The sequence below is a fragment of the Macaca nemestrina genome, chromosome 1, assembly GCF_043159975.1.
Source record: "Macaca nemestrina isolate mMacNem1 chromosome 1, mMacNem.hap1, whole genome shotgun sequence".
Taxonomy (NCBI): Eukaryota; Metazoa; Chordata; class Mammalia; order Primates; family Cercopithecidae; genus Macaca; species Macaca nemestrina.
Genome location: NC_092125.1, coordinates 198902112 through 198958709, shown reverse-complemented (window position 1 = coordinate 198958709; position 56598 = coordinate 198902112). Strand labels below are relative to the sequence as shown.

Below are 56598 nucleotides of genomic sequence, written 5' to 3'. Positions count from 1 at the left end.
TAGCCACAAAGGCAACCCCCATTCCACCTTCTCCCACCCCAATCTCCTCTTCTTCAGCCCTTGCGGGGAGGGGGCACTAGAGGCAGAGTCCATGTGAGAGGGAATGAGGACCGAACCTGGCCAGCAGCTGCTGAGAGGGGATGGACTCCGGAGTTTTTGGTGACAAGCTGTGGGAAGCGAGGAAGAGGCAGGAGTCCTAGATAACTTGGAAATTTCCAACCTTGGTGACTGAGAGGGTAGAGGTGCCCCTCACAGATAGAGTATGGTTCATACCTGTTGGGGCACAGACCTGTGCAGTAAACCCACATAGGGCTGAGCCAACAGGGAGTTCTGGAGAAACAGGTTGAAACATAGAGGCCTGTCCAGAAAAAGACCCAACTCCCTCGTCCCTGTGCCACCCAGATGAGAAGCATGGATGGAGGAATGGGCTTGTGGTGCAGTGACCCACAGGATAGGCCTATGCACAGTGACCTCGGACTTGCCTTGGTGAAGGTCCTCTCCCAGGGAGGTACCTCAGCACTTGCCTGGAGCACCCTTGGCTGGGCTGAAAAGCTTTTGCCACTCTGAAGCCTTCCATCCTTTTTCCTCCCCCCTCACTTTTTGACCACAAAGAAGTCCTGGGTCAGACTCAGACCTCTGGACAGAAAAGCAAAAAGTGCACAGGCCCAGCAATCAGGCAGATTCTAGATATACACATCAATTTGCCATGTGACCTTGGGCAAATTACTCAGCTTCACTGAGCCTGTCTTTGCTGCAGTAAAATGGAGATTAAAATACCTACCTCACAGGGTTGTTGGGAGGATTATGAGAAAACATAAGTAAAACTGAGCCCTGTGGCTGACATTGGGGAGATACTTCATTACTGTTAGCTCCCTTCCCTTCTAGGCAGCACATAGATAAATGTGTACACTCACACAGGCACACACAGAGTGTCAGAGACATAGACACCCCAGGCACACAAAACTACACAAACACATCTGGGCATATTCCTATCCTCTTCCCAAGGGAGGTAAGTGCACAAATCAATGTCCTGTTACTATTTGTGACACACTTACACACTCCTAGGATGTCCTAAAACTCAGTTCTTCCAAAATCTGGATTTTTGCCTTTGAGCATCTCAGGCTCCAATCCTTTCTGAGACCCCGGGTAACTGTATTTCCTTTCCCCACTTCCTCTGTTCTGTTCTCCATGCCTGTAGCCCTACCCTGACCCATCCCCTGCCATCCTACCAGATTGTTCCTTTCTTACCTCTTGCTATAATGGCTGCTGGAGTTCTCTCTGGGGTCCTGACTTTAAGGATCTGACACAGGGCAGAATCCCCTCCCACCCACACATCTCAGACCCTCCCATCAGCCAGCTAATCCCAAGAAACGACATGAAGAATGGGTCTGACAGCTGGAAGGGCTGGAGCCCACCTGTGGCACCTGTGAGCTGGGTTTCTGGGGCTGCAGTCAGGGCCCCAAGGGAAGGGAGTGTCATCGGAGGACAAGAGAGCCTTCAGCACAGGGAGGGAGATACAAATGCATTAGGAAGGGCAGGCAGCTGAACATCATCGTGCTGAGATGACCTAGATTTAGGCTATAGTTTGGGGGGCACATTTCCTGAGGCCCGGCTTCTCCCTGGGCTGCTAAGGAGGCACCGCTTGGGCTCAAGATCCTCCTGCTGCTGTCAGTCCCAACTGCTGGTACACACCAGCTGCCCAGCCTACTCCTCTAGCACCCTGACTTTCCTGCAGCTGCTGGGCAGTCCTACAGCCAAGCTTGGGGGCCCCAGTAGCTGCTTATCAGCCTACAGATCCAGACTTGGTAAACAGGAGCCCTCAATCTAATGCTAGCTGCGAGAGGTTTTACTCAAAGTCCGTCCTGGCAGGAGACGGGCTGGCAGTGGCATCCTGGAAGGGGTGGAGAAAGTATAAGGCCAGGATCCTTGGGGCTCCAGGCTTTACTTTCTTGGGCTTCAAAATTTCCAAGCAAGATGGGCACAGTGGCTAACGCCTATAACCCCAGCACTTTGGGAGGCCAAGGCGGGCAGATCACCTGAGGTCAGGAGTTCGAGATCAGCCTGGCCAACATGGTGAAACCCCATCTCAAAAAATAATAATAATATAAAAAAATAAAAAAAATTCCAATCAGAGGGGAAATGCTGGAAAGCAGGACAGATTTCATCACACCAGACAGGTCATCCCATCTACCCTCAGATTGAAGACAGCAGGGGTGCCATGCCTATCCATTTTCAGCTTTGGCAGCTGGTACAGTGAAAAGTTTGGGTTCTGGAATCAATTAGGCCTTAGTTCTAGTTCCAGGTCTCATATATAGGCACTTAAGCTTTCCAGATGCATTTTCTCAACTGTAAAACAAATCAATATTTAATAATGGCTAGCATTTACTCAACATTTACTATGTGCCGGGCTATGAAATAGTTACTATCATTATTCATAGTTTTCAAATAAGCTAGTAAGTGACAGAAACCATTGTCTACTTCCTCTTCTTCCTTGCTGACCAGTGTGGGTAAATCTTAACTAGTCTAAGTCCATTATGGGAATTCCATTCTCCTGCCAGTGATTAGGAATGGAAATGGGACATAGTTCTGCCTAGTGAAATCTACGGGAAAATCTAGGGTCTTCTAAAGCACCCTTCCTCTCTTTTCACCTTTCAGTATTATAGCAAATGCACTATCTGGAGCTGCTGCAGCTATTTCGCAACTCTGAGGGCAATAGCCAATACACTGACAGCAGCAGAGCAGAAAGTTTAAAGAATGTTGATTCTTGATGCCATCATTAGGCAAATTAACCAACATTGAAACTGAAGTGGTTATCTCTGAACCTCTTACATGAGAGAAAAGGTTTCCTTATTGTTTTGACATTACCATTTATTTAGCGTAATCTATCTATCCTTACTATAGGCAGACTGCACCACCATGCTTTCGGACTCAAGAATAAAAAAAATCCAACTGAGAGCGTCACCTTGCCTGAGGTTCACTAGTCAGAATGGGAATTAGCATTTTGTAGTGAACATGAAATGGAGTAATAGAGACTTCTTTTACACCCTCAAAGCAATCTGTAGGCTGATAGCTAGAATATTTGCATAAGTGAACTGTTTCTCACTATGATCCTTCATGGGAGGTACATCACTTCCCAAAAGCCCACAGCCCTGCCTAGCTAAGATAAAGATGGTGGTGACATAATAGCAGATGCCCTAACGTGTTGTCCACTTTTCCCCCAAGAACTGTCACACATATGCACCCTTCCTACCCCCAAGGACCTCTGGGATTCCTCCCAGGCTTTGGGCCCTGCTGTACCACTCAGCATTTCACGGAGTTGGCTGTCCCTCACCTCCATGTAGGTGTCAAGGAACACTGGACTGGGTGCCACACATCACCACCAGAGCTTGATTTCAGGTCCTGTCAAATGACTCAATGCCAACCTGCTAGCTCTGCAAATCTAATATGTCAGAGAAAAAAAGGAGTGGGAGGGAATTTCTAATGTGGCTCAAAGGGCATAGGCAGAAGCAAGTACTTAAAAGTTCTGCCATACAGAACCTGTACATTTTAAATATGCATTAAAAGCCTTAAAAATATGCATGTGTTTTGAACCAGCACCCTTACTTCTAGGGGAAGAAAATAAGTATGCAAAAGAGATTTACTGTGAGGCTTACAATAGCAAAAAATTGAGAAAAACCCAAATGTTCCTCGTGGGGGGTGAAATACATTATAGTACATCCTTACAATGGAATACTATGCAGCCATTAACAGCAATGAGGCAAAAGAGACATGAAACAGTGTTATAGTTTTAAGGTTTTAAAAGGAGGTCGAATAAAATAGGATATATGGTTTTATTTTCATTTTTAAAAATATGTATCTGCTTAAAGGCACAGAAAAAAGTTCAGAGGTATACTAACACCAAGGCATTAAAAGCGGTTATTTGGGGCATCAGAATTTTGGTTGATTTAAATTTCTTTTCTGCTTATTTTGTATTTTCGTATGACATGAGGAATGTTAATATGCATAACATGTACTCCTCACAAAAGAGTAGTAAAGCTAAAAAGAGAAAGTAGGGCCAGGTAGGCAAAATGTCTCTTTCAACACTGGCTGACCCTGGATATTATAATGGTAACAAGATGACAGACTCTGTGTTCTACCATATTCCTGCTGTGAGAGCTGCACGGCATAAACACGCAGAGATGCTCTACTTCCAGGATTCCTTGAATGTACTTAGAGTCTTCTTCCTAGTGGGTCTGACCACCTTCTTAGTCTGGGCTAAGAGCTGGCCGACATTCAGCAGCAGCAGGAACCCCAGGCAGACGATGGCCGGGATACAGGTGCTTAGTGACTCTTTTAGAGCTGCCAAGGTGAAGATAGCCCCTGGAATGGAAAGTGAGGTCCCTGAGGCTCCTTGGGAGAACCCAGGAGATCCAGGAGCTCAGGGCTCTCCAGTTTAGGCTGATCCACTCCAGCCCAAGCCCTCCCATTAAACACCCTCACCACTCCCAACGTGCATTACCAAAACTAACTGCATTCATCTCTAGCCTCCTGGAGAAAGCAGGACCAGGAAATTAGAAGCCTCTTGAACAATAGCAGTGGCAACAGTTGCCCCTCTTGGAGGACAAGAAAGAAACAGAAATGACCCAGCAAAATAGGGCAGTGGCTAGAGTGGATAGATTTTAGGAAAAAAATCTCCCTGATCCTTCTTTCTTTCCTCTTTTTTTCTTTCTTTTCTCTTTCTTTCTTTTCTTTCTCTCTCTCTTTCTTTCTTAAGGCAGAGTTTTGCTCTGTCACCCAGGCTGGAGTGCAATAGCATGATCTCCTGCCAGCCTCCTGAGTAGCTGGGCTACTGGGTTCTGGGTACTGGCTTCAAGTGATTCTCCTGCCTCAGCCTCTTGAGTAGCTGGGATTACAGGCGCCCGCCACCACGCCCGGCTAATGCTTGTTTAGTAGGGACGGGGGTTTCACCATGTTGGTCAGGCTGGTCTCGAACTCCTGACCTTGTGATCCGCCCACCTTGGCCTCCCAAAGTGCTGGAATTACAGGCGTGAGCAACCGTGTCTGGCCCCTTCTCCTTTCTTAATCCTACATCTACTAAGATTAAGATGAAGGGAAGGACTAGCCCAGCGGCTGCTGGTTGGAGGTATGGGAAAGATCTGAAAATGAGAGAAGCTCCAGAGATGGAAGCAAGCCTGGTAGTGGTGGCAGCAATGGTAACAGATGCCAGGGCATACAGAAGAGCCTGAAGATATCTGGCCTTTGAAGCAACAGCTGTCTTTGTACATCAGCAGTTCCTGTGGGCAGAGCTACTGGTGGGGTGGGGGGGACTCCCTCGGGAAATTCTGTGCCTTCCTGTTCAAGGTTCTCCAGCTTCCCTGCTCTCTACACCAATCTGCCAGACACATACATCAAATGGCAGCTGCTCCTCCATCCCCTCATCCCAGAAGTGGGTGTGTGGAGGAAGGAGCAGAGGCACTGAGCTTGCAATACATCTTCACAAGGGAATACCATGCAGCCATTAGAATTGAGGAGGCAGAAGGTACACTTAACATGTGATAATGTTCTAGCATATTAAGTTTAAAAAGTACCTGTGCTAGTTTGAAGACCATGGAAACTGTAGTAGAGCAGGAAGTGCTCTTGATCCCAGAGAAAAAAGAAGGGTGGCAACAGTAAGGGGCAACAGCCAGGTCTTTCCATCATCCTCCCCCAGAAAACCCCATTTTCTCAGGCCAGTTGGCCCCCTTACCCATCATGAGCAGAATCAAGAACAAGTTACTGATCTCTTGCAGCATCGGTGGGCCCGTGGCCAGCAGCAGCCCAGCCAGCAGTTCCAGAAAGCCCACAGCTATTTGGTAGTTCAGGGGATCTGGCTGGTAGCCAAATACCTTCAGCGGGAACACCTCAGCAAACTGCACGAACAGGGCGTTCTAGGGGTGGCAAGGAATGCCTGTCAGCCTCATGCTCACCAAGGCTGAGCTCCCCAGATGCTCCATGGCATATATATGCCTGTGCCCTCAACTCCCCAGAGAAAAGAACTACTACTGTAGGTCAGGTCCAGGCCTGAGGTCAGCCTGGAGGGGAGAGGGCTGCCCTGTGGCGCTGAGCTTTGGAATCAGGAAACAGGCTCCATGTTCCAAGTGGTACAGAGATAGATTTTCTCACTAGACCTCTCGAGAGATTACAACCCAGGCCAAATCCCAGGAAGAGGGGGCTGGGCTTGGCTCCCTAGTGCCAAGGCCTGGGGAATGCCACAGTTTGCTTCTTTGTGCCTGGCCTGGTTTCTCTTAAGGCTGCTGTACAGGGAATATTTGGAGGTGGGGAGGAGTTAGGTGGGCTCAAAGTGACTCTTCTTGTCAAGGCAGGTCCACCCCTGAGCCAAATGGCAACTTCACCCTTACTTTCGGGGTTACTTTTTCCTGTTCCCACTCCTCAGTTCTACCTCCCCTCCTCAGCTCTGCTGGGCAGCAGCTCTAAGCTATCGTCTCTGGGGATGTATCCAGGCCTTGGAGAGAGATGCCAGCAAGGGTCTACAAGTCTAGCTCTTTTGAGGGACTGGGGACATTGGTGAACAGGAAATGAAAGCTTTCCCGTGAGTCTGGAACTAGACAGAAGGCTGAAAGACGACTTCAGGGCCTCCCTCTCAGGCTTCCAGGAGAGGCTTCCCTTTCTGGGTTCCGAGTCCGGAGTGACTAGTTTGTGTCCTGCTTCCTGACTAGATGTGCAACCTTTAGCAGATATACTCGCCCTTCAGGGCGGGCTTCCTTCCCTGCAAAGCCAGGATTACTACACCCCAACCCCACGAACCTCCCGAAAACTGAAGCAAACGGCGAAAAGGGGGAAGACAGCGCGCAGTGAGCTCATTTTCCCGCTGCATCATCCTCTCCCAGGGTCCGGGGAGTGGGGAGGAGGGTCCTCCTAAGGCTGTAGATTTGCCTGGGGCCACCAATGCTCAGCAGGAAGGGGAGGTTCTGTTCCCTTCCGTCTAGGGAAGATCCAGAGAACTCGAGGAACTACCCAGGAAGGACCTGCGCCTCAGTCGAAAGCCAGGCGCTTTCCCCCATCTCCAGCTGAGCCTCGGAAGCCCGAAGGCAGCCTGCCGGGCCGGCGGGAGCGGCGGGGCGGAGCACACGCCTCCGCGGGCCCGATCCCCGGCCGCCCGCCCGCGCCGCTCACCATCCGCTCCGAAACTGGAGCCGAGATCTCCTCCGAGAGCTTGGCCAACCCCACGAGCGCGAAGAAGCCGCCCAGCAGTACACGCAGCACCGACAGCAGAAGCTCCATGGCCGCGCTCCCCGCACCGTGGGTTGGCCCCGCCGAAAACCCGCCTCTGCCGCCGGCTCATTTCCTCCCTCCCTGGGGCGGCCGGAAGACTTGCCTGAGTTACCATCCCCCACCCTCCAGGGGGTCGCGAGGCTGCAGCACTGGAGCAGGGCGCCCCCATCCTACAGGTGAGGACCACTGGCTCGTAACTGACTAAACCGACACCTTTGGATTCAGGGAGTGTTTCTCAGCCAGTACGGAGTGCTGGCAGACATGCATGGGTGTCTGGGTGCGGCTCAGCTACCATCAAAAGACCCCGGGGCTTCGTTCCTGCCTGTGCCATAGTATCTGTGGGATCTGAGCTGTCACCCGACCCTAAAGGGTCTCGGTATCTGCATCTGTATAGGGGGATAACTCAGTTCTCCAGAGTTTGTAACAGGCCTAGCACAGTGCCTGCACATGTAAGAGCTCAGAAAGTTATTTGTAAATTAGTAAATTAATTTATAAAATTATAAGTAATAAATCAAAAAACATTAATTATTAAATAAGTCTCTTTTCTATCTTTGCCTGAGGTGTCTTTTCCCTCTAATTTATCTCAGCTGAGACTGAAATGTGAAAGGTGTTTGAAAATTCAGATACTTGCAGCCATGGATAGAGAGACTTTCACTGAACCAAGCCCTACAGTCCACTCCTGGCCCATTTGCTCTTACCTGGAAATCTGTCTAAAGCTGGGATGGGCAAACCATGGGCCAAATTTGCCCAGCTGTCTGATTTTTTTCCATGCTTCTCCCCTTCCCCCAAGCTAATAATGTTTGTTTACATTTTTATGATAAAAAACTTTTTAAGGCCGGGCGCGGTGGCTCAAGCCTGTAATCCCAGCACTTTGGGAGGCCGAGACGGGCGGATCATGAGGTCAGGAGATCGAGACCATCCTGGCTAACACGGTGAAACCCCGTCTCTACTAAAAAAATACAAAAAACTAGCCGGGCAAGGTGGCGGGCGCCTGTAGTCCCAGCTACTCAGGAGGCTGAGGCAGGAGAATGGCGTAAACCCGGGAGGCGGAGCTTGCAGTGAGCTGAGATCCTGCCACTGCACTCCAGCCTGGGTGATAGAGCGAGACTCCGTCTCAAAAAAAAAAAAAAAAACTTTTTAAAGAAGCTTGTGTGACATAGGAAAATTATATGAAATGCCTATTTCAGTGCTCACGAATAAGTTTTATTTAAACACAGCCACACTCATCTGCATATTGTCTGTGGCTGCTTTTGCACTGCAACTGCAGAATTGAGTAGCTGTGACAGTATGGCCTGCAAAGCTGAAAATATTTACTATCTGGCTCTTTATTTAAAAAGTTTGCTAAGCTCTGGTATATTAGGCCAGAAAGCCCCCAAGCAGGGGTCTCAAACCCCCCTACTGCTTCCATTTATAGTTACCCAAGCTGCTTAGATCTGTCTTTTTCCAGCTGGGCATAGTGGCTCATACTTGTAATCCCAGCACTTTGGGAGGCCGAGGCAGGTGGATCACTTAAGGTCAGGAGTTCGAGACCAGCCTGACCAACATGGTAAAACCCCATCTGTACTAGAAAAATACAACAGACAGGTGTAATGGCACATGCCTTGTAACCCCAGCTACCCAGAAGGCCAAGGCAGAACTGTTTGAACCCAGAAGGCAGAGGTTCCAGTGAGCCGAGATCACGCCATTGCACTCCAGCCTGGGCAACAAGAGCAAAACTCCATCTAAAAAAAAAAGAAAAAAAAAAAGATCCATCTTTTCCACCTACTCACAACCTTGCTGGGGTAAGTAGCTGGTTGGCTGGAAGACTGAAATGTTCCACTCGCTTCTAAAGGCCAAGCTGTTTCAACATTCAGGTTGTGCTGTTACATTATAAACTGGGCCTCTCATTACCTTCAGTCTTTATCACTAATCCAAATTTAATGAAATAACTAAATTTTCTACCCTGGATTATAATTATACACAATTACTTATAAAAATCATAATTATTAAATTCCTCAACAAAAAGGGAAAAATTATTAAAACATTTAATCACTGAAAACACAAATCCACATTAGGAAATTATCTTTTAGGATACTTATACAAAACACGAGATTATTGACTTCGCTATTAAGCAATGTGCATATTGCTACTCTTTTTCCTTCATTAATTTTTCTATCCTTGGAATTAAAGATGTGACTGCAAGTCTTAGGGCAGGGCCAGAAACCAACAGATTTCTTTGTTTTGACTCAGTCAAAGCTGAAAAGGCAGCATCACATAAATAAACAGTTGAAAAGGGTAATAAAAATTTCATTGCCCTTTCATGGAGTTCTGGGTAACTTGTCTTTGCATTTATCCAAAACTGAGTTACAGACACTGATTTAAATACTGATTGTAATCCTAAATCTGAAGATAGCTGTGTTAGCTTTTCTTCTTCGAAGTCGGTGAGATTATTATTTTGGTGATTCATAAAAGGGTTAATTATCCACAAATTTCCTGAACGCAAGTCTTGTTCTGGTGGAAAACAGTCACTGAACACTTGAGAAAGTCCTTCCAGGTGCTCAAAAATAATCCTTGTGATCTCTGTCATATTTAAGCCTGATGAATTTGAGAATTCAGAAAATGAAGGGAACATGTCATAGTCATTCTCTTGTGTGCGCTTCAACCACATTTTTAACTTTCTCTTAAATACATCAATTTTATTACACAAATTGAAGAAAGTAGTCAAAGTTCCTTGGAGACTTAAATTTAATTCATTTATAAGTGAAAATATATCTGATAAGTAGGCCAGCTTTGCAACCCATTCCTCATCATGAAAATACTTGGTCAAATCTGAATGCTTTTGACTTAAAAATATTTCAATCTCATGTCGTAATTCAAATAATCTTTTTAACATTCTCCCTCTTGATATCCAACGTACTTCAGCATGAAGCGGTAAACTCACATGCTCAGATCCCATCTCTTCACACAAAATTGTTAACATACGTGAATTCAATGCATTGCTCTTTATAAAACTTAGAATTTGTGCTGACTGCAAAAGAATTTTATGTAAACATGGAGACAACTTTTCTGCCACTAAACGTTCACGGTGAATAAAACAATGTGTAAATGCCGCTGTATTCATGGCAACTTCTTGAATTTTTGCTTTTAAACCAGAATACCTGCCAGTCATGCTTGCTGCCCCATCGGTACAGAGACCAACACAATGTTTCCAATTCAGAGATTTACTATCAATATATTTATTTATTAGTTCAAATATTTCAAAACCAGTTATTCGAGTAGGCATTTCAATGCAAAATAATAATTCTTCTTTTACATCACGACAATCATAATCAATGAAACGAATATAGCACAAAAGAAGTGTGATATCTGAGATTTCTGATGACTCATCTATCTGCAGGGCAAACCACTTTGACTCTCTGACCTTTTGAATCAGCTGGTCTTCAATGTCTGCAGATAGTTCGTCAATCCTGTGTTGAATTGTAACATTAGAAAGTGGGATAGTTTTCATTTTGTCTCCAGCACTTGAACCCAAAACTTCTGAACACATTTCTACTAAATATGGTTTAATTAATTCTTCAGCAATGGAGAATGGCTTCTTGCTTGCAGCAGTTTGGAAAGCAATTAAATAAGAAGCTTTCACAAGTGACTTTTCAACTAGTAAACACTTTTTTATAGAACTATTTTGACATTCCATTTCTAGAGATTTTTGTTCAAAAAAATCTACTGGTTTGTTTTCTAATTCTGAATGTTTTGTCTTCAAATGATGAGAAAGATTTGCTGGCTTCATGTTTTCACTGGATAAGATCTCTCCACAAATGACACACTGTGGCCTTGGTGAACTTTCTTTTGATCCAGGACAGATAATAAAACCAACTTTTAAATATTCTGTATCGTAAGTCTGGAAAAAACCTAATCTTTTTTTCTTTGAAGGTGGAGAATCAAGTTCTGCATCATTTTTTTCATTAGGCATAGGTAAATCTGAATGAAATATTTGAATCACTGTTATTTTCATGAACAAATAAGCAATGTTCCTTATGTATCTCCCCACACATTTAAAATTCATATTTTGTTACTATTTCTATTTATCAAAAGAATGCACTGATAAAAGTTTAAGCACAAATCATAATACTTCCAGTGATGCCACTGACAACTGAATTTCTCCTTTGCCCAAAGCTTGATCACTAGCTATAATAAAACTGTAGGATGTGATACATGTACAAGTAATCCCAAGCACCCAATAGGTTATTGAAATGAGGGCGAAGACCACAGTACACATCAAATTAACAATAAACTTTTTGGCTGGGCACGGTGGCTCACACCTATAATCCCAGCACTTTGGGATGCCAAGGTGGGTGGATCACTTGAGCCCTGGTATTAGAGACCAGTCTGGGCAACATGGCAAAACTCCATCTCTAAAAAAAAAAAAAAAAAAAAAAATTGGCTGGGGGCAGTGGCACACGCCTATACTTGGGTAGCTAAAGCAAGAGGATCACCTGAGCCCAGGAGGTTGAGGCCGCAGGGAGCCAGGATCATGCCACTGCACTCTTGAGACTGTGTCTCAAAAAACAAAAAAAAAAGAATAAATTTTTTATTGGTGAGTGACACTGGTATCAAAAAAATTTTTAAAGAAAAAGAAAAAAAAGGCAGGCATGGGGCTCACACCTGTAATCCCAGCACTTTGGGAGGCCAAGGTGGGCATATCACCTGAGGTCAGGAGTTCGAGACCAGCAAGGCCAACATGGTGAAACCCCCTCTCTACTAAAAACACAAAATTAGCCAGGCATGGTGGTACGTGCCTATAATCCCAGCCACTTGAGAGGCTGAGACAGGAGAATTGCTTGAACCCGGGAAGCGGAGGGTGCAGTGTGCTGAGATCACGCCATTGCACTCCAGCCTGGGAGACAAGAGCGAAACTCCATCTCAAAAAAAGAAAGAAAAGGAAGAAAAAGAGAAAGAAAAATAATGTTTTACTTGAAACAATCCAGAAAAAAAAAAAATTTAAAAAAGGTAACATTTCATTAATCTAGATGAAGAGTATACTAGTGTTGACTGTACTGTATACTCAACCTTTCTGAATTTTGATACTCAGTGTCAGTGAGGTTGTAGAGAAACGGATCCTCCTGAACACTGCTGGTTGGAGCATACATTGATGTGACTTTTCAGGAGGGCAATTTAGGCAACAGGTATCAAAAGCTTTAAGAATAGATGATAGGCCAGGCACAGTGGCTCATGCTTGTAATCCCAGCACTTTGGGAGGCTGAGGCAGGCGGATCATGAGGTCAGGAGTTTGAGACCAGCGTGGCCAACACAGTGAAACCCGTCTCTACTAAAAATACAAAAAAAATTAGCTGGGCGTGGTCACGGGTGCCTGTAATCCCATCTACTTGGGAGGCTTGAGGCAGGAGAATCGCTTGAACCCGGGAGGTGGGGGCTACAGTGAGCCGAGATCGCATCACTGCACTACAGCCTGGGCGACAGAGATAGACTCTGTCTCAAAAAAAAAAAAAAATCGATGATAGTCTTTGAATCAATAATTCCACTGATTAGGATTTATCCTAAGGACATAATTAGGCAAGTGGGCAAAGATCCATTAACATAGCTTAACCCAACATTGCTTATAATATATCTAAATTTCCAATTTTACGGAGTTGGTTATATTATATACACTGAATTCTATTTTAAGAATCTCATACCCAGGTAACAAATCTGCACATGTACCCCCTGAATAAAATAAAATAAGATAAAATAAAATAAACATAATAAAATAAAAATTGGAAAAAAAGAATATCGATGTATATTTAAATTTACATTGATGTGGAATAATGTTTCCAATGCAATGTCAAATGAAAAAATAATTTCAATTGTTAGAAAACAATTCAAGATTTATTATTTTAAAAAAGATGGAGTTTCACTCTTGTTGCCCAGGTTGCAGCACAATGGCGCGATCTTGGCTCACAGCAACCTCTGACTCCCAGGTTCAAGCGATTCTCCTGCCTCAGCCTCCTGAGTAGCTGGGATTACAGTCATGTGCCACCACGCCCGGCTAATTTTGTATTTTTAGTAGAGATGGGGTTTCACCATGTTGGTTAGGCTGGTCTCAAACTCCTGACCTCAGGTGATCCGCCCATGTTGGCCTCCCAAAGTGCTGGGACTATATGCATGAGTCACCGCGCCCGACCGACAATTCAATATTTAATCTAGAACTCAAAACGTAAGCACGCACGTGCGCGCACACACACACACATAGATGCCCACAGATCCTTCAGTACTCTCCATGTGTGAATGTTTTTTAATATAAATTCAAGTACAAAGAATATATTGTTTTAATAGGAATATAAATTTCCTGAGGAAGGAAAACAGGATTCTCCTTGACTTCTACCAAAATAAAGGTACCCTACATAAAAACTTACTACTTGTTGACAGACTAAGCTTTTAAATACAGCGTATTCTATGAAGTAAAATTATTATTAAAAACAAAAATCAGGCCGGGGGCAGTGGCTCATGCCTGTAATCCCAGCACTTTGGGAGGTCGAGGCAGGCAGATCACCTGAGGTCAGGAGTTCAAAACCAGCCTGGTCAAAGTGATGAAACCCCGTCTCTACTAAAAATACAAAAATTAGCCAGATGGCTGGGCGCAGTGGCTCAAGCCTGTAATCCCAGCACTTTGGGAGGCCGAGACGGGCAGATCACGAGGTCAGGAGATTGAGAGCATCCTGGCTAACATGGTGAAACCCCGTCTCTACTAAAAAAATACAAAAAACTAGCCGGGCGAGGTAGCGGGCGCCTGTAGTTCCAGCTACTCGGGAGGCTGAGGCAGGAGAATGGCATGAACCCGGGAGGCGGAGCTTGCAGTGAGCCAAGATTGCGCCACTGCATTCCAGCCTGGGCGACAGAGCAAGACTCCGTCTCAAAAAAAAAAAAAAAAAAAAATTAGCCAGGTGTGGCAGCAGGCACCTGTAATCCCAGCTGCTCAGGAGGCTGAGGCAGGAGAATCACTTGAACCCAGGAGTTATAGGGAGCCAAGATCGTGCTATTACACTCTAGCCTGGGCGACAAGAGTGAAACTCCATCTCAAAAAAAAAAAAAAAAAAAAAAAAATCAATGCTTTAGGCACAGTAGACTATTAAATCAATTGAAAATCTAAGGGTAGTTGGATTAAAAGTAATACTTTACAACTTTTTCAAATATAAGCTCAAACAATTTTCACGGTCACCAATACCTCAGATAAATTAGTTGTACTGTTAGCAACTGACAATTGAATTTGCAGTATTTAAAAAAAAACAGGTTAAATCATTAATGCTTTCAACTAAAACTATATGTTAGTAATTATAATAGCTTGTTATAATAGCTGGTTATTAGTGTTAATAATTATGAAAGCAATAAATTAAGTATTTAAAGTATGTGAGCCAAGAAAAGGAATGTTTTCACATTTAAGAATCTGTCAATTATTTTCTTTCCTTTTTTAAAAAACAGAAACAAACAAGCCAGAAAACAAGCTTTGTACATGGGAACACACAAGGATACATACCTGTCTGACATTCTTTGTGCTGTGTATGTGGTTTGCAAGAAGTGGCCTTGGTCTGTGTGACGGGTTTGCATGATATGCCTTTGTTCTTTAAAAGCCTGGAAGGCTGGGAAGATTGGGAAGATGGAAATTTCATGGCATCTGCCTGTGTACTTTCCTAGTTAAAAGCAAATTCAGAAACCGCAGAAAGATTTTTTTTTAGTATCTTATCACTGACTATAATTGCTATCAATTGAAAGTTGATATACATCAGGAGAAATACAATTCCTCTGAAAGAGTGGTTGCAATAAAAAAGTCACCTTGGAAAATACACACAGATTCCTACTTCTCCCAATCAGCATTAGTTTAATTTACTGATTTTAAAAAATATTTATAAACTATAAATATAAAATTTATAAATATATATTTTTAAAATAAGTATGATCAAAACAATGAAAACAATTGTTAATCTTGCTGATTAGGACAATTGGCTACTCAGAAAAATTAGATCCAACCTCAGACCATACACAAAAATACATTCCACATCAATTAAAGATCTCAGAAAAAAAAAAGAAAAAAAAAACCCAAAACTAAAGTCACTAGAGAACTTTCAAATAACCAGATCACAAAGTATAACCAGATCACAAAGTATTCTTTTCTTTTTTCTTTTTTTTTGAGACAGAGTCTCACTCTGTCACCCAGGCTGGAGTACAGTGGCACAATCTCGGCTCACTGCAACCTTCGCCTCCCAGGTTCAAGCGATTCTTGTGCCTCAGCCTCCTGAGTAGCTGGGACCACAGGTGTGCGCCACCACGCCCAGCTAATTTTTTGTATTTTTAGTAGAGACAGCGTTTCACCATGTTGGCCAGGCTGGTCTTGAACTCCTGACCTCGTGATCCACCCACCTTGGCCTCCCAAAGTGCTAGGATTACAGGCGTGAGCCACCGTGCCCGGCCGGGATCACAAAGTATTCTTAAATAAAACACAAAAGAGTCAATCAAAGTAGAAGGTTGATACATTTGAGTACCTCAAAATTTAAAACTGCTCAGACGATCCAGGATAATCTCCCTATTTTAAGGTTAGCTGATTAGTAACCCTAATGCCATTTGCTACCTTAATTCACCTTTGCCATGTAATGTAATATATTCACAGATTCCGTGGACAAGGACATGGACATCTTTGGAGGGGGCTACTATTCTGCCTATCATAATAAAGCTCTTAAAAAGTAAATTTTTTTAATCAAAAATAAAAACTTCTGTAAACAAAGGTCTTTACAAAACAAAGTTACAGGACAAACAACAGAGAGGAAGAATGTACTTAAAACATGTGTATTCACTCAGTATTTATTTCCTGAATGTTTACTACAAGCCAGGCACTGTTCTAAGCCCTGGAGATACAGCAGAAAACAAGACAAAGTTCTGCTCTTATGAGCCTTACATTCTAGAGGAAGGCACAAACAATAAACAAGTAAAACAAATAATATATAATTCTAGGTAGTGATAAGTGCAATGAAGAAAATAAAGCAGCGTACAGGAATGGAGAGTGATGGCATGGAGGAAGGGCAATTTCAAAGTAAACATCTGAGCAGAGACCTTTTGAATTATTCAAAAGAGTAAGCCATGCAAAGGCCTAAGGTCAGAAGAGTTCAGGCAGGAAGACTATAGGTGCAAAAACCCTGAAGTGGGAGAAAGCTTGGCATGCTTTAGAAACATCAACAAGAACAAGGCTGAAAGACAGTAAGCAGCGGGAGAATGATACATTTGGAGAAGTAGGCAGAAACTAAATTGTATAGGATCTGGAAGGTCTCAGTTAAAAACAAAATTACGATTGTATTTTAAATGTTGATGGGAAGCCATTGGAGGTTATATTTAAATTTACTTTAAACAGAAGTAATACATGAACTCAGTGCAAAATTCAAAAGGTATGGAAGTACTGCATTGGTGCAAAAATAACTGTCGTTTTTGCAATTAAAGTAATATATACACGAATGACTGCCATCTACCCAGACTCAATCTTGAACACAACCACTGTTCCCAGTTTCTTATACAGTTGTTCCCCCTTATCTGCTGGGAATATGTTCCAAGACCCCCAGTGGTTGCCTGAAACCATGGATCATACCGAACCCTATATACACACACATATGTATATATGTGTATATATGTATATATGTATACATATATGGATATATACATATATCCATAATATATTCATATATGATATATACATATCCATAATATGTATTATGGATATATGTATATATACATATATATGCATAAGATATATGTATATACTATATATGTATACATATATACATATGTATATATATGTATACATATATACATAATATATATGTATATGTATATATATGTATACATATATATACACAGATATGTATGTGTGTATATATAATTCCAGGTAGTGATAAGTGCTAAGTGTGATATATAGACACACATATATGTATATAGGGTTTAGTATGATCCATGGTTTCAGGCAACCACTTTGTTGCCTGAAATATGTATACAGGGTTGTATATACATATACAATATATGTATATGTATATATGTTGTATATGTACATACACATATACATATATGTATATGCAACATATAGGCAACATATATGTATATATGTTGTATATAGGGTTCTGTATATACACACTTTTTTTTTATTTATAAATTAGGCATAGTAAGAGGTTAACAGTAACTACTAACGAAATAGAAAAATTATAATATACTGTAATAAAAGTTACGTGAATGTACTCTCTCTCAAAATATCTTAATGTGCTGTACTCATCCTTCTTGTGACCTGATAACTGAGATGGCTACTGACTAGTGATGGGTAGTATACACAGTGTGGATATGCTAGACAAAGAGATGATTTACATCCCAGGTAGAATGGCATGATATTTCATCGTGCTACTCAGAATGGCACACAATTTAAAACTTATGAATTATTTCTGGAATTTTCCATTTCATATTTTCAAGCCACAGATAAGCAGTACTACTATATATCCTAGAGATGGTCTATGTAATTAAACAAAGTTGCTTCTGACTACAAAGTGTAGCCTATTATTATCAAGATTCAGAATCTTGCTCTTGTCACTTAGTAAACTATCTTCGAGGTCCATTTACACAACATTGTATAAATAACAGCTTGCATAGTATTCCATTATTAAATGTACCAAAAGTAATCTGAAGAATCCCTGATGAACATATCTAGGATGTTATAAATCTTTTACTGTTATAAACAATGCTACAATGAGTATGTTTAGACCTAAATTAATTCTACATGTGCTAGTTTATCTACAGAATAAAGTCTTAGAAGTGTTGTTGGTGGGTCCCGAATACATAATGTTAATTCTGATGGTACTGCCACATTGCTCTCCATAGACCTTATATCAAATTATGTGACCATTCTCAACAGATGTGGGCCTTTCCCAGTATCCTAGTCAATAGAGTATTACCAAACATTTTGTTATTTCTCAATACGTGAAAAATTATTTTACTTTAGTGTAGTTAGGTATTTTTCACATGTAAGCATTATTTGTAGTCCCTCTTCTGTGAACTCTCAATTCATATTAATTACCATTTTCCTTTATCTTTTCAAAAAAAATTCTATGCATGTTTAACAGATGTGCCAAAAAATTCAAAGATTCAAATAATACACAATGAAAAAATAATTTTCCCTTTTAAAATTCTCCCCTAGTGATTCAATTATCCTTAGAGGCAACCACTATTACCCATTTATTAGTTGTCTTCCAGGGATAGTCTACACATATACATAAGTGTGTGTGTGTAGCACAAATGGCACCATGTTACACAATTTTGTGTCTTTTTTCACTTATGATATTTGAGACTCCTCTATGTATGCATATACTGAGCTGCCACATTCTTTTTTAACAACTGTGTAATATTCCATTGTTAGGGATATATACTTTGTTCAGTTTTAACTACAGCCTCAACAAGGCCACTATGTATGCCTGGACAGCAACTCCACGTGCCAGGCCATATAAATAGGTGTGAAATTCAAAAAGGGTACATTTCAGACCCTGCCCACGTAGAGCTATTTTTTTCTAATTCACACAATAACTCAAGAGTGAATACACCACGGCCCTGACCATTGGTGAAATAATAGGTTGTTTTCAAGCTTCTGCTACTACAAACAATGCTATGATTAAAATCCTTGTACATGCTTCATTTCATAAATGTACAAAATGTATCTGAAAGATAAATTCCTAAAAATGGAGTTCCTGGGTAAATGGTAGTTAAAATTTTAACAGGTTCTACTAAATTGCCCTCTGCAGCACTTTTATCAATTTACACTTCTACTGGCAATAAGAATACCTTAGCAGCGTTACCCATCATTTTTCTTTGCCAATCTGATTAAACCATAGTTCTAACCAGCATTTCTCTCATTTTGAAGTTAAATATCTTTGCATATGTTACTTTTGCCCACTTTCCTACCTGCACTTAAAATGATTCACAGAAGCTCCTTGGGGATTTTTTGTTTTTGTTTTTGTTTTTTGAGACAGTCTCGCTCTGTCACCCAGACTCAAGTGCAGTGGCGTGATCTCAGCTCACTGCAACCTCTGCATCCCGGGATCAAGCAATTACCACCCGTGCCTTAGCCACCTGAGTGGCTGGGATTACAGGCATGCGCCAACACACCCAACTAATTTTTGTATTTTTAGTAGAGACAGGGTTTCGCCATGTTGGCCAGGCTGGTCCTGAACTCCTGCCCTGAGGAGATTTGCCCACCTCGGCCTCCCAAAGTGTTGGGATTACAGGCATGAACCGCTGCACCTGGCCCATAGAAGCTCTTTACTATTTAAAAAAACTAGATTTTTGTAACATGAGTTGTATGTAACCTTTTCATTTTGTCATTTGTCTTTCGATTTTGAAATATGGTTGAATTTCCCCATTGATTCTTTTACGGCTTCTGGGTTTTGTGACATATTTAGAAAGACTTCTACACTGTTAAAATTTTTTCCTATATTTTTCTGACTACATACTTACAATTTCTTAGGTCTTTCTCCATCTGAACTTTATTTTGGTCTAAATTGTGAGGTACAAATCTATATTTTCTTCCATGTGTCTACTCAGTTGTCACAGCATTATTTATTAAATAATCCATATTTTTCCTATTGATCTGAAATGTCACCTCTATCATTACTAAATTCCTATATATTAAATATATGTTTGGGTCAGGTGCTGTGGCTCATGACTGTAATCCCAGCACTTTGGGAGGCCGAGGTGGGTGAATCACGAGGTCAGGAGTTCAAGACTAGCGTGGCAAAGATGGTGAAACCCTGTCTCTACTAAAAATACAAAAATTAGCCGGGCATGGTGGCGCGCACCTGTAATCCCAGCTACTAGGGAGGCTGAGGCAGAGAACTGCTTGAACCTGGGAGGCAGAGGTTGAAGTGAGCCGAGATCACAGAACTGCACTCCAGTATGGGCAACAGGGCGAGACTCTGTCTCCAAAAAAAAAAAAAAAAGTTTGGGCCTATTTCTGGATTTCTCTTCTACTGAGCTGTCTGTCTGTTCATGCACCAGTACCAACTGTTTTAACTACGCAGCTTTATAGCCGTAGTTTTCCTATAATTTCAATATGTGGAAACTAGCTCTTTGCCTTCTTTATTCTTTTCAGAATTTCATTGAAGGTTTTTCAGCAGAGGAATGACATGATCTGATTTGGGTTTTTAAAAGACCATTCTGGTAACAGTGTAGAGAAAAAACTGCAAAGGACAAAAATGGAAGCAGGAAGACAGATAGGTCACTGCAATAATCCAAAAGAATGATGATGCTCAGACTAAAGAGGTGGTAATGGAGGTGGTAAGAAGTAGGGATCACTGAAGAGAAGTCTGGGGGGATAAAAGGGTTCTGTTTTAGATATATTATTTGAGATGGCTGTTAATCATCTAAGTGTAAATGTCAAGTCGGCAGCTGGATACATGAATCTGGAGCTCAAAGGTCAGGGTAAGAGAAATAAATCTAAATAAATCTAGAAGGAATCAACCACCATCTAGGTGGTATTTAAAACCACAGGACTGGGCCAAGAGAAATGGCTCACACCTATATCCTAGCACTTTGGGAGGCTGAGGCGGGAGGATGGCTTGAGTCCAGAAGTTTGAGACCAGCCTGGGCAACATAGCAAGACCTCATCTCTACTAAAAATATACAAAGTTAGCCAGGCATGGTGGTATGCCGCTGTGGTCCCAACTACCAGAAGGCTGAGGTGGGAGAGCCTCTCAATCCCAGAAGGTGGAGGTTGCAGTGAGCTGAGATCATGCCACTGCACTCAAGACCCTGTCTCAATCAATCAATCAATCAATAAAACCACAGGACTGCATGAGTTCACTAAAAGTAATGTAGACTGAGAAAAGGGCCAAGTATGATGTCCTGGAAGTTGAATGAAGAAAGTATTTCAAAAAAGGAGGACAGAGTAACTGTGTTAAATACAGTAAATTGACTACCAGATTTGGCAAAATAAAGACTGATGGCAATATTGACAAGAACAGTTTGAATGCAATGGTGCAGACAAAAGCCTGACTGGAGTGACCTAAGGAGAGATAACAGATAAGGAGGCAGAGGCGGCAAAAACAGGCTACCTTTAGAGGAGTTTTTCCATAAAGAGAGCAGAGAAAAGGGATACTTGCTGGAGGGCCATGGTGTTAAAAAAGGATTATTCTCAGATAAGATGTAGGACTGCGTATTTTTGTGTTGATGAAAATAATTAGTTGAAAAGGGGAAAATCCAGATTATAGAGAGACCACCTAAAAATCATTAAGAAAAAGATAATTCAACACAAAAATGGGGAAAAATTAAAAACAGGAAATTAAAGAAAATTCAAATGACCAAATAACAGAAATATAAGCAAACCTACTGGTAATCAGTGACACACAAAATAAGACAACAATAAGATACCACCAAGCAGATTGGAAAAAAAGTTTAAATCTGACAACATTAAATGATGGTGAGGCTGTAATATATGGGTACAGTCATAACTGTTGGTAGGGATAAAAGTTGGAACAGCCCTAAAAATGAAAATGCTCTTTGACCTAACAATTCCACTCTTCCATTTCTACACATCTACACACACAGAAGGAGATCTATACAAGGATATTCACTGTAGCAGATATTTTTATTTATTTATTTATTTATTTATTTATTTAGAGACAGGGTCTCACTGTGTCACCCAGGCTGGAGTATAGTGGTGTGATCTCAGCTCACCGCAGCTTTGACCTACCTCCTAGGCTCAAGCAACCCTCCCACCTCAGCCTCCTGAGTAGCTGGGACTACAGGAATGCACCACCATACCCAGCTAATTTTTTGGTATTTTTTATAGAGATGAGGTTTCATCATGTTGCCCAGGCTGGTCTCAAACTCCTGGACTCAAGTGATCCTTGGCCTCCCAAAGAGCTGGGATTACAGGCGTGAGCCACCACACTTGGCCCCAGAGATTTTTTTTTTCTTTTTTTTTTTTTTTTTGATACAGGGTCTCACTCTGTCACCCAAGCTGGAGTGCAGTGGTGCAATCAAGGCTCACTACAGCCTTGAACTCCTGGATTCAGGTGATTCTCCCATCTCAGCCTCACAAGTAGCTGGGACTAGATGCACTTGCCACCACCTCGCTAATTTTTTGTATTTTCAGTACAGATGGGGTTTTGCCATGTTGTCCAGGCTGGTCTCAAACTCCTGAGCTCAAGAGATCTGTCCACCTTGGCCTCCCAAAATGCTGGGATTACAGACATGAGCCACCGTGCCTAGCTGCAAAGATTTTTATTAGTGAAAACCTGGAAACGATCTAATGTTCATCAATAGGGCAACGGATAAATAAAATGTGGTACCTACAGGCAAAATATTACTATAATCAACAGGAATGTACCAAACCTACTCAGTATCAACATGGATAGATATTTTTAAAAACAATATTAAATATTTTCCATGGATCTGTAAATATGAAAGATTACAAGACCATCTACAAGAACACACACTAAACTCATAATAGTAGTTGCTTCCAGGGATGTAAAAAGGAGATGAACTGGTAGCAGTGATTAATTTTTTAAAGAAGAGAAAAAGGTAGAGGAAAGAAACTGAGCAAATAAACCAAATCTAACAATGGTTAATTCTGGATGGTGGGAATATCATAGAGCAGGGGTTGGCAAACTATGGCCTGTGCACCACGTCCAGCCCACCATCTGTTTTTGTAAATAAAATTTTACTGGAACATGGCCACGCTCACTCTTTCATGTATTATTTATGGCAGCTTCTGCACTACAATGGCAGAGGTGACAGAGTCTACAGTTGCAACCATAGAGCCTGCAAAGTCTAAAATATTTACTATCTAGACTTTTAAAGAAAAAGTTTGCTGAGTTTTACAGATTTTCCTCTTTGTAGTTTCTGTATTCTTCACCTTTCCCAAAATTTTAAAACCATTTAAGTGACTTGAGGGAGATTCACAACAAAGTTCTCAGAGAAACCAAGAAAAGATTCTAAAACTGTCAGGTTTGTTTTTGGTTTTTTTTTTTTTTCATGTTGTAAGAGCACTACATTATTTATTATTATGCTTTTTATAGACTAAAGTAAAAATATTAATCAAACCTATTCTGTAACATAGTTTAAATGACTGGTGAATTATAGAAATACTCCACATAGGAGCCGGTCACGGTGGCTCACGCCTGTAATCCCAGCACTTTGGGAGGCCAAGGCAGGTGGATCACAAGGTCAGGAGATCGAAACCAATCTGGCTAACACAGTGAAATCCTGTCTCCACTAAAAATACAAAAAATTAGCTGGGCGTAGTGGCGGGCGCCTGCAGTACCAGCTACTCGAGAGGCTGAGGCAGGAGAATGGCGTGAACCCGGGAGGCAGAGCTTGCAGTGAGCTGAGATCGGGTCACTGCATTCCAGCCTGGGGGACAGAGTGAGACTCCGTCTCAAAAAAAAAAAAAAACCAAATACTCCACATAGGAAAAACATATATAGGGCAGCTACATGAAATATGAGGTATAGGTTCCTAAAAAACTAAATAATTCAAAACTAACATAATTCAAGACTAATTATCTCATATATATAGAGGAAAGAAGCATTCTCAGAGTACATAAATCTATAATTAATATAGAATGTTTTTATGAATACATGTTAATACTAATATATAATAATACATTAATATCTTGATTATACAATTGTGTGGTTAATAATTAATGTACAACACAGTGATTTATTATGTAATTTTAAAATATAATTTAATGCACAATATATAATATTCAAATAAATACCAAGTTAACTTAATGACAGTTCATTATCTAATGTGGTATGCTGCTTGAAAATAATTAAGGAGAAATTACTATCATCTTCCAATAACACAAATAATGAGAGGGTTACGAGACACTAAATTAGGACAAGCTATCTCTCCACATTTCAGTGAAGGCTGGTCTGATTCCTTGGAAGACTTTTGCTAAAGAATGAATCTAATGTAGCTTGAGAGTTTTTCTTTCTCTTTTTTTTTCACTGAGGATTTCTTGGTATGCAGACACATTTTTCATCTTTAGATTTGCCACCACGAACAGCAATCCACATTTAGCTCACCTTCAAAAATAGTAATTGCTGCTGAAATATGGTCAAAAGCCTATGGCAGTCACTTTACTGTCAGTTGTGCCCAAGGCCCGGCTTGACTGCTAGGACCCTCTTCCAGCTGCTTTTATTTGTCTAATTCTAGCAAGACTTCCTTTATTAATCCATGGGGAATAACCCAAGCAAATATTCAATATCCTCCTTCAGGAACTCTATGCAAATCTACCTTCTGTTCTACTTGCACAGATTCCTTATTAGCAGGTGTTATGTTGTTATGTTGTCTTCCAAGTTAAAGCCTCTTTAAATTATGGTAAGGCTGAAATGTTTTGATAGCTTTGGAGTTAGCAGATACAGCTTGCCGGCTCATTTTTATATTCCTAAAACCTTGGTGAGCTTTAAAATTGGAGAGCCAGCCATGACTTGTAGTAAACCTTTTGTCTCACTGTCACCTCTTTTCAAATCAAAATCAGAATACTCATGCCTTAGCATAGATGATAGATTGCCTTCAGGGGTGCATTATGGCAGCATTGATCTTGCAACTTGTGTTACCAGAACTTTTTCCATTTATTCCATTATCAATGCCTGGTTATAATTTTTGTGAACTAAGAGGCATACCTGCTTTAATACTGCTTTCGGTTTTTTTAGCACTACCACTAATATTCTGCAGGGTACACTCTCCTAAATTAATAGCATGAGATATCACAGCAGTGGTTTGGTCATCTTCATAGATTTTTTTATCACATCTAACTTTTGTTCTAAAGTTATTAAATTTGGGGCACATTTTTTAGCACTAGTACCACCACTTAATATAATGGCATTTATATTATATGATATGATATGAAAAAGAGTTTTAATTATCTCAAGAGCAAATTTAAGACAGCAGCACAAGCTGGGCGCCATCGGCTCATGCCTGTAATCACAACAGCTTGGAGGCTGAGGCGGGAGGATCACTTGAGGCCAGGAATTTGAGACTAGCCTGGGCAACATAGCAAGACTGAGACCCTATCTCAACAAAAGAAAAAAACAAAACAAGCTGGGCGTGGTGGCAGACACCTGTGGTTCTAGCTCCTCAGGAGGCTGAGGTAGGGGATTGCTTGAGCCCAGGATTTCAAGGTCGCAGTGAGCTATGATCATGCCACTGCACTCCAGCCTGGGCAACAAAGCAAGACCCTGTCTCAAAATAAAAAAAAAATAAAAAAAAAAGGCATAACAGTCATCAAAAACATTAACCCAAGAACTGATACAGTATCATGTGATACTAATAAAGAATGATGGGAATTTTGTTTTCCTGCTAAAGTGATGCTGATACAAGGCAACAATGCCATAATTTGCAGTCAGCCTACCAGACTTGAAAGTATGCATTTCTTGAATATTTCTTTTAATTTTGAGAAGTCTCACAATATTTCAAATTTGAGACATAAAGTGAAAGTCTAAATGTATTTTTACTTTGCACTATTTTCAGTCTCACATAATTCAAAGTTGCATAAAACAGGACTACACTGAACTTTCGAAACTTAAAAGGAAAATACTTGAATATAGTAAAAGAGAAAAATAATGTAGTTTTGTTATTTCCAACCAAGTAGAATTAACAAGAATTTAAATAAATTAAAGAACCTGAATATAAATAATAAAATAAATCAAGAATGCATTCTTACTAATGATCTAAGATTAAACTGTAAGATTCAGAACAAAAGCGCACAACATATCACTCCACTTTTTTAAAAACTAAGCTTGCCACTATGAACAGCAATCCACGTTTACATCATCTTCAAAAACAGTAATTGTTGCTGAAATATGGTCAAAAGCCTATGCCAGTCACTTTACTGTTAGTTGTGCCCAAGACTTAGATTAATGACTAGGACCCTCTTCCAGCAAAAAGAAAAGCATTCGGATATATTAGAATGCTATATCCAAAGTGAAAATAAGCCCAAGTGGCATTATCAAGAAAAGTATTAACAATCAAACTCACATCTTGAATGATCTTTGCTGCCTCTTTAGAAACTGCACCTGTTGTAAATTAAAATAAACATTATTATCCTTAGAATATACAGAAGTAAACACTGAAACTGAGAAGTTACTTTCCTCCCATTAAGCTGGGCTAGAGTCTAAACCAGAATTTCTCAGAAACATGGCACAAGGAAACTGCATCAGTATCACCCAGGGTGCTTAATATTGGTAAGGATTCATGGGCCCCAACCCCATCCAACTGTATTAGAATCTCTGGCAGTAAAGGAGTGGGAATATTAAAATAATTTGGGCTCCTAAAAAAATATCACTTCCTGGGGAGTGTCTCTGAACCTTCTATGGCTCAAGAGCCTGCCTGATTTAAAAAAAAAAAAGAAAAAAAATTAGCCCGGTGTGGTGGCCTGTAATCCCAGCACTTTGGGAGGCCAAGGTGGGAAGCCAGGAGCTCCAGACCAGCCTGGTCAACATGGTGAAACCCCATCTCTACCAAAAATATAAAATTATCTGGGTGTGGTGGCAGGCACTTGTAAACCCAGCTACTCAAGAGGCTGAGACAGAAGAATTGCTTGAACCTGGGAGGCGGAGGTTGCAGTGAGCCCAGATTGCACCATTGCACTCCAGCCTGGGTGACAGAGTGAGACTCCATCTCAAAAAAAAAATTAAAAATCGAAAAAACAAAAATAAAGACACTTCCTTTCCCATCCACACCACCTTGCTTGCTACCCACTCCCCTGAGGCGGGTGGGGGGGGCGCCGGGAGGGGGTGCATGTTCCCCTACATCACATAAAGAAAGGTATTACCAGTAAGAACTACTGACCAATGGCTCACACCTGTAATCCCAGCACTTTGGGAGGCCAAGGCAGGTGGACCACCTGAGGTCAGGAGTTTGAGATCAGCCTAGCCAACGTGGTGAAATCCCGTCTCTACTAAAAATACCAAAATAGCTGGGCATGGTGGCAGGTGCCTGTAATCCCAGCTACTCGGGAGGCTGAGGCAGGAGAACTGCTTGAGCCCAGGAGGCAGTGGTTGCAGTGAGTTGAGATCGCGCCATTGCACTTTAGCCTGAGCAACAAGAGTGAAACTCTGTCTCAAAAAAAGAGAACTAGTTAGGCTAGACAACACTCACTTCTATGGCTTAGCCAAATGTCATTGTATCAAGTCATACCTTTTAAAACACTGTTAGTGTTCCCTGTAGATAAGGCAGCAGGTATTTTTGCCAATGACACCACACTGGTTATAACTGGTGTTGTATCTGTCCTTGCAGAAGGGAGCTCCATCACAGCAGTTTTCGCTTTAGAAATATTTACTGATTAAAATAAAAAGTTAAGACCTGAAATAAGCAAAAGGGTCTCTCTCTCATACACACTCATACTCACACACAAAACCCTGTTTAGTAACTAGGTTTTCAAGAAGCAATACAAATATCTGATTCTGTGTAATGTTAGGTTGGGTGACTCTGGTCAGATTAGTGTTCATTAGGACTTAAAGAGAGTCCAATTCTGTAAAATTATAAACCTCAAATGACATTTAACAGGTAGAAATACAGGTGTTGGATACAGTGGCACCAGCCTGTAATCGCAGCTACTTGGGAGGCTGAGACAGGAGGATCACTTAAGACCAGGAGTTCAAGACTAACCTGGGCAACATAGCAAAACCTAGTCTCAACAACAACAACAACAAAAAGGTATTAGCTTCAGGATTCACTGGACTGTTCTATTAGTAACTATTAAAACTCCTAGACCTAAGCGTGCATCAAAAAAAAACTTAACATGACAATTTTTATAAATAAGTTAATGAAGGAGCTGTCCAACCCCATAACACTGGTTTTCTTAACCCATATTATAAAATGAATATTCTACTACCAACTTGACTGGTTCTGGGGAATGGAAGGCTAACACAAAAGATTAGCACAAGGCATTTATGATTAAGGTAATCATTAATTAGGCTGCAAAGGCAGGCAATGGCCAGACTGCAAGGAGCCAAAGCTCTGTCAATTAGGTAGCACTCCAGGCTTTGATCAGAGAACATACCAAGCGGCTTTTTTTCTTCTGAGAGGCAGAATATCGTTCTATTGCCCAGGCTGGAGTGCCATGGTATGATCTCGGCTCACTGTAACCTCCGTCTCTCGGGTTCCAGTAATTCTCATGCCTCAGCCTCCTGAGTAGCTGAGATTACAGGCACACACCACCACACCTGGCTAATTTTTGCATTTTTAGTAGAGATGGGGTTTCACCACGATTACCAGTCTGGTCTCGAACTCCTTGCCTCAAGTAATTTGCCCGTCTCAGCCTTCCACAGTGCTGGGATTACAGGTGCGAGCTACCACGCCCGGCTACCAAATGTTTTTAACCTAATACTGAGAAAGAAATATTTAGGAGAGCTACTTTATGAATACACCATGGATCTATCTACTCACCTGAATATTCTGACCACATTAGCTGTCCTACTTGCAAAATTATTTTATTCTTAGCCAGGATCAACTTTGCTACCCATGTAGAACCGGTCTATTTTGTATTTTCTGAGATAATTAATGTGTTGTTCTTTTCTTCTTGCCTATAAGCAAGCTCTGAATCAAATTTTACACTAGTCACAGCAACTGTATTAACTATACTCTCCCTTTGTTTGCCCTGATTTTCTATTTTTATTTCTGGTTTATGAACTAAATAGTATATATCCCTAGTTTAAGTTATTTATGGACAGATACATTCAATCAAAAGCAATCAAATACAAGTTTCCGGCCGGGTGTGGTGGCTCACACCTGTAATCCCAGCACTTTGGGAGGCTGAGGCGGGTGGATCACGAGGTCAGGAAAAATTAGCCAGGCTTGGTGGCTGGCGCCTGTAGTCCCAGCTACTCGGGAGGCTGAGGCAGGAGAATGGTGTGAACCCAGGAGGCGGAGCTTGCAGTGAGCCGAGATTGCGCCACTGCACTCCAGCCTGGGCGACAGAGCGAGACTCCGTCTCAAAAAAACAACAACCAAAAAAACAAGTTTCTTATAAAAATTAGTGCAGATACATTATTGGCCTTTTGCTCTGCTTGACTATCAGAGCAAAAAGTATTATAATCACTTTTCCCTCAAGGGGAAATCTTAAAGACTTCTTAAAGAAAAATTTAAGGAAATTCAGGCTATTTGAATCCAATGAAATTTTGTTTTTATTATATTATTTATAACTGTGTGTGCTGATAGTGTCCTAGCACTGACATAAAAATCCCATTAGCTAAGTTTAATTTTACCTTTATTTTGTGGAAGAGAGTCATTCATAATTTGCTGATGACAAAACTCCAAGACACAAAATAGGTTACAGAAATGTTTAATGTTGCCTCGCCACTTTATGGACTCACTTAGTTTACCCTGTCGTTTACAACCATCACACTTGGCCATCTGAGAAAGAAACGTTGGACAAGATAGGCTTAAAACTATAAAGTAATGAAAAGATAACATTAATCATAAAAAGAGGCACTATGAACACAGGATATATGAGTCAGTTGAGACTACAAAATGTAAGGTTCTTACCTTAAAATACTGATTTTATTTAATTCTTTGTTTTATATAGATGCCCTAAATCAAGATAATATAAAAATTGTGGCCAGGCATGGCAGCTCACATCTGTAATCCCAGCATTTTGGGAGGCCGAGGCAGGCGGATCACAGAGTCAGGAGTTCAAGACCAGCCTGACCAACATGATGAAACCCCATCTCTACTAAAAATACAAAAATTAGCCGGGCGCGGTGGCACACGCCTGTAATCCCAGCTACTCATAAGGCTGAAGCAGCAGAATTGCTTGAACCCGGGAGGCAGAGGTTGCAGTGAGCCAAGATCGCGTCACTGCACTCCATCCTGGGCGACAGAGTGAGACTCTGTCTCAACAAAACAAAACAAAACAAAAAAATGCTCTTGTTTTCAAAATTACCAATAAGGGAGTCTAAAGATAGGTTCATAACTGGGCGTGGTGGTGCGCACCTTTCCCGGTTACTCGGGAGCCTGAGGCAGGAGAATCGCTTGAACCCAGGAGGCGGAGGCTACAGGGAGCCAACATAACCCACTGATCACGCCACTGCACACCACCCTGAGCAACAGAACAAGGTTCTGTCTGGCAGTGGGGTGGGGGGTGGGCAGCGTGGGGTGGGGGAAGAAAAGATACACAATGAAAAAAATAAGTAAAAAAAAAATAAAGATAGGTTCAACTTTAAAAAAATCAAGAGCAGCTTACAGCAGTTGATATAATATGGGCTTTGGAGTCATAAAGGTTTTGATTCATTCAGCAAATATTTAATTAGACATCCTTTGTCTTAAGCACTGTGATTGGCCCTAATTATAGAATCATGAAAAATAGATTACCCTCCCCCAACAATAAAATTCTATTTTGGGGGTGAGGTAGACAAGCAAACAGTGATTTCACCAGAGTGTTATAGATGCTGTCTTCCTGTCCCCTATCAGCTTCCTCGAGAGCATATTACTTAACTTCCCTGGACCTCTCTCCTTTTTCTTATTTATAAAATGGCAATAATATTCTTAGCTCTTGGGACTATGGTAGGATTAAATGAAATGACACTTACGGAGCACCAGACATGTATTAGTGGTTCAATTAACTGCAGCTACCATTGTTAGCCTTTCAAAAAGTTAATCTTTTTTAAAATGAGGTAGGAATAGTTGCCAGCTATTGTCCTTTGACCTATGAAGTGAGACAAGGTCTGACTTCAAATTCTTCAGAGTAACCTGAATGAGAGAGCCACTTCAGGCAACATTATGTGAAGTTCTAACCTGAAAGAAGTCAAATAAGGGCAATGTGCCTTATAAGAAGGCAAAAATAAAAGGGCCATATCCAATCAACAACAAAGTCTGCAGAAATCCTATACTTTTTATCCCAAAGAGTTCATGTTTATATTCAACTGAATTTTTGTTATAGCCCATAACTTATTTTATCCAGTGCTAAACACCAAATTTTTCTTGACATAATTTGAATATATTTTAAATAGAAAACAATTTGCACTGATTTCAGAAAGCCAAAAAAAGTATATTATCACCTTTACCTGATAAAACAGAACCGTAAATTTGGACATACAATCTTCACAACAAAACTCTTCTAACTTGCCCTCCAATCGGTTTTCTACCAAATTTGGGGATGTCTGTGAACAATAGCTGCACATCTTACAGTAGTTTCCCCATCGTTCTCCAAAGTCACGGGCAGATAGGAATTTGCAAACTGAGGATCAGAGGGATGAAAGGAAGAAAGATCAAATTTACATTAACTGAGGAGGTATAAGAAGTTTCTGTGGTCTTCTAATACTTACACAATTATTTGCCTCTAGATTACAAGACAGTCTCTATATTCACAAACCAAACTTATACCACCTTTTATTTTATTTCATTTTATTTTATTTTTTGAGACAGAGTCTCACTCATTTTTCCCAGGCTGAAGGGCAGTGGCATGATCTCAGCTCACTGCAACCTCCGCCTCCCGGGTTCAAGTGATTCTCCTGCCTCAGCCTCCTGAGTAGAGTAGCTGGGATTACAGGCGCCTGCCACTACGCCCAGCTAATTTTTATATTTTTAGTAGAGACAGCATTTCGCCATGTTGGCCAGGCTGTTCTAGAACTCCTGACCTCAGGTGATCTGGCTCACCTCAGCCTCCCAAAATGCTGGGATTATAGGCGTGAGCCACTGCGCCTGGCCCCCACCTTTTAAATATACTCTAAATATTAGGCCATTTATATTCAGAAACATCAGAGGTATAAAAGTTTTTTAAGCCAAGAAGCAGCAACTATTTAAGCTCTTCTTTACAAATGAGTGCGAGAACAAAAAGATCTCTGATGTCATAGCTAAACTTATAAAGAGATTTTCTTTATTAATACCACTGATCTAATCATTTTTACAGTTTTTTATTGCAATTATTGCAACATTTAAAAAGACTGACTTTCGTCCATGCACAGTCGCTCATGCCTGTAATTGCAGCACTTTGGGAGGCCGAGGCGGGAGTATCACCTGAGCTCAGGAATTCAAGACCAGTCTGGACAACATGGTGAAACCCCGTCTTTACAAAAAATAAAAAAAATTAGCCAGGCATGGTGGCATGCTCTTGTAGCTTCAGCTACTTGGGAGGCTGAAGTGGGAGGATCCCTTAAACCAGGGAGGCGGAGATAACAGTAAGCCAAGATCATGCCACCACACTCCAGCCTGAGAGACAGGGCAAGACCTTGTCTCAAAAAAATAAATAAATAAAAATAATAAATAAAAAGATTGACTTTAAAGTGAATTAACTATAAACACAATTCAAAAAAACTTCTTTTTTTTTTTTGAGACAGTGTTTCACTCTTGTCGCCCAAGCTAGAGTGTAATGGCATGATACCGGCTCACTGTAACCTCTGCCTCCGAGGTTCAAGCAATTCTCCTGCCTCAGGCTGCCAAGCAGCTAGGATTACATGCGTGCGCCACCATGCCCAGCTAATTTTGTATAGAGATGGGGTTTTTTAATAGAGATGGGGTTTCACCATGTTGGTCAGGCTGGTCTTGAACTCCCAACCTCAAGTGATCCACCCGCCTCAGCCTCCCGAAGTGCTGGGATTACAGGCGTGAGCCACAGTGCCAGGCCTCCAAAATACTTCTAATTATACCTCATAAGACAAAAAGAATGTGAAAACTAATTGTGGCTTAATTGCCCAAGTCATCATGAATTATAACAACCCATGCTCTGTGGATAAACCAACTTTGTCTTTACCTTCACTACAGAATGGCTTGTCAACCCCTGAGAATCGCACAGTCTCCTTTATAATTTTCTGCAGTTTACAGTAGTCACACATTGCCACAACTTTATTTTTCTTCTTGTATTCATCAGAGCAATTCTTGCCACAAAACAGAAACATTTTACCCTGCAGAAAAACAAGAGTCATTAAGAGCTAACTAAACAGTTGCTTTATCTTTAAGAAGTCATTTTCATGTCAAAGCAAACTGAGTGTTCAAAATTGAAAACACAAAAGTGTTTCCACTGGATAAGTTTATATTCAATCCCTTTCATGATCTCTCTTTACCTTGTAGAAAAGAAGTTCTGGTTTTGTGGCAAACAGATGATTACACTGCTGACACTTGAGTTTAACAACTGTATGGGTTAAAGCAACTTGCTGGGATTGTTCAGCAAGAGGTTGGAGGCTGGCTGCAGCAGAGCCACGGATGGAGCTGGAGGAAACGGCAGAGGTGTTACCTCCTCCTGTTGACACCGCTGACCTGGAGGAGGGCGGGCTTACAACCACTTGGCCCTGAGACAGGGGCATCGCTGAAGAGTTTGTTCCTTTTGGCTTGTTAAATACATTCTGAATGAAAACAAATAAGGTAAAGATTTTATCAAGTGAGAAATAAGATAACTTGGTACTTTTCATGTCCTCACTTTAATAAATCAAGTCCCCCACAAACATTTTTTAAAATTTTCTATGTTGGCCGGGCGCGGTGGCTCAAGCCTGTAATCTCAGCACTTTGGGAGGCCGAGACGGGCGGATCATGAGGTCAGGAGATCGAGACCATCCTGGCTGACACGGTGAAACCCCGTCTCTACTAAAAAATACAAAAAACTAGCCAGGCGAGGTGGCGGGCGCCTGTAGTCCCAGATACTCGGGAGGCTGAGGCAGGAGAATGGCGTGAACCCGGGATGTGGAGCTTGCAGTGAGCCGAGATCTGGCCACTGCACTCCAGCCTGGGCGGCAGAGCGAGACTCCGTCTCAAAAAAAAAAAAAAAAAAAAAAAAAAAAAAAAAAAAAAATTTTCTATGTCACGGAAAGAGTTTAAATGGCATACTTCCACAATAAAAGGACTGAGAAATACAACATTAAAAGGTCAAGGACTAGAATTCAGGCTTTCCTGACAAAGACCTCTAATGTATGCCTCTAATAAATTAGAGCAGGCTTCTCCTTCCCCCCAAAACCTCCCCCTAGCTGCACTCCCATTATCAACCAGCTTCTGATGGCTATTAAGACACAACAGCCACCAACAGTCTCTTTCTCCCTAATGCCAGGGATACTGCATCAGGCATGTTCCTACCCCGGAGATTACTAAACTCTACTCTGTGTGTGTATTGCAGAGAGGGAGGAGAAAATGGGACAAGTGGATGCTTACAATTCCATGCCAGGAGTCACTAGGTATCTGACACAGGATGAGAGAGGAAGGGGCATGTGAATCCCATCAGGCTACTGTTCTTCACCATACCACCTACCCAAACCATAATCCTAGCTTCCATCTTTGTGAAGGGGAGAGACCCAAGGGAGAAAGTGGGAGGGAATGACAGTTTAGGCAAGTATCCTAAATAAAGAAGAAACTGCTAAGACCCAATATCTGGGTTCAGATATTTTATAGAAATGACCTGGTTGGGACCCTGGATGAAACAAAACAAATTTTTTCTTTTTAATTCAAATTTAAATTTTCATAAGAACAGGCCTTCAGCAGTTAACACTGTGCCACAGATCAATGCCTAAGAGAATCACAAGCATGATGTGCTACCTCAGATCATACCTGGAAAGCGACCACACAACTGGAGCTGCAGAAGCTGTATATAGTTCCATTTGACATGGCTAGGTGATACTGAGGGATTGCTGAGGTTTTACAACTATGACACGAAACCTGGACACCTTGATGACAAAAAATAAAAAACAATGATTAAGTTATACCAATGAACAAACAATACAAAAATGTATTGGGAGAATGAAAAAATTAAATAATAATATACCAAAAAAATCAAGGAACTTTACAAAAATCTGAAATCTAACTACAACTAACCTCTATTAAGTCCCACTTAGACAAAAACTAACTTGGAAATTTTAAGTGTTTTTTCTTTCTTCTCACATATGAAACTATAAAATACTGTATATATTGCAACCAAGAAAATCAGTGAAAACCTATTTTCACACACAAGTCAGTTATTTAAAAGTCAATCTTGGGTCTTTATTTAACTAACGAGATAAATTTAGCTTGTAACAAAATCAAAGAAAAGCAGTTACATTTTTCTTCAATAGTTATTAAATATATAAATTTATCAAATTTAAACATTACCTGAAGAAGTAACAGTCTTAACTCTGTAAGCAGATAAGCAATTAATAGAGCAGAAAAGCTCTGTTTTTCCTGAATCATTTGTAGTCTCAATCATTTCAGCTGAGGGCCTCAATGACTTCCCCAGGGCATATGGAGGAATCTGGGCTGAATTCTATTAAAATAAAAGAACATTAGATACCTAGTACAAGCATACATATTTACATATTGTTCAAAAAACTAAAAAGAAAAGCTACTACAACCACAGCTCTTGGTTGAAATATTTGAGCATGATGATGAAACCACACTATTGGGAGGTGGGAAAGTAAGTTCTTCCAGACAGTAATAAAATAGAAACTGAAGAAATTAGTAACTACTCAGATAGAGATCTTAGCAAACAAAACACATTAATTCAAACATAAGTAATGAATTAGGTAATCATTACATACTTTTTCATCACCAATAATCAGAGAAGACCAGCGAATCCATGAACCAAAGGGCCATTCTCGGTATAGTCTTGTACATCAATCTAGAAGAGTCTACCACCTTTAAGGTTACTTAATTTGTGAGATTCTTCAGCAGGAGATAGAAATGATACTTAATGTATATTAATAGAGATCCTACAGAACGATCTATTTTTCAAGCTGAGTTTCATAATAAAATCTGCTCATAAGTTTATTCATGTTTTAAGAAATAATAAAAATAGCTACCATTTACATAACCAATACTATAACTTACTAAATGCGTATCATGAGCCAGGCCCCAGGCTAAGCAATCGATATATAGTGTGTCACAGAATCCTTTTAACGACAGAGTGAAGTGCTCTCAAAAATTACATTAACAAAAAGTTCAAATTAACTTTAATTAAATTAACAGATGAGCAGAAGTAGGAAATTAAACTCATTTCATCAGGCTCCAAAGTTCAGGCTCCTAACCACTACACTACCCTGTCAGTGACACATTATAAGGTCTCTCAATATGAAAGGAAATCGTAGGAAAATATAAATTTTGAGGTTTCATGACATAATCTTCCTAGTAAAAAGACAGAGCACAATACTAGTAACAAAATTAGAAATGGAACTCATTTTGGGATCATATATAAAATAACATGGATTCTTTTCCTGTGAAAGTAGTAACCAGACTGCCAAAAATGGCAATTCTTAAAAAAAGAGATTATTTTCAGTGATGAATGTCCATATGTCCATTACCAACTGCTCAGAGGAAGTAACAAATCAAACTTGCTAACTGAAAAAAACGTTTAATTATCATTTACAAGATACATCTTTACATCTTTAAGAAAAACTTTTTAAAACCACAAATCAGTAATAATTAAATTGACACAAGGTGATATATTTAGTAACAAGCTTACTGCATTTATTCATTACAATAAATAAAATTACTTGAAGTATTCTCATAAGACAGTGTTGACCAAATAATTACAATTCATTCCCAAACACATTTTAAAATGAAAAAGACAAGCTTTGTTTAGATTCACTGATTTTATCATCTTAACTCTTGCTTATGGCTTATTTATAATATGGTATTCTTGCTATCAATACATCACAAAATATTTCATGCTCAAAGAAAATCATGAAATTACATTTGAGGCCGGGATGTGGTTACTTACGCCTGTAATCCCAGCATTTTGGGAGGCTGAGGTGGGTGGATGGCTTGAGCTCAGGAGTTCAAGACCGGCCTGAGCAACATGGCAAAACCCCATCTTAACTAAAAAAAAAAAAAAGAAAAGAAAAGAAATCTCATTTGTGAATTCTTAGCTACGAAGGGAGCCTTTAAAAAGGGACTTATTTTACCTATATCAACTTACCATCACAATCATCCCTCGCACCATCAGAATATATCTCATTTTCTAGAAGGGAAATCACATATCAGGATGGACTAATGGAAGGAACTCACTCTCATTTAGTTCATCCCTGTGCAGCCAAATCAGAAGGAGTGGGCCTAACTACATGCAACAAATAGATATTCATACCTGCTTGTATGCCGTGACACTTGTTGAACTAAAAACCTTCTGGGATTGGCAAGGACCAGAGCTACTATAGCAATAGCTCCCACAGTTCTCACAACAGTTCATGGTGAGGTTGTTTGTAGAGTGAAATTTTGAAAAACAGGCATCACTACAAAGACCATGTACCACATTTTGATATTTAACTTCAAATCGAGTCTAGGAAATAAACACACACACACACACACAAAATAAGCAGAGCCAGCTAAAAAAAATCTCTTTGAGCAGAATCCCAATAAAAGTAAAATGTAACTTACATCAGCATTCTTCTGACACATACTGCACTTAGTTGAAATGCTTTTGGTATATATGGTAACAACAGGTTTTTTCTTTAGCTCATAAGACGACAAGCATGATTGGCTGCAGAAATCTTTGCTAGGAGAGGAATTCTCAAAGCGAGTTGTGATCACATCCTTAGGATTTAAAATGTCTCTAAAAATAAGTAACAAAGGTAAAAATGAAATGTATTCTTCACAATTGTAACTTCCTCCTCTTTGTGAGCTGAAATAACACTTACTAAGGGCAAGTATTGTATGGTAGAAAAAGGATAAGGTGTCTGCAAAGCTTGGTTTGATGATGAGTTCTGCTATTTATCAGGTGAGTGACAATGAATGATGTAATTACTATCTCAATTTCCTCATGTATAAAATGGGGTTTATAATACCTAATTCATAAATTTGTCAAGAGCGAATTCTATTTAAAATATAACCAGCCAGGGCCGGGCATGGTGGCTCACGCTTGTAATCCCAGCACTTTGGGAGGCCGAGGTGGGCGGATCATGAGGTCAGGAGTTCAAGACCAGCCTGGCCAACACAGTGAAACCCCGTCTCTACTAAAAATACAAAAGTTAGCTGGGTGTGGTAGTGTGTGCCTGTAATCCCAGCTACTCGGGAGGCTGAGGCAGGAGAATCGCCTGAACCCGGGAGGCGGAGGTTGCAGTGAGCCGAGATTGTGCCACTGCACTCCAGCCTGGGCAACAAAGCTAGACATCATCTCAAAAAAAAAAAAAAATATATATATATATATATATACACACACACACACACACACACACACACACACACAGCCAGCCAGATGCTGAAAACAAAAATAGGAAGGCTTCCAGCCCCAACCAAGTTTCATCTGCTGTAGCCAATGGGACCAGTCAGTGGTCCAGACCACTGACTCCAGACCACAAGACACTGGTTCTCTTACTAGCCAGAGGCTGCCCAAAGTAGAACTCCAGACCACAACTCCAGACCACAAGACACTGGTTCTCTTACTAGCCAGAGGCTGCCCAAAGTAGAACTGAAACGAGACAATAAATGAATTTTTTGTGTGTGTGTGAGACAGAGTCTCACTCTGCTGCCCAGGCTGGAATGCAGTGGCACGATCTTGGCTCACTACATCCTCCACCTCCTGGGTTCAAGCGATTCTCCTGTCTTAGCCTCCCGCCCGAGTAGCTGGGACACAGGCCCATGCCACCATGCCAGGCTAATTTTTGTATTTTTAGTAGAGACAGGGTTTCGTCATATTGGCCAGGCTGGTCTCAAACTCCTGACCTCGTGATCCGCCTGCCTCGGCCTCCCAAAGTGTTGGGATTACAGGCACAAGCCACCGCGTCCAGCCAAGACAATAAACGAAATGTTTAAAAGTTGAAAGTGCAAGATTTTGAGAAACAAATGAGCTACCAGAATACAAAAAAATAAGCATGATATATAATATTTAGCTATAACTGAAAAAATCAAAGAAACATATGACAAAAGGGCTGTTAAGGCTTTGTATCAGAGGACAGATGGAAACAGGAACGAGATAGGAAGAACAAAAATAATTGAGTGGTTCTGTGAGATTCCTAGAGCCAATTTGTAAAAGCTAATTATTGCAATAACCACAAATAGCAATACCCTGGTAAAACAGAGGCTAAGTATTGCCATTCTTCTGACAAGTATAAAAACTAAAGGAAATAGTCACTAATTATATAAACACTAGTGCAGGCCACAAAGTAAATGGCAAAGTATATAATAATGGCTATAATATATACTACAATAAGTGTGTTGAGTAATTACTATGCACCAAGCATTATTCTCTTTACTCAAATTATCCAATTTAAATACCACAAAAATGACAGAGTGCAGTGGCTTACCCACATAATCCTAGCACTTTGGGAGGCCAAGGCAGAAGGATTGCTTGAGCCCGGGGAGTTCAAAGCTCCAATGAGCCATGATCATGCCACTGCACTCCAGCCTGGGCAACACAGCAAGACCCAATCTCTACAAAAAATTTTTTTTAATTAGCAGGGCATGCTGGCGCATGCCCATGGTCTCAGTTACTCAGGATGCTGAGCTGGGAGGACTGCTTGAGCCCAGGAAGCAGAGGCTGTGGTGAGGTGGGATCACACAACCGCACTCCAGCCTGGGTGACAGAATGAGACCCTGTTTCAAAAAAAAAAAAAATCCCCAAACTACTATGAGGTTAGGTATTACTGCAACTGCCACTTTACAGATGAGGAAACTGAATCAGAGGTTAAACAGCTTGTCAAAATCATATTGCTAGTAGGCAGTAAAGCTGAAATACAAATCCAGGTAGTCTGACTCTAGTCTATGGAATTAATTATTCCACTATAGTGCCTCCCATCTAGCACCTTTATTATACAGGTGTATTCAATGGTAAACCATGAGAAAATAACAACAATGAAAATTATTTTAATTATTTAAAACTCAACTGTAAAAATACGACAGCAAATCTTGGAAACCAAAAGAATATGCTTATAATATACAGATGAAGTATTAATTTTGAAAAGTGATTTTTCTACTGAAAACAGAGCAATTAAGAGTTTCACTTAATAAGGTGAATCTGCCAGTGGCATAATAAGTAAAAAAATAGTAAGTAAAAATACGTAAATCAAAGAGAGTAATTTTATAATGAAAATCTGTGCACATAAATTATAAATGTACTCTGAACTTTACACACTCAAATGAGTGTTATACCATAACATTTACCTTAGAAAAACCACACCTCTTCCAACAATAACATAGCTCAAACGTTTTTCTAATTTTTTAAGACAAAACTTAAGATAATCCTTTAGACTATTTTTTAACTTTTAATTTTATAAATCTCATGTTTTAACAGTATGACTCAATTTAATTAGCTACTATATTAGCCTGATTAAGGTATCAAGCGCCTTTGAAAATTTGTAACAATCAGGCCGGGCGCGGTGGCTCAAGCCTGTAATCCCAGCACTTTGGGAGGCCGAGACGGGCGGATCACGAGGTCAGGAGATCGAGACCATCCTGGGTAACACAGTGAAACCCCGTCTCTACTAAAAATACAAAAACTTAGCCGGGCGAGGTGGCAGGCGCCTGTAGTCCCAGCTACTCGGGAGGCTGAGGCAGGAGAATGGCGTGAACCCGGGAGGCGGAGCTTGCAGTGAGCTGAGATCCGGCCACTGCACTCCAGCCTGGGTGACAGAGCGAGACTCCGTCTCAAAAAAAAAAAAAAAAAAAGAAAATTTGTAACAATCAAATGCATGCGGAAAAGATAAGAATCTGTCTCCTAATCTTATGCTAAAAAGTCACTGACGGGGTGACTACTTTTAAGAAAACAATAGGCATTTGGATGTATAAGTTGTGTTATGTTCTTTAAATAAATAAAATTATTTAATTTTATTTTGATATTTGGTATGTTGAAACAATATCTAAAAATAGAAAACTAAGGCCGGGCCTGGTGGCTCAAGCCTGTAATCCCAGCACTTTGGGAGGCCGAGACCGGCGGATCACGAGGTCAGGAGATCGAGACCATCCTGGCGAACACGGTGAAACCCCGTCTCTACTAAAAAAATACAAAAAACTAGCCGGGCGAGGTGGCGGGCGCCTGTAGTCCCAGCTACACAGGAGGCTGAGGCAGGAGAATGGCGTAAACCCAGGAGGCGGAGCTTGCAGTGAGCTGAGATCCGGCCACTGCGCTCCAGCCCCGGCAACAGAGCGAGACTCCGTCTCAAAAAAAAAAAAAAAAAAAAAAAAGAAAACTAAGTTTACTTCTTCAGATTAGTTTCATGAGAACGACATAAAAGTGTTAATTAGAAGGGTATTTTGCAACAAACTAATTTAGAGTATATAAATATTTTAAAATTCCTCTCTCCTGGCCAGGTATGATGGCTCATGCCAATAGTCCCAGCACTTTGGGAGGCTGAGGCAGGCTAATTGCTTGAGCCCAGGAGTTTGAGAACAGCCTGGGCAACATAGCAAAACCATCTCTACAAAAAATATAAAAATTAGCCGGGCATGGTGGTGTGTGCCTGTGGTCCCAGCTACTTGAAAGGCTGAGGTGGGAGGATCATCTGAGCCCAGGGAGTTCAAGGCTGCAGTGAGCAGTGATCATGCCACTGCACTCCAGCATGGCCAACAAAGAAAAAAAACATCCTCTCTCCTGTTTAGCTGGAAATTTCCATATAGCAGGATCTACTTTTAGATAGTTTAGGTCAAGACACAAAGCAGATAAACACGGCCAAAGACAAAATAGGGGCCTACAAATGATATGTTAAGTATACAAAGTAATATGTATTATATATACATATATTTATTAAATTTAATATATTTATCATGTTAACTATAAACAGTAACACATGATATAATTTTTATTATCAATAACAGGATTCCGTTTATTAAGTACTTGCTGTGCGCTAGGCCATGTGCTAACACTGTCTCATTAAAATCCTAGGAAGCAACTATTATTTACTGATGAGAAATGGAGGCTTAGAAAGTTAAATATCTAGTCCGAAGTCACAGAGATAAATGATAGAGCCACAGTTTAAAAGCAAGCTCTTACCATTTTTTGCCCATAGTGACTACTAACAACACACTGTATTCCTCAAATTACACTACCACAGTAATAGGTAAAACATGCCAAATCCTTCAAATGTACTAAGGCAGGGAAAGATTTATGTGACTTTGTTGCTGTATTTTCTTCTCTCTGCATCTAAGCATTATTGTAAAGCAACAATGACCCCACAAGGACATTAGAAATAAACACATTTTTCTGACCATGTGGAGTTTTTACTTTTTAAAGAATTAAATAGCTTTCATATACTATTAAAAGAGTGAAATTATTTTATGCTATACCAAATAACTTTCAAGATAACTGTTAAATAAATTTAAATGGTGGGTGTCTACAATTACAGGATAGTCCTGCAATTCCCACATGTCATTTGTTATTTCTTTCCATAGTAAAATCTAAAGTGACAGAAAACTGGTTTAATCATCATTCTAACACCACGTCACTTATTTAATGTTGCAAAACTTTAAAATTGGCTAATTCTTCCATTAGCTAAAAAGTTATTTCTACGGATACATGCTAAAGAGATTTAAAGTATCAACAGCATGTTTGAACTAAACTATATACACACTAAAAAAAGGTACAGTAAAAAGGGATGTTAAGAATTTTATACTTCGAGCAGTTTGTGCAGGTTTTCTTGGGAGGAGGTGGCAGGCAGGCAGGTGAAGAATGTCTGGTGATGCATCGTGTGGAGCAGAAGAGCTGAGTAGATCCTGTCTTATGATATGCAGTTTGGCCCTTATAAAGCATTTTTTTACAACCAGAACAAAAAACCTTAATAGCAACAGCTGGAACTGAAGGAAGCAATACACTTGGGCCAGATGATGTAAAAGAAAGCTGAAAGCCTGGGTTCAACTGCTGGGCTATCAAAACAAAATAAAAAAAGTTTTAGTATCAATACTAATGCATATACAGTCTCAGTCTCTCTCTCTCCCTCTCTCTCTCTCTCTTTCTTTTTCTGAGACAGGGTCTCACTGTCACCCCGGCTGGAAGGCCGTGGTGCAATCATAGCTCACTGAAGCCTCAAACTCCCAGGATTAACTAATCCTGCCGCCTCAGCCTCTTGAGTAGCTGGGACTACAGGCACACGCCACCACACCCAGCTAATTTTTTTTTAATTTTTAGCAGAGATAAGGTCTCACTATGTTGCCCAGACTGGTCTCAAACTCTTGAGCAAAAGCCATCCACCTGCCTCAGTCTCCCAAGTTGCTGAGATTACAGGTGTTAGCCACCACACCCAGCCCAGTCTCTCTTTTTTAGGACAAATTCCCTATCTTGAAATCCAGTATCAATGAGGCAATAAGTATCAATGAGGCAATAAGCACTCCAAAACTGAGGTTTCAATTTTTTTTTTTACCATGACTCAAAGTAGGAAATACATTTAATATTATAACCCAGTTCTCATATACATATGTTTGTAAATGTGGGGATGTGTGTTCACTTCAATCACTGAAACAGAAATTTTATGAAACAATATGTTTCCTTACTATACATATCATATTCTGATATAATCTTATTCCATTTTATTTTTTAAAACGCTGCTGAAAACCAGCTACTCACAGTTTGAAAAACCACAGCTCTAAAGAAAGAGAAAGACATACATGAAAAGATGCTTTCTCTCAATTTTACAAGTCAGAATAAGCAAATACTAATTGTAATTAACTTACACAGTTCCATTTCTTACCAAGAGGTCTCTCATTAACTGAAAACACACCACTAATTTTCAATTCACTTTCTTGAATTTTTGGCTGTTGGGCACTTCCATACTCCTTTAAAAAAGAAAAGAAAAGAAAAAAGAGCAATGAATACAGTGTATGTAAGTAAACTAGAAATTCAAGCAAAAAAAAAAAATTATTCTATCCTATTCATCTTTTTTTTTTTTTTTTTTTTGAGATGGAGTCTTGCTCTGTCACCCAGGCTGGTGTGCAGTGGCACAATCTTGGCTCACTGCAACCTCTGCCTCCCAGATTCAAGTGATTCTTCTGCCTCAGCTGCCCAAGTAGCTGGGACTACAGGTATGCGCCACCATACCCAGCTATTTTTTGTATTTTTAGTAGAGATAGGGTTTCACCATATTGGCCAGGCTGGTCTCAAACTCCTGACCTCGTGATCCACACACCTCAGCCTCCCAAAGTTCTGGAACTACAGGCATGAGCCACCACACCCGGCCCTATTAATCTCTTAAACAGTCTAATCATAAATACCTTCACAAACACCTCAAAAGTCAAAATTTACAAGTTATTAGACTAGATTTAATCTTTACGAAGACAATCTTTCAGAATTAGAGAATCTTTTAAAATACTTTTATCTACTTTTCAAATGTAATTTTGATATATGGGAGTAATACATAATTATTCCAAATGCTGAGCACTATCTATTTTTTAGATAGTGTGTTTAAAAGGGAGCAATAAATAATTTTTTTTTTTTTTTTTGAGATGGAGTCTCTTCTGTCACCCAGGAATGCAATGGCGCGATCTTGGCTTACTGTAACCTCCACCACCTGGGTTCAAGCGACTCTCCTGCCTCAGCCACCCAAGTAGCTGGGACTACAGGCTTGCGCTACCACACCCGGCGAATTTTTGTGTTTTTTCCAATAGAGACGGGGTTTTGCTATGTTAGCCAGGCTGGTCTCAAACTCCTGACCTCAGGTGATCTGCCCACCTTGGCCTGCCAAAGTGCTGGGATTACAGGTGTGAGCCACCGCACCTGGCAAAAAGGAGCAATCAATGAAATTAAATGTGGCTGAGCGTGGTGGCTCACACCTATAGTCCCAGCTACCAGGAAGGCTGAGGCAGGAGAATCACTTTTTTTTTTTTAGATGGAATCTTTCTCTGTTGCCCAGGCTGGAGTGCAGTGGATTGCTTGAACCCGGAAGGAGAGGCTGCAGTAAGCTGAGATTGTGCCACTACACTCCAGCCTGGGCAACAGAGAGAGCCTCTGCCTCAAAAAAAAAAAAAAGAAAAAGAAAAATTAAATCTGAATCATTTAGAGTTTGGATTTCAATCATTTTAGACTTACAAGCTGTCTTTTCTGTTAATGACAGAAAAGATACAAGAGTGTCAATGCAATCTGCTCATTATACATAAAATCACCACAGACAGAATCCTATTTATTCTTACTACATTCTTTAAAACGTTTTAAAACAAAATGTAATCATGAAACATTTTAAAAATGTAAATGCCTATTTTGAATGGTTCTTTATTCTGAAATTATAACCATCCTTTTTTTAATGTTAAAATACCCTTACATATTTCAAAACATAAAGTTTTTTTAAAAAGTCTTACTTTTCTGAATCACTGATGGTAATAAATGGCAGTTGTATTTTTAATCTCCCCACATGTAGCAAAATAAGTGAGTAGCTATGTTAGTTCCAAAGTTACTTTAGAAATTTCTTGGCCAGGCGCGGTGGCTCAAGCCTGTAATCCCAGCACTTTGGGAGGCCGAGACGGGCGGATCACGAGGTCAGGAGATCGAGACCATCCTGGTTAACACGGTGAAACCCCGTCTCTACTAAAAAATACAAAAAAAAAATTAGCCGGGCGCGGTGGTGGGCGCCTGTAGTCCCAGCTACTCGGGAGGCTGAGGCAGGAGAATGGTGTGAACCCGGGAGGCGGAGCTTGCAGTGAGCTGAGATCCGGCCACTGCACTCCAGCCCGGGCGACAGAGCGAGACTCTGTCTCAAAAAAAAAAAAAAAAAAAAAAGAAATTTCTTCAGACTATTAAATGCCAAAAACTAGGAACCACTGCATTAATTCAACACTTCCCATGATATGTATTGAGCACCCAAAGAGGTGCTCTCTATAAGATATCCCTTCTTTATAGATGAGGAAAGTGAAGCTAAGAGATGTTCAGCAACTTGCCCAAGGTCACAAAGAGACTACGTGCACAGATGGGAATCAAACTCAGTCTCTCTGTTCTTTCCTCCTCCTCCTCCTCCTCCTCTCCTCCTCCTCCTCCTCCTCCTCCCCCTCCCTCCCCTCCCCCTCCCCCTCCCCCTCCCTCCTTCTCCTTCTCCTTCTCCTTCTCCTTCTCCTTCTTCTTCTTCTTGACATGGAGTCTCACTCTGTTGCCCAGGCTGGAGTGCAATGGCGCCATCTCAGCTCACTGCAACCTCTGCCTCCCGGGTTCAAGCAATCCTCAGCCTCCCGAGTAGCTGGTATTACAGGCATCCACCACTATGCCCAACTAATTTTTGTATTTTTAGTAGAGACAGAGTTTCACCATGTTGGTCAGGGTGGTCTTGAACTCCTGACCTCAGGTGACCCGCCCACCTCCACCTCCCAAAGTGTTGGGACTACAGGCAAGAGCCACCGCACCCAGCCAGTCTCTCTGTTCTAAAACCCAACATAGCACTGTCATACATGTGAAAATATAAAGTAATTACTACAATGAATTCAAACTCTGGCCCAATTGAAATAAAGTTCCCCCATTGTAGTAATCTCTCCCATCTCCTTTCTCTCACAGCACTAAATCATTTCATTACTTATTTGGATAATTTGAATAATGCCTAACATTCATCCTTCCCCCTACACACACATTAGACTGAAAAGATCACATCCATTATGGACAATATCTGTTTTTTTCAACCCTGTATACCCAACCGCCCAACACAGTCAACATAACAGTAATGACTATGGGTTCTAACAGCAGACAGAAACATATGATCTTGGCTCCTAAACAAGCTATTTAATCTTTCTTAGTTTCAATTTATCTGTAAAATAAAGATAATATTACCTAACCCATAGGGCCAATGGGGAGGGAGGGGGCAAATGACTTAATATAAATAAAGTACACAGCATGGCATCTTAGTTAGTCAAAGTCAAAAGTAAGCATGATACGAACACAAAATGCTAGTTCTTTTTTTTCTTCTTTTGAGATGGAGTTTTGCTCTTCTTGCCCAGGCTGGAGTGCAATGGCGTGATCTCGGCTCACCACAACCTCCGCCTCCAGGGTTCAAGTGATTCTCCTCCCTCAGCCTCCCGAGTAGCTGGGATTACAGGCATGCGCCACCACGCCCGGCTAATTTTGTAGTTTTAGTAGAGACAGGGTTTCTCCATGTTGGTCAGGCTGGTCTCGAACTCCTGACCTCAGGTGATCTGCCTGCCTTGGCCTCCCAGAGTGCTGGGAGTACAGGCGTGAGCCACTGCACCCAGCCAAAGTGCTAGTTCTCATACTTATTATTTTAATAACTGTGGCATTTAATAAATACTTGCTAAATGAAGGAATGTAAGTCTATTCAATCCAAAGTGCATGTTCTTAAACATTATACTTAAATAACAATATTTACTGACACTTGCAAAATGAAGAGGATGTTAAAAGTATTATATACCTCTTCAAATTACCAAAACGAGTGTTTAAGATTCAACAAAAAATATATATATATATATTTTTTTTTTGAGACGGAGTCTCACTCTGTCACCCAGGCTGGAGTGCAGTGGTGCAGTCTCGGCTCACTACAAGCTCTGCCTCCCAGGTTCACGCCATTCTCCTGCCTCAGCCTCCTGAGTAGCTGGGACTACAAGCACGCCACCACACCTGGCTAATTTTTTTGTATCTTTAGTAGAGACGGGGTTTCACCATGTTAGCCAGGATGGTCTTTATCTCCTGACCTCGTGATCCGCCCGCCTTGGCCTCCCAAAGTGCTGGGATTACAGGCGTGAGCCATAATGCCTGGCCAGATTCAATAAAAATTACTTTGCCTTATCAACTCAATTTCTAAAATTTTTCTGATATTTCTGTTATATTTCCCTGACTGGTTTCTTTTACCTCAGAAAGTAACTTTTCTAAACCTTCATAGCTCACAAGTCCAAACTCTACATCTTTCCCGCTCATTGATGTTTCAATTTCACCAGGTAAAAAGAAGTAACTAAGAACTCCCTCAAAATCCCTCAACCCCCTCCACCTTACCTACAAACCACTCAGCAAACTGTCCTACTATCTTACAGGAAAAGGAAACCTTCTTTTTAGCTATAGCTGAAATAATGCTATTTTAGAATAAGTGTGTTCCAAGTATTGCATGCAATACTCTTATAATAAAAATTACCATTGTTTATTTGACAGTAAAATTTAACCTGGCATCCTGTATTTTATCTGGAAGCCCTACATCTCCAAGTAGATAACTTTTCAATCTCCAAATCCCAGATTTTTATGTGCAAATGCCTCCTTGTGCAATTTACCACTTGAATATCCCACAAGCCCTTTAAACACAACAGACCCCAAACTGCACTTAGTACTTCCTACTAAATCCTGTTCTAACCCCTCAGTAAATGGTATCACCATAAACCCCAAAACCTGTAAGTATCCTTGGACTCCTCTTTGACCTTCACACCTCATAAACAATCTCTAAATTTGATCAATCCTACCTAACCATTTTTAAATCTATTTTCTTTTCCCACTTTATTATCAATACTCAACTATTAAACACACCACATTATCTCACCCCTCCATGACTTGGCTATTTTCTCTGCTATATTTTCTCTGTCTGAAACTTTTAGTCAGTTGTTATGATTCAATTGCTACCTGCTCTGTGAAGCCTTACTCTCCCTCTCAAATAGATTTAGGGCTCCTTCCCCTATGCTCCCAATGCACCTCACACAATTTTAAAGCAATTACATAAGACTGTGATTTTGTATTTTTTTTTTTTTTTTTAGATGGAATCTTTCTCTGTTGCCCAGGTTGGAGTGCAGTAGAGCAATCTCTGTTCACTGCAGCCTCCACCTCCTGGGTTCAAGTGATTCTCCTGCCTCAGCCTCCCACGTAGCTGAGCTCACAGGCATGTACCACCAGGACTGGCTAATTTTTTTGTATTTTTAGTAGAGATGGGGTTTCACCATGTTGGCCAGGCTGGTCTTGAACTCCTGACCTCAAGTGAGCCACCCACCTCGGCCTCCCAAAGTGCTGGGATTACAGGTATGAGCCACCATGCCTGGCCTTGATTTTGAATTTGTACAAAAGGCGGCATAGGCCAGGCGCAGTGGCTCACACCGGTAATCCCAGCACTTTGGGAGGTTGAGGCAGGCAGAGTTCAAGACCAGCCGGCCAACATGGTGAAACCCCGTCTCTATTAAAAATACAAAAATTAGCCAGGTGTGGTGGTGGGCGCCTGTAATCCCAGCTACTTGGCAGGCTGAGGCAGGAGAACTGCATGAGCCCAGGAGGTGGAGGTTACAGTGACCCGAGATCGCACCACTGCACTTCAGCCTGGGCTACAAAGCAAGACTCCAAAAAAAAAAAAAAAAAAAAAAAAAAAAGGTGGCAGAAAGCATACAAGTTTGAAGACAATTAGGTTTAAATGAGAATGTGTAAGATATGCTTAGCACAGCTTCTCACAAGGCACAGTCACTCAACAAATAAATATTACTTCTCCCATTCCCATAACTTTTCTCTCCATTACACTATCAATTACCTCAAGAGCAGAAGTCCTATCTTTTCATCTCTGTAGTCTTTCTGAAAACAAAGTAACTAATACAGTTTACCATCCTGGTTAAGCGTTTGGGCTCTTGAATCAGACTGCTGGGGTCCAAATCCTGACTCAACCATTTATTAATTATGTGACTTTTAACAGGTTACTATCTAGGACTCAGCTTCCTCACAGGTAAAGTGGGAAGAAAAACAGTACTTAACTCAGGGTTGTGAGCATTAAATGGATTAAGGTATGTAAACTGCTCACAACAATGTTCAAGTATTATGGATTATAGTAGGCAGGAATAAAAACTCACTGAATGAATATGAATGCTCAACATATATGAATATGAGGGCTAAACTGTAACTTTTTTTTTAGATGGAGTCTCCCTTTGTGGTCCAGATTGGAGTGCAATGGCGCAATCTCAGTTCACTGCAACTTCCGCCCCCCAGGTTCAAGTGATTCTCATGCCTCAGCCTCCCAAGTAGCTGGGATTACAGGTGCCCACTACCACGCCCAGCTAGTTGTTGTATTTTTAGTAGAGACAGGGTTTCACCAGGTTGGCCAGGCTGGTCTTGAATTCCTGACCTCAATTGATCCACCCACCTCAGCCCTCTAAAGTGCTAGGGTTATAGGCACAAGTCACCGCGCCTGGCCTTCAACTATAATTTTAATATCCAGAACAAACTCTTAGAAAATCAGAAAATAGGCCGGGCGCAGTGGCTCCAGCCTGTAATCCCAGCACTTTGGGAGGCCGAGACGGGCGGATCACGAGGTCAGGAGATCAAGACCATCCTGGCTAACACGGTGAAACCCCGTCTCTACTAAAAAACACAAAAAACTAGCCGGGCGAGGTGGCAGGCGCCTGTAGTCCCAGCTACTCAAGAGGCTGAGGCAGGTGAATGGCGTAAACCCGGGAGGCGGAGCTTGCAGTGAGCTGAGATCTGGCCACTGCACTCCGGCCTGGGCTACAGAGCAAGACTCCGTCTCAAAAAAAAAAAAAAAAGAAAAAAGAAAATCAGAAAATAAAAAACATTTTTTATTTGTCTCTTATTTTCTAATATTCAAAGGAGATTCATCAATGCAACATGGAAAACAATACACAATTTGTGTATTGTCAATTGTGTCAACTGGCTTGTCAACTGGCCTGTCATAGTCTATACCCTCAATCACAAAAAAATATAGCCTATTCAACTGAAAGCAATACTATAAACCAAAGACAACTGAGCAGTTCCTATCCTCTTAAATTTACAATCTAAGCTGCTAGGGAGATTTCCATTATCACAATTTTTATATTCAGAAAGAACATTTAATTAACTTAAAGCACATTATTTGTAAAGTGTATAGGCTAGGTATAATGAAAGAAATATTGCATCTGGAGTAACAACAAACTGGTTTGTATCCCAGTTTTACCATGAGACACTGGTGAAATCACTTATTCCTTCAGGCTCAGTTTCCTTATATGTGAAACAGAGGCTCTTTTATTCCAATTATTGAACATGTACTTTGTGCCAATCCCTGTGCTAGGAAATGGAGATTCAGGTCAACAAGACCAATTTCTGACTTCAGAGAGACTGCAGTCTAGTGTGTCAATGAAGGATGAGGAGGAGATGGCAAGATTAGTATAATCAGTATGAAGACAAAATTCATTGACCTGTAGATACCATAATAAAAGTGGCTGCACTATACAATTAAAAAAAGAGAGAGAGAGAACAGCTCATTCTATTGTGAATGACAAACAAACGTTTTTTTTTTTTTTTTTGAGACGGAGTCTCACTCTGTCGCCCAGGCTAGAGTGCAGTGGCCAGATCTCAGCTCACTGCAAGCTCCGCCTCCCGGGTTTACGCCATTCTCCTGCCTCAGCCTCGACAAACAAACTTTTTTGAGACAAAATTTTGCCAGCCTACCTAGCTTATTTCTTCTTCCACCGGCACAAGAAATGGCATGTGCAAAGGCAAGGAAATAAAATGCAACCTAGTTTTAGAAGATAGTTTTGAGTGAACTGCAAATAGTTGGCAGGAGCATAGATTAGAAAAGGTGGGAACAATGAATGATGACACTGGAGAGGGAAACAAAGGCCTAAACATGGATGGTTTGGATGTCACACTGAAAGATCTTTGCTTCATCACACAGAAGGAAACAGGGTCTTTAAAGGGAGAAATATCACTCCATCTGTACAGTACAATGGCATCACCATACAGTGTTTTGATGGGATATGTGACTGAAGGAAGGAGAATAGCTAGGAAACTATCATAAAAGTCCAAATGAAAAATAATGAAATAGTTCAGGTGTGATGGCTCATGCCTGTAATCCCAGCACTTTGGGAGGCCAAGGCAGGAGGATTGCTTGAGGTCAGGAGTTCAGGACCAGTCTGGGCAACATAAGGAGACCCCATCTCTACAAAAATTAGTTGGGTGTGGTGGAGCACGTTTGCGGTCAGCTACCTGGGAGGCTGAGGTGGGAGGATCTCGCTTACAGTGCAGTGGCCATACTCACGCCACTGCGCTCCAGTATGGGCAACAAAGTGAGACCCTGTCTCAAAAAAAGGAAACACAAAAAAGAGAGAGAAAAATAATGAAATATAGAAGAATATCAAGGATCAGATATAAAAAATATTTAAAAGCTAAAATACACAAAACCTGGCAAAGAAACGGTTAGTTTAGGCAGAGAAAGAGTAAGAATTTACCATCTGGAGGGAAAACAAGTGGCATTGATGCCACCATCCCCCACTCCACATCTTACAGACACTACCTCAGAACTCTTCTTAGCCCAGCACTCTAGGAAGGCATAGAGTTCATGAGTGAAACAAGATCTACCTGACATCCCTGTCTTCTTATGATATTGCCTGTGGCTGGGCACGGTGGCTCACAACTATAATCCCAGCACTTTGGGAAGCCGAGGTGGGCAGAGCACTTGAGGTCAGGAGTTCAAAACCAATCTGGCCAACATGTCGAAACCCAGTCTCTACCAAAAATATAAAAAGTTAGCCAGGCGTGGTGGCACACACCTGTAATTCCAGCTACGCAGGAGGCTGAGGCAGGAGAATCACTTGAACCTGGGAGGTGGAGGTTGCAGTGAGCCGAGATCGTGCCACTGCACTCCAGCCTGAGTGTGACAGAGCAAGACTCTATCTCGAAAACAAAAAAAGAAATGATACTGCCTGTGAGATGGTGTGAAAAATAAAATTATTTTTTATTATTTTAAAATATAATTGCTTCGCTTATACAACAAAGTCAGTAACTATAGAGTGTAAAGCAAAAGAACTGTCCCAGAAAAAAAATTCCTTGCCAAAACAACTAACTCATCTCTCCACAAGGATTTTTTTTTTTTTTTTTTTTTTTGAAACAGAGTCTCGCTCTGTCGCCCAGGCTAGAGTGCAGTGGCACAATCTCAGCTCACTGCAAGCTCCACCTCCCAGGTTCACGCCATTCTCCTGCCTCAGCCTCCCAAGTACCTGGGACTACAGGCGCCCGGCACCACACCTGGATAATTTTTTGTATTTTTCATAGAGACAGAGTTTCACCGTGTTAGCCAGGATGGTCTCAATCTCCTGACCTCATGATCCACCCGCCTCAGCTTCCCAAAGTGCTGGGATTACAGGCATGAGCCACCGCGCCTGACCCCCACATTGATTTCTGTGCTCTCCATTCTGGGTCCCTATGGGGTAGCCAGAATGATCTTTCCAAACACAGATCTGTTTCATCTTACTTTTTCACTTAAAACCCTACAATTGGCCAGGTGTGGTGGCTCATGCCTGTAATCCTAGCACTTTGGGAGGCTGAGGTGGGCGGACCACCTGAGGTCAGGAGTTTGAAACCAGCCTGGCCAATATGGTGAAACCTCATCTCCACCTAAAAAAAAAAAATTAGCCAGGCGTGGTGGCAGGCACCTGTAATCCCTGCTACTGGGGAGGCTGAGGCAGGAGAATCATTTGAACCTGGGATGTGGAGGTTGCAGTGAGCCACCAAGAACACAACATTGCAGCAAAACTCCATCTCAAAAAAAAACAAACAAAAAACAAACAAACAAAAAAACGTATAATGGCTATGAACTGCTCTTAGGATAAAAACCAAAATTTATAACAAGGTCCACTAGGTCCTGCATAATCCAGCCTCAAACTATATATACAGCCGTATCATAGAGAAGCAGAATAGCACAGGTTCTGGAGTCTGACCACCTGGATTTGAATTCAGTCTTTGTCATTTACTACTAACTGTGATCCGTGGTAAACTATTTGGCTTTTTTGAGCTTTGGTCTCCTCATCTGTAAAATGGAGATAATAATATGGTGGTAAAAATGGTGCCTGACACACTCTTAAGCATATATAAGCATTAAGTTAATAATGTCACATATGATTATGATATAATATATACTACATACTGATATACTAACGCCATCTATTTTTATTGTTGTTGTTTCATTATCTTCATCACCATTTTCATACCTTTTCTGTTCCAGGCTCACTGTTCCCACAGGTCTTAAAAAGAACCATGCATCTTCCCAACTCAGGGCTTTCCTATTCACAATTTCCTCTGTCTGTAATACTCTTTTCCATGCCCTTTGCCTAATGAATTCATTCTTCATAATTCAGCTTACACATCCTTTCATTAGAGAGGCCTTTCCTAGCCATTCTCAGGCCTCAGACCACAACCAAAACTAGGTCAGATCCCCACTTTAGGCTTTTCTTTCAGAGTACTTGTCATAGTTTGTAATTATATATATTATTTGACCAATATTTTTGTAATCTCTGCCTCCTCTACTAACATATAAGCGCTACAAGGGAGGGACTAAGCTGACTTTGCTCAGTCCTGGATACCCAGAGACTAGCACAGACCACAAATTCTTAACAGAATAAAGAAAAGTACTACCAGATACAAGAGAATTTTTTTTAATGACAAGTATGGAAAAATGGTAAATATACTACTTTCCTTCCACACAAACAAAACCACGTAGTTATAGCTTTCATTCAAAGAGCAAAAAACCAGCCAGGCATGATGGCTCATGCCTGTAATCCCAGAACTTTGGGAGGCCAAGGCGGGTGGATTGCTTGAGCTCAGGAGTTTGAGATCAGCCTGGGAAACGTGGCCAAACCCCATTTCTACCAAAAATACAAAAAAATAGCTGAGCGTGTTGGTGTGTGCCCTGTGGTCTCAGCTACACAGGAGGCTGAGGTTGGAAGATCACTTGAGCCTGGGAGGTGGAGGCTGCAGTGAGCCAAGGAGATCGCACCACTGCACTATAAATACTCTGAGCGACAGCGAGAGCCTGTCTCAGTTTGGGTTATTTTAAACTTACAAACCAGAAACTGCCTAACTAAAATTTTTCAGTTGACCAGACGGAAAAGAAGGAATTTTTTAAAATGTTTAAATCAAGATGAAATGCTTACTTGAGCATTGTCTGGTTCTTCTTTAATTTTGTCCAGAAGCTCCTGCTGTGGTACCACTGCTTTGCCACATTCACCATCCAAAGGTTCTTTCATTCTAATTTTTTACCTCAAAGAGTTCTTCAGGCTCAAACGAATAGATTTCTTCTTGGTAATGGATAGCTGGACACCTAAAATACATACTCAGGTTTATTATTATTTTTTTTTTCTTCAGGCTTATCTATATGAAAGAAAAGCTTTGTGTTGAGTGCATGAGGCTTCACGGCTCAGCATTTGAAAAACAACTCTTCTGGGGCCACAACTAACTTTTTTCTTTCTTCCTGCTTTCTGTTCCTTCAGTAGCTACATAAGAAAACAGCTTTCCAGCAACAGCTCCCACTTCTCTAGTATCTTTAAAAACACACACTCTGGTCTTTCCTACGTTGAAGTTTATTGAAGGGAATTAGACCAGCAGACCAAGACGTGGGAGGAAGTTACCAAACTCTGAGAAGAATGGACTTAAGAAATAGTTTCTGACCCCATGAGAGTCAGTACTTAGAGGCCCACGTCGCCTTTTATTTCTCAAAGAGGGGCACAACAACCTCCCAGCCCTGACCCATAACTCAACCTTCACTGGAAGCCTCCCTAAGGGCCCCATTTCTTGGCCTAACGCTAGAGGTGAGCTCAAGATGCCATCCATCGCAGGCGAACAACATACACGCCCTTACTGAAAGTGAGTCACCTGCCTCTTTCAAGGTCTCCGTGTGAGGGGTGGGGGACATCAAGCCCCTCTGAGACCCGCTTCACAATCGCCTTCCTGTAGAAAAGAAACTCAGTTGGCCATTCAGTAAATTCCCTTCCCCTAAAAGTCAAAGAACTAAACGGGACGAATTAAACCTAAAACAAAAAGCTCTTCAAAGTTGTCTTTATCCGAATAGTCAGGGATGGAAACGCACAACTGGTTGAAAAGACTGTTCCAAAGAAGAGATGAGAACTTTTGCGCACTCGCCACAAACATCTATGGGCGCTCATCCCTCCTCTGAGAACAGCACGCGTTCCGAAATTCTCCTTCCCACCAAGAATTCCCACGCCCATCTTTGAGGACTAACGAGGCAACGTGGTCTCCGACTGAGAGCAGCGGACCAGCCAGTGAGTGTCAACGCGTCCCTAAGGCGAAATCCGCAGCCGCCCCAGCAGCGTAGCCCACCTGGCACCGCCCCCGCCGCAACGCCTCGTCACGTGGCGTGGCCTCCGCCCCGCCGTCCCGCCCACTACCACTGCGGCCGCACCCACCTTCTGTCGCCTCCCTGCTACCGGAAGAGCACCGGACGGGGAATTTGCGAATATGAACCAAGCCCTCTGCGCCTAGACAAGGATTAGTTTCTCTTCTGGAATTCCGCCTGATCCATCACAACGCAGCAGCCGGCCAACCACGCGTGCGCAGGCCTAGTCTCCGCCCTCTTTTCCCGTCAGGCTCCGGACCTGAGCTGAGGAGAACTTCCCAGCATTCCTCTTTCCTCAGTTATGGTTCACTTCTTAAAGAGCCCGAGGCTCAATGGTGAAAAGGTGGAGGAAGGGGGAAGGGGTTTGAGGAAGAATTATCAGTGGCGTTAGAAGGCACTATAAGTGCTCTATAGCATTTTTGTTTGTTTGTTTGTTTTGGAGACAGAGTCTCACTCTGTTGCCCAGGCTGGGGTGCAGGTGCAGTGGCGCAATCTCGGC

The 56598-nt window shown here is 41.2% G+C and overlaps 2 protein-coding genes and 1 long non-coding RNA gene across 14 annotated transcripts; 1 reads left to right on the top strand and 2 right to left on the bottom strand.

The window, feature by feature from the left end:
- Nucleotides 1-3619: 3619 nt before the first annotated feature.
- Nucleotides 3620-7387, bottom strand: LOC105494693 (transmembrane protein 35B). 3 transcript variants are annotated; one of them, XM_011763372.3, is made up of 4 exons: nucleotides 7153-7387; nucleotides 5726-5906; nucleotides 4499-4592; nucleotides 4222-4359 (listed from the first exon to the last, which is right to left on the bottom strand). In XM_011763372.3, the coding sequence occupies exons 1-3, from the start codon at nucleotides 7258-7260 to the stop codon at nucleotides 4504-4506; spliced, it is 378 nt and encodes a 125-aa protein (XP_011761674.1). In that variant the 5' UTR covers nucleotides 7261-7387; the 3' UTR covers nucleotides 4222-4359; nucleotides 4499-4503. The 3 variants fall into 3 exon arrangements, with proteins under 3 accessions (XP_011761673.1, XP_070952437.1, XP_011761674.1); XM_011763371.3 differs by lacking the exon at nucleotides 4499-4592 and having other exon boundaries at nucleotides 3620-4359; nucleotides 7153-7355; XM_071096336.1 differs by lacking the exons at nucleotides 4499-4592; nucleotides 7153-7387 and adding an exon at nucleotides 6784-6983 and having other exon boundaries at nucleotides 3775-4359.
- On the top strand, nucleotides 7292-34025 carry LOC139363283 (uncharacterized). Of its 2 annotated transcripts, XR_011623308.1 has the most exons (3): nucleotides 7363-7427; nucleotides 8865-9032; nucleotides 33307-34025. It is a non-coding gene; the product is annotated as an uncharacterized lncRNA (long non-coding RNA). The 2 variants fall into 2 exon arrangements; XR_011623306.1 differs by lacking the exon at nucleotides 8865-9032 and having other exon boundaries at nucleotides 7292-7427.
- On the bottom strand, nucleotides 8397-56343 carry LOC105494691 (zinc finger MYM-type containing 6). 9 transcript variants are annotated; one of them, XM_071096316.1, is made up of 17 exons: nucleotides 55986-56089; nucleotides 55623-55693; nucleotides 54901-55067; nucleotides 43797-43881; nucleotides 42726-42975; nucleotides 37561-37735; nucleotides 37271-37462; nucleotides 35305-35455; nucleotides 34768-34883; nucleotides 33300-33578; nucleotides 32990-33140; nucleotides 31305-31477; nucleotides 29508-29655; nucleotides 27439-27579; nucleotides 26278-26315; nucleotides 14759-14912; nucleotides 9260-11208 (listed from the first exon to the last, which is right to left on the bottom strand). In XM_071096316.1, the coding sequence occupies exons 3-17, from the start codon at nucleotides 54991-54993 to the stop codon at nucleotides 9377-9379; spliced, it is 3978 nt and encodes a 1325-aa protein (XP_070952417.1). In that variant the 5' UTR covers nucleotides 54994-55067; nucleotides 55623-55693; nucleotides 55986-56089; the 3' UTR covers nucleotides 9260-9376. The 9 variants fall into 9 exon arrangements, with proteins under 9 accessions (XP_070952421.1, XP_070952417.1, XP_011761670.2 ...); XM_071096320.1 differs by lacking the exons at nucleotides 9260-11208; nucleotides 55623-55693; nucleotides 55986-56089 and adding exons at nucleotides 8397-8972; nucleotides 56170-56341; XM_011763368.3 differs by lacking the exons at nucleotides 55623-55693; nucleotides 55986-56089 and adding an exon at nucleotides 56170-56343.
- Between the last annotated feature and the right edge of the window lie 255 nt (nucleotides 56344-56598).

Bases quoted from the DNA above. Each gene is read 5' to 3' on its own strand.
- LOC105494693 (XM_011763371.3), bottom strand. From the start codon at position 7,260: ATGGAGCTTCTGCTGTCGGTGCTGCGTGTACTGCTGGGCGGCTTCTTC. The intron at 5,907-7,152 runs GTGAGCGGCGCG...TGCCACCCCTAG, and splicing joins CTCCAGTTTCGGAGCGGATG to AACGCCCTGTTCGTGCAGTT. The intron at 4,360-5,725 runs GTAAGGGGGCCA...TTTCCATTCCAG, and splicing joins CTTGATTCTGCTCATGATGG to GGGCTATCTTCACCTTGGCA.
- LOC105494691 (XM_011763368.3), bottom strand. From the start codon at position 54,993: ATGAAAGAACCTTTGGATGGTGAATGTGGCAAAGCAGTGGTACCACAG. The intron at 42,976-43,796 runs GTAAGAAATGGA...TTGTTTTGATAG, and splicing joins AGTTAATGAGAGACCTCTTG to CCCAGCAGTTGAACCCAGGC. The intron at 27,580-29,507 runs GTAAAATTAAAC...TATTTTAATCAG, and splicing joins CTCTCTTCCACAAAATAAAG to TAAATATTTCTAAAGCGAAA.